Source organism: Hyperolius riggenbachi, chromosome 6, assembly GCF_040937935.1.
Source record: "Hyperolius riggenbachi isolate aHypRig1 chromosome 6, aHypRig1.pri, whole genome shotgun sequence".
NCBI lineage: Eukaryota > Metazoa > Chordata > Amphibia > Anura > Hyperoliidae > Hyperolius > Hyperolius riggenbachi.
In genome coordinates this window covers 186,959,420-187,031,508 of record NC_090651.1, presented here as the reverse complement: position 1 = coordinate 187,031,508, position 72,089 = coordinate 186,959,420, and positions in this window count along the sequence as shown.

Genomic DNA, 72,089 nt, shown 5'->3' with positions numbered 1-72,089 from the left:
AGAACTACTAGAACTTTGAAAGAACGTATGCATGAGCATGTGTACAATGTAAAGAAGGGCTATAAAAATCATAGTTTATCGGCCCACTTTGCTAAAAAACACAACTGTGACCCTTCCCAAATGAAATTTACAGCAATCGAGAAACTGGTACCTAATTGGAGAGGGTGTAACAGGCTGCAGGAGTTGTCAAAAAAGGAAACTGAATGGATCTTTAAAATGCAGTCCTCTCATCCATATGGGTTGAATGTGGAACTAGACATCAATTGTTTTATTAGTAATAATTAACTATGGATGAAATGAATACTGTACCTATAGCCTCTGGTCTACAACAATGGGAAAGGTTGGGGAGAATTTTGGGGGTGCAATATGTATTTTATTAATATTTTCTATTTTTTGCGGTTTCATAATTACAGTGTGGTGTGGTTACACTATATGTTAATGAGGTTAAGTTAAGGTTAAAGTTTGGATCACTGATCACATTTGGAGTGATGTTGAGTAGGGAAGTAGTATTTGAACCAAGGGGTCACTAGGGGAAGTTATACAAAATAATAGAGCAGCAGGCGGTGGGGTTTGATAAGGAAATAGGTCCCCTGAAGTAAAGGGTATAAGGGGTAAGAAATTAGGGGTGGGATCAATGTATAAAGGGTTTTGAATTAGTAGCTGGTGGTGAAGAATAAGTATGGATGATAGCAGTGGGATAGGAGAATAAATGAATGACACTAGAGGGTGGTGAAATGGTGTAATATGATTAGAAACCAGTAGATGGGGGTGTAGGATAAGAAATGAATGAAATTGATGGGATATGAGAATATATTCTCCCCAAAGGCCACTAGATGGTGGTGTTGGATTAGAAATGAGGGATATTTAGCACTACACTGAAAGTATATGAGGGAAGACACGGAATTACGCAAGTGAGGAAATGAAGTGTAAGGATGTGTAATTATAAAAAATATGAGGTGATATTATGAATTTGTGATACCTGCCAAGGTAATAGGTATATGAATTAAGAGGGTATGGTAAATTGATCACGGAATTTTGCTTGAAATGGGGGGTCTATTGCACGATTGACTAATGAATTATAAATAGTGTAATGATTATGGAAATTTGGAAGGATTGTATTAATAATTTAGGGGTGGGTTGTAGTACTGCTTACTGGTGTTATGCACGGAGGGCAAGGGTAGTATTGGGAGGAAACAAAGAGGGTGGTTTATTTATTTATGTAAATGAGAGTGTTTGCACTGCGGGGAAGATCCAGTTGCCGGATGTAGGCTAGAGGCTGGATGCATGAATATGCATGAGGGGGGAGGTGAAGGACCGTAAGGGTGAATGAGGAGGGAGGCAACACTGTGAGCATTTAAACAGCGTCCCATTGAACGTGACTCCATGCCCCTGATGAGTCAAATGACGAAACGCGTAGGGCGGAGCTAAGGAGTCACGTGGGACGGAAGGAGGAAGCTAAGCGGGGACTGTGGTGTGCAGCGTGGATCTGACCGCGGCGGTGCTGACACGCTCATAGAAACGCTTATGCACTGGAATCCGGTACGCATGTTTTATGCATTTTTAGCAATAAATGAAAAACGGTTTTATGCTATGGAAGCTTCGATCTATATGTTTTAAAGGTCCTGAATTGTGATTGCCCAGGCTGGAGGGCTTATATGCTTGAAAAACAAGAAAGTATCTGGTGAGTGCAACTCACTAAGGGGGTGAATATATACCCCCCCCCTTGTTTCCTTGATATACTGGTGGAGGCAGTTTCACACAATTGCATGAAGTGAATCACTGGGTGGTTCATTGGAAGCAATATTGCACTATATTCTCATTCTTTTCAGGGAAATCCTATGCCACGCTGAGAGGTCAGGATTGTGATCGCAACTTTCCCTGTGGACTAAAATAGTAACAGGCTGTGACTGTGTACAGCAGCGCTTCCCTGCGCGCTAACTCTGCTGCCTAAAGTCCGAGGGGGGAGCATGGAGGGCGGCCCGGGGAGAGGGAGGGAGAGGTCGGACTGCCCTCACCGCGGCTCCGGCTCCCCCCTCCGCCATTATGAGGGGGCACCTACCTGGGCAAGCTACCTATCTATCCTATACTGGGGGGCACCTACCTAATCTAACCTGTTTTGGGGGCAGCTACCTATCTATCCTATACTGGGGGGCTCCTACCTAATCTAACCTGTTTTGGGGGCAGCTACCTATCTATCCTATACTGGGGGGCACCTATCTAATCTAACCTGTACTGGGGCAGCTACCTATCTATCCTATACTGGGGGGCACCTACCTAATCTAACCTATACTGGGGGCCAGCTACCTATCTATCCTATACTGGGGGGCAGCTACCTATCTAACCTATACTGGGGGGGCAGCTACCTATCTATCCTATACTGGGGGGCACCTACCTAATCTAACCTATACTGGGGGCCAGCTACCTATCTATCCTATACTGGGGGGCAGCTACCTATCTAACCTATACTGGGGGGCAGCTACCTATCTATCCTATACTGGGGGGCACCTACCTAATCTAACCTGTTTTGGGGGCAGCTACCTATCTATCCTATACTGGGGGGCACCTACCTAATCTAACCTGTACTAGGGGCAGCTACCTATCTATCCTATACTGGGGGGCACCTACCTAATCTAACCTATACTGGGGGGCCAGCTACCTATCTAACCTATACTGGGGGGCAGCTACCTATCTAACCTATACTGGGGGGCAGCTACCTATCTAACCTATACTGGGGGGCAGCTACCTATCTATCCTATACTGGGGGGCAGCTACCTATCTAACCTACACTGGGGGGCAGCTACCTATCTAACCTACACTGGGGGGCAGCTACCTATCTAACCTACACTGGGGGGCAGCTACCTATCTAACCTATACTGGGGGCAGCTACCTATCTATCCTATACTGGGGGGCACCTACCTAATCTAACCTGTACTGGGGGCAGCTACCTATCTATCCTATACTGGGGGGCACCTACCTAATCTAACCTGTACTGGGGGGCAGCTACCTATCTAACCTATACTGGGGGGCAGCTACCTATCTAACCTATACTGGGGGCAGCTACCTATCTATCCTATACTGGGGGGCACCTACCTAATCTAACCTGTACTGGGGGCAGCTACCTATCTATCCTATACTGGGGGGCACCTACCTAATCTAACCTGTACTGGGGGGCAGCTACCTATCTAACCTATGCTGGGGGGCAGCTACCTATCTAACCTATGCTGGGGGGCAGCTACCTGTCTAACCTATGCTGGGGGCAGCTACCTATCTAATCTATACTGGGGGCACCTACCTAATCTAACCTGTACTGGGGGCACCTACCTAATCTAACCTATACTGAAGGGCAGCGACCTAATCTAACCTATACTGGGGGGAAAGCTACCTATCTAACCTATACTGGGGGCACTTATCTAACCTGTATTGGGGGCACCTACCTACCTAGCTAGCCTATACAGGTGGCAACTATACTGGCTACCTATACTGGGGGCACCTACCTAACTAACCTATACTGGGGGTACCTACCTATCTAACCTATGCTGGGGGCAACTACACTGGCTACCTATATTGGAGGCACCTACCTAGCTAACCTGTACTGGGGGCACCTACTTATCTAACTTATACCGGGGGGGGGGGGGTGCCTGCCTATCTAACATACTGGGGGCAACTATACTGGCTACCTATACTGGAGGCAACTACCTGGCTAACCTATACTGGGGGCAACTTTACTGGCTCACCCATGCCTGGCCACCTATACTCTGGGGGGACCTATAGCTGGTTACCTATACCGGGGGGGACGCAATTTTTACACCCTCGCCCTGGGTGCATTTTAGCCTAGAAACTGCACTGTTGCCGCCGGCCTCCGAGTCCGATGACTCTGAGCTCTGCGGCCTCTCCTGTCTCCTCCAAGGCTGCATGCTGGTGACGCTGCCTAGTGCCTAAGCCTGCTGATTTGATGGCGGCGGCTGCCGCCCGCTCTGCTGCCCTGGCTGCGGCTGATTGTCACGGTCAGTCACTGAGCAGCGAGCGCCGCCGACGTGTCGATAATGATGATAAGGCTGGCTGGCTGCCGCCGGCCGCCCTCATGTTTTGTAGAAATATTGGGGGGGGGGGGGGCGCCTTTACGATCTTTGCCTCAGGCAGCAGAAAGTCCAGGACCGGCCCTGGAAATAACTAACCCTAAACTAATTGCTGAAGCATTCAAAAGTTACTACCAACAGCTGTACAATCTCAAAGACGACCCCACAACACCCCAAACAGAACAAAAATAACCTCCTTTCTCAATGACATTACCCTTCCAAAACTTTCCCCACAACAACTTGAAACACTTAACGCCCCCTTCTCGGAAGCAGAACTTTTAAAAACCATCCAAAAGCTCAAGTTGAATAAAGCTCCCGGCCCTGATGGCTTCAGCAACGAATATTATAAAAACTTCACAAACATATTATGCCCTCCATTAACAGCTCTCTTCAATAAATTCAGGACAGACTTTACAATACCAGCAGAATACCTAGAGGCGATAATAACAGTACTCCCTAAACAAGACAAGGATCACACCAACCCCGCAAATTATCGCCCAATTTCCTTGCTCAATTGTGATACTAAGCTATATGCCAAATTAATAGCCAATAGGCTGATGAATGTTACCAACACCCTCATAGCAGCAGATCAAGTAGGGTTTACAAAAGGCAGGCAAGCTGCAGACGGTACAAGAAGAATGATTAATATTCTGAAATATGTGGAAATGTCGAAGGCCCCCTCCGTGTTCCTTACCTTGGACGCGGAGAAGGCCTTTGACAGAGTACACTGGGGTTTTATGGAACAAGTACTGGAAAAATTTGGATTTACAGGTCCAATCTTGGGAGCCATACTTTCTTTATACTCAAATCCATCAGCAATGGTAAATGCAGCCGGTTTTATATCAAACAAATTCCCAATTTCTAACGGCACACGCCAAGGGTGCCCTCTTTCAACGATTATATTTTCACTGCTGATGGAAACCTTAGCAGAAAAAAATCAGAGCAAATTCCAATATTACAGGAATCGAAATCAATCACACGGCTCACAAGATTGGACTATTCGCAGACGATGTAATACTTTCATTATCAAACCCTTTCATATCTCTGCAAAACGTATTAAAAGAACTAGACAATTTTGCCAGGGTATCACTCTACAAACTCAACAAACATAAGTCACTTATGTTAGGCCTACATATTTCTACCCCTCAAATAAACAAAATAGATTCTGAAATACAATTACCATGGGCACACCAACATATACCATACTTAGGTATACTACTACCACATTCTACAAAGGACCTATTCAAATATAACTATATCCCTTTATTATCAAAGGTCAAACAAGACTGCGAGAAATATAGTAAAACCATGCTATCTTGGGTAGGCAGAATTGTATGCTTTAAAATGTTCACTCTCCCAAAGATACTATACATAATTCGCACAATAAATATCCCACTAAAGAAAACGTTCATCAATTTAAAAAAAATTACTACAAACTTTATCTGGAAAGGACGACCCCCCAGAATATCACAGACATATATGACCCTTCCGACTAATAAAGGAGGTTTGGGTTTGCCATGTATCGAAAAATACTATCATTCCTCTTTGTTGAATATGTCTAAGGAATGGTGGATAAAACCTTCCACCAAACAATGGGCTACCATGGAAGAACACATTATGAATATCCCGTTGAAAACTCTGATTTGCAGCATCCTAGTAGGGATCAGACCCCCGAAATCCCCATTCCCAACCATTCAAGCGTCTATCATGGCAATGGAATACTACACCAAATACCCATACAAAAGCTCGAACCAAAGCACAGTAACCCTCCCCATCCACATATTAAAAATGCTATCACCTGATTTAAACATCAATATGCTAATCGACAAAGGCATCCAACATATTGGAGAAATCACCGATTTAAAAAAAACTAAATCCTTTGAAACTCTAAAGAAAGAATACTTAATCCCAGAATCATTCCAATTCACCTACATGAGAATATCTCATATTCTGACGAACAAAACAATTGAAAACCCTTCTCTCCCGGATCACATACTTACTATGCTAAATAGCAGGATGACTATCCGGAGAGGGATATCTATATGGTACTCTGAATTCTTTACAAATTACTTTAAGATACTATCTAAATATACTAATGTGTGGTCCTATGATTTGAATACAACAATCACCCCCGCCCAAATTCTAACTACAAATAAATACATTAAAAAATGCTCTCACTGCGCCACACACTGGGAGCAATCAAAAAAGATTTTCACCAAATGGTATCTCACGCCAAGAAAAATTGCCACATTTAAGCCAAACCTTTCTTCAATATGTTGGAAATGCAACAAAGCTATAGGCACTCTAAAACATATGATATGGGACTGTGAACCGGTTAGAACCCTATGGGAATCAATAGAAAACCTACTCAGATCTCTGACGACGAACGACTTTTCTCTCAAGCCTGAATTCGCATTGTTTATGATTGACCTAGATACACTTGATAAAGAATTACAACCACTGATATGTCATATTTTAACAGCAGCCCTACACCTTATCTCAGTTAACTGGAAATCAAATGAACATATACCATGGCATCACTGTACAGCCCTAATACACTCCAACCTCCAGATGGAAAACATCATAAGAACAAGGATGGGCAAAACCCTCATCAAACTCCCAAATCCATCCCCTTGGTAAAATAATGCAATATGTGGCACAAGAAACAGACAACAGGGATTAAATATCAATTGAGCACCTTAGGCACCAAGTTATCTATTGCAGCAGGTTCACTGTTCACCATGTTGGTTATCTTATAGTCTTCTTATTGTCTTTTATTTCCTGTATTCAGTTCCTTTTGAATAATTATCATTAGAAGATTAGGCTTTCAGAAAAACCATAAACAATCATTTTACCTAACAATCACAGAGTACAACACTATTAGACGTTACAATACGCTGCGCCATCCCAGGAGTAAGGCTTACCCAACCCCTGCTCCCATTGCAACTTATAAAAATTCATAAGGAGGGTCCTCCCTCCAAAGCACCCCCCAAAAATCCAAAGAAGGGTGTGAGCATAACAAACAACAACTTTGCAATCAGGGGCTTCAACTCTGAGAAGACCCCTCTAATTTTCCCTTTTCCAGCCTTCTGCCCCTAGGTACTAGAAGGTAGAGAAGGCCAGGAGAAAGGGATACCAACAAGTTTATACCTCACACCAGAACATAAGCGGGGCCCCCCTTAACATTCACACTCACATCAACACTCCTAGGAGGATCAAAGTAGATAATTCACATTACTATAGGACTACCATGTGATATTTTATATTCTGACACAATGCCATCTTTTACCTTTTAACCCCGCTGTACTCTGTTCATAATTGTTCATAATGGTTTGTATTAATTGTTTGTATTACATGTTTATATTATATACTATATACCACTGATCTTTAAAGTATGTAAAACATTTGCATTGTTCAATAATAAAAAAAAAAAAAACTTATATTGAGAAGAATTCAAGGCAAGCCCGATGGGCATTATTCTTTTCTAGGTTTAATTTCCACATTACCTATAAACCTGGGTCAAAAAACATCAAGGCCAATGCTTTGTCCAGATGTTTTTTGAAAGAAAGTAACAACAAGGATCCCGAATCCATGCTTCCCAAGAAATGTATTATTTCCACTTGTAAATTGTCTCCTGACCTTTCCAACCGGTTGCTCAGTGTCCAAGTTCAGGAACCCAAGAATAAACCTCCTGAGAAACTGTTTGTTCCTGTTGAATTGCATGAACAGGTATTCAAACAATTTCATGCACACAAGTCTGTGGGTCATCCTGGAGTTAAAAAACATTGAGCTCCTCAGGGGAGAGTTTTAGTGGCCTTCTCTTAGCAAAGATGTGGAAACTTTTTGAAATCATGTTCTGTTTGTGCCTGGAGTAAAGTGGCACGGACAGCTCCACAGGGTACATTACTGCCCTTGCCTGTTCCTGAAAAACCTTGGTCTCATATATCCATGGATTTTGTGGTTGATCTTCCTGTTTCTCAGGGTAAAACTGTGATTTGGGTAGTGGTGGACATACTTCCCAAGTTACCCTCAGCTAAAGAATTGGCTCAGATTTTTGTAGAGAATATTTTCAGAATGCATGGTATTCCTGAAAACATTGTGTCTGACAGAGGAGTACAATTTGTCTCTCAATTTTTTGTGACAAATTGGGGGTTTCCTTGTCATTCTCCTCTGGGTTTCATCCTGAATCTAATGGGCAAACTGAGAGAATGAATCAGTCTTTGGAACAGTATTTGAGATGTTTTGTCTCAGACTGTCAGGAAGAATGGGTTCAGTTTTTACCATTTGCTGAATTAGCCATGAACAATCAGATTAACAGTTCTAGCAAGATGTCTCCTTTTCAGATTGTCTATGGGTATAAGCCTAAATTGAATGCACTTTCTGGTATTTCCAATCTTCCTGAGTTGAAAGAGTGGTCCACACGGTGTGAACAAATTTGGAAACAAGTACAGGAAAATATCAGAAAGGCTGTAAATAACCAGAAATTGTTTTCTGATATGCATCAAACTGTTGAACAGGAATTTATCCCTGGTGATTTTGTTTGGGTATCTACCTGTCACATTCCGTTACGTCAGCCTTCTGCCAAGTTGGGACCCAGGTTCATGGGGCCATATCCAGTCATATAAAAAATTAACCGGGTAACTTATAGGGTCAAATTGCCCAGATCCACTAAAGGGGTTAACTCTTTTCATGTATCTCTGTTGAAGTCTGCTGTCAACTATTAACTACAAGACTTCAGAAAAAAAAAACTCCACCCATGGAAGTTGATGGTGAGCAAGAATTTGAGGTTGAGAAAATTCTTGATTCTCATATTGTAAGAAATTATTTACAATTTTTGATTGACTGGAAAGGATATGGACCACAAGAGAGATCTTGGGTTCCTGCTAGGCAGGTCCATGCTGATTTGGCTATAAGGAATTTTATGAGAAAATGTAGGTTTGAGAGTACAATTATATCAATCGTGGGTATCTATATAAAGTACTATATGGTAGAATCCAACATTTATGAAAGTAAAGTGGTACTACCTTATAGATGTTTCGCTGGATATACACACAAGTAGTGGATCAAAATTAAAAGGTAAATTTTATTGGTGCACTAGACAACGTGTTTCACGGTCACAGCCGCTTCCTCAGGTCAATAACAGTGCCTTTAAGAACAAATGGCAGCTCTCAGATCTCAGTAAAAAAATATGGCAATGCAAAACAGCTGACTACATTTTGCAAACATATATGTGTCACAGAAATGGACTATTCGTGGATCTAAACGCCTTCACTAGAAAATTGACTTTAAAACGATATTTTTGCAATGAAGAAACGTACAAAAAAATCCAGAAACCTATGATCACTCCGATCGTACTAGACACAGAATCACCCAAAGAAGTCATCTGTATCTATCATAATGATTTCGAAGTAGAGAAATATATCCCCACGGGATTGAAAAAGAAATCTAATTTCTACCCGACAAACGACCATGGGCCCTACATAGAAAGTTTCAACACACAAGTCCTCAAGGATTTTAGAGAAATAGAAACCAAAGGGAGCAAACATAACCTAACAAAAACAGAAGAAAGAGCCTTGAAAAACCTAAGATCCAACAAAGACCTGGTTATCAGAGCAGCAGACAAAGGGGGAGTGATAGTTCTCATGCATAAAAAAGACTATATCAGAGAGGCCCATAGAATCCTACGAGAAAAAGAATACTACTCAGAACTGACAGAAGTTCCCACTAAGGAATTCAAAGAAATCTTGGACAATTTGATCAAACAAGCCTGTGACGAGGGAATCATCAATAAAGCAGAAAAAGACTACATCACCATTTTCAATCCCCCAATAGCACACTTCTATCATCTGCCCAAAATCCATAAATCACTTAAGAATCCACCTGGTCACCCCATCATCGCCGGGATTGATTCACTGACGTCCCATCTTTCAGAGCTAGTGGATCTTCATTTACAACCTTATGTTCATAAACTACCGTTTTACCTAAGGGACCCAACTCAACCCTTAGAAAAAATAGAAGACATACAATGGAGTAAGAACTACAAATGGTGACCCTAGATGTCTGCTTGCTATTCTCGAATATCCATCATCACATAGGATTACGGGCAGTGTGACACTTCCTTAATTCCAGTGACGAGATGCCCCTAAAACAAAGATACTTCATTATCCAAGCCATTTCCTTCATTCTCACACACAATTACTTCGAATTTATGGGTACAACTTACCTACAGACCAGGGGACAGTTATGGGGGTGGGGTTTGCCCCAAACTATGCGAATTTGATGATGGGCTTACTGGAAACCCTACTACTTGGCCCTGACAGCCCATATAACAAAAATATAGATCTGTATAGAAGATATATAGACAACCTGATCTGCATTTGGGATGGAGATGTTTCATCAATCAACACTTTCAAAAATTACCTCAATAGGAACGAGTGGGGAATTACTTTTACATCAAACTTCAGTGAAAAAGAGATAGAATATTTAGATATAGTATTATACCATGAACAAACAAAGATCAAATCCAGAAACCACTTCAAAGCCGTTGACTCTAACTCCTATATTGTCTTTCATAGCAACTACCATAAAACGTGGAAAACTAACGTCCCGTATGGCCAATTACTGAGAGTTAGAAAAAACTGTACGGACACAAAAAACGTATAATACTCATTATTATACTTACAAAAAAATAAAAAAAAACACTTCCCCAGGAAACTCATTACTGAAGCAAAGAATAAAGCTAGATCGGTCCATAGGGACTCTATACTGAAGAAACGAACAACAAAAGAAAACAACGTCATTCCAACAATCACAGGTCTGTGAAAAACATCATAAACAAACACTGGTCCTTGCTACTAAATGACTCATTTCTCAGGACCAATCGAACTAATAAATCAAAAAACGTGTTCCGCCGAGCTAAAACTCTGAAAAACGTATTAGGACCTAGCAGGATCAAACCTAACACAACTATGAATTCACTTCCACAATGAAACAGAAGTGAAATCAGACTTTGCCAACAACCCTGATGTTTATGCTGTCCTCAACTCCAACAATATCAAAACAGCTTCACTTCCACAGTAACAAAAGTAACTTATTCTATCCTAAGCCCACTCAACTGTTCTAGTGATCATATCATATGTCTATTAACATGCCCTTGCAAACTGCAATACGTGGGTAGAACAACCCAATCCCTCAGAATATGATAGGGACAGCATAGAAGGAACATTCAAAAGGGATCCATGAAGCATGGTCTCTCACAACATTATAAAGTAAATCACAATCAATCCATAGAAAGAACAACAATCTCCCCGATAGAACAAATCACAGAACAAACTCCAAATAGAGACGGAACTTTGAAAGCCAGAGAAATGTACTGGATCTTCCAACTAATTACCCTGCAACTGGAAGGCCTGAACATATGCCTGGAACACAATTTCTAAGAAGCTTCTAGCTCAAACAACAATGAACACGATCTGAAAGAAACCACGGGATACACCGTCAACAATATTAAACTCTCTTGCTAGATGCTCTTCTAAATTATAATCATAACTTCAGATTGTTCCCGGTATACTTGGCCCCTACGCCATACACACCTTCCTACTCCTTCCCCACCCTTTCTTCTCAGCCCTCCTCAGAGAGCCACCACCCTATTTTCCTCCACCCTATGCTCCCCGAGCTAGCTTACCGTACCCTCCCATATCTTTTCTTCCCCACCCCCCTCTCCATAGTATCTCTCCCTCCCCCTAGCCCCCTCCCTGCTCCCGTTCCTTCTCCCCCTCCTCCTAAAGATATGAAGTACACCGGTCCTAATATCTACACATTTACCTAATCAGGAATGTAGTACACTTTGTCTTCCCCACTCGTTAGCTTGGAACCTTATCGAGAAGGGGTACTGATTTAATTGTATGGTTTATATGTCTGCATTATACTATATGCTTTTATATATATATTTTAAGTGCATTTTGGAAATGTGTGTTTAATGGTACATTTTAGGCGTCTATATATTGTATGTGTACAGTCGTACTTTTGCCTAATACATTCCTATACTGATGGGATACATATTCCTTCATATATACATATATGTAGGTTTGCTTTTATCCTACATGCTATTAATTAATCCATTTCTGTGACACATACAGTGGCTTGCAAAAGTATTCGGCCCCCTTGAAGTTTTCCACATTTTGTCACATTACTTCCACAAACATGAATCAATTTTATTGGAATTTCACATGAAAGACCAATACAAAGTGCTGTACACGTGCGGGACAGTTAAAAATGGCGCACAGCGGCAGGGTGATAAAAACGGCGCCCCATAGACTTACATTATATAACGCTATTTAGCGTTATAAGTGTTAAAAAATGGCGCAGGCTGTGTGCCTTACACTTATAACGCTAAATAGCGTTATAAAGCTTAAACATTTCTGAGGACAGAGGGGGTCGGGGGGGGGCTGGAGAGAGGCAGCGGACACTGGAGGGCATAGGCAGCGGACGAAGATGTGTGCAATATGCATACATTACCTTGTCCCGGGCCGCCGACCGCTCCTTCCCTCCGCTCCTTCACTTCCTCCATTCGTTTGCTGTAGTCCTGCAGCCGGCCAATCACCATGTGGCTTCATTCTCCGCATGGTGATTGGCCGGCTGCAGGACTGCAGCAAACAAACTAGGAAGTGCAGGAGCGGAGGGAAGGAGCGAGCGCCGGCCCAGGACAAGGTAATGTATGCATATTGCACACATCTTCGTCCGCTGCCTATGCCCCCCAAACCCCGCTGCCTCTCTCCCCCAACCCCCGCTGCCTATACTAGCGACCCGCAGCCCCCTGCTTGCTTTAATGGCGTACCTGCTGAAATAAATGTAGTATAAAACGCTATTTACCGTTTTAATGTATTTTCGGTAAATAGCGTTTTATGATACATTTATCGGCAGAACGGTGCGCCATTTTTCTCCCTGCGCCATTTTTAGATGGACCCGTACACGTGAGTAGTGGAATGAAAATCATACATGATTCCAAACATTTTTTTTACAAATAACTGCAAAGTGAGGTGTGTGTAATTATTCAGCCCCTTTTGGTCTGAGTGCAGTCAGTTGCCCATAGACATTGCCTGATGAGTGCTAATGACTAAATAGAGTGCACCTGTGTGTAATCTAATGTCAGTACAAATACAGCTGCTCTGTGACAGCCTCAGAGGTTGTCTAAGAGAATATTGGGAGCAACAACACCATGAAGTCCAAAGAACACACCAGAGAGGTCAGGGATAAGGCTATTGAGAGATTTAAAGCAGGCTTAGGCTACAAAAAGATTTCCAAAGCTTTGAACATCCCACGGAGCACTGTTCTAGTGCTTATCCAGAAATGGAAGGAGTATGGCACAACTGTAAACCTACCAAGACAAGGCCGTCTACCTAAACTCACAAGCCGAACAAGGAGAGCGCTGATCAGAAATGCAATCAAGAGGCCCATAGGGACTCTGGACGAGCTGCAGAGATCTACAGCTCAGGTGGGGGAATCTGTCCATAGGACAACTATTAGTCGTGCACTGCACAAAGTTGGCCTCTATGGAAGAGTGGCAAGAAGAAAGCCATTGTTAACAGAAAAGCATAAGAAGTCCCGTTTGCAGTTTGCCACAAGCCATGTGGGGGACACAACAAACATGTGGAAGAGGCTCTCTGGTCATATGAGACCAAAATGGAAATTTTTGGCCAAAATGCAAAACGCTATGTGTGGTGGAAAACAAACACTGCACATCACTCTGAACACACCATCCCCACTGTCAAATATGGTGGTGGCAGCATCATGCTCTGGGATGCTTCTCTTCAGCAGGGAGAGAGAAGCTGGTCAGAGTTGATGAGAAGATGGATGGAGCCAAATACAGGGCAATCTTGGAAGAAAACCTCTTGGAGTCTGCAAAAGACTTGAGACTGGAGTGGAAGTTCACCTTACAGCAGGACACAACCCTAAACATAAAGCCAGGGCAACAATGGAATGGTTTAAAACAAAACATATCCATGTGTTAGAATGGCCCAGCCAAAGTCCAGATCTAAATCCAATCGAGAATCTGTGGCAAGATCTAAAAACTGCTGTTCACAAACGCTGTCCATCTAATCTGACTGAGCTGGAGCTGTTTTGCAAAGAAGAATGTACAAGGATTTCAGTCTCTAGATGTGCAAAGCTGGTAGAGACATACCCTAAAAGACTGGCAGCTGTAATTGCAGCAAAAGGTGGTTCTACAAAGTACTAACTCAGGGGGCTGAATAATTATGCACACTCCACTTTGCAGTTATTTATTTGTACAAAATGTTTGGAATCATGTATGATTTTCGTTCCACTTCTCACGTGTACACCACTTTGTATCGGTCTTTCATGTGTAATTCCAATAAAATTGATTCATGTTTGTGGCAGTAATGTGACAAAATGTGGAAAACTTCAAGGGGGCCGAATACTTTTGCAAGCCACTGTATATGTTTGTGAGATGTAGTCAGCTGTTTTGCATTGCCATATTTTTTTACTGAGATCTGAGAGCTGCCATTTGTTCTTAAAAGCACTGTTATTGACCTGAGGAAGCGGCTGTGGCCGTGAAAAGCGTTGTCTAGTGCAGAGGTTCTCAACACGTGGTTCGCGTACCCCAGGGGGTACGCAAGACCACAGTCAGGGGTACGCAGCAGAGCTGCACTGGCTTACTGATATCTGGTCTGCCAGCCGCGCTCTGCACGGAAACTGCACCGTGTAATGTCAGATTGTGCTGCCTCAATGCTGCCCTGACATGCGCACACATCACTTCCTCATTTTGTAAGCGGCAGAACAATCAAACAGGCTACAGCAGCTCAGCTGAGCTTGTGCTTCTGCGGACTCAGTCAGAGCTGCCCTCCCAGTGCAGAGTAAGGTCAGGCGTGCTTAGTCCGCACTATGAACGGAACTCTCTGAATGACAGCAGTAAAAAGCACAAGGAGGTTCTTACTGTGGGAGCTGGGCTGGTAATGATAAACTTTTTTTCCCTGAAAGGAAAGGAGCGAACAGCCTGTAAGGGGGAGGGGAGGCAGAGGCATGTCACAGCCCCCGCTGACTGCATACTTCAAAAGACATCTGACCAAGCACAATGATTCCGCAGATCTGTCTCTAATAGACCGAGATAAGAGGAAGGATGCTGGGGGTGAACTCCGTGAAACAAGCCCAGGATCCAGCTGGGCAGAGCATGTATCGCAAGTCACCACTACAGTTTTTCATTACTGCAGCACCTGCACTCTGGCACTGTACAGTATATGGAAGTGCTGCAGTGTGCATAGTACTAGGGGGGCAGCTTAAAATGACTTCATCTGCACATGTGTTAAAAAGCCCTGTAAGAAGTCACATGATTTTCCGCAAGGGAAGGTCCAGGCTAAAAGAAACAAAAATCAACTTACCTGGGGCTTCCTCCAGCCCCTGGCAGCTGTCCTGTGCCCTCGCCACAGCTCCGGAGGCTCCCGCTCTCTTCCGGTGCAGATGCCAACCTTGCCAGGTCAGCATCTACTTGTGCTCCAATGTGTGATTCATGGAGTCGCACTGATCATCTGGATTTTACTGTGCAGACACAGAACTACTGCACCTGCGCAGTACAGTCCGGATGATGTCAGCACGACTACATGAGATGCATGGTGGAGCGCAACTAGGCCTCTGATACCAGAGGGGAGCCCGGGACTCCGGCGGGGAGTGGAGCTGCGGTGAGGGCACAGGACGGCTGCTAGAAGCTGGAAGAAGCCCGAGGTAAGTTGATTTTTGTTTATTTTTTAGCCTGGATGTGTCCTTTTGCTAATTTGCATGTGTGGCAGCATAATTTGAAGGGCAGAGCAATCAGACACATCAGCAGCAACCTGATCAGTTCTGATCAGCGTCATCCCGCGGCGTTGCTCCCCTAACCCCCCCCCCCCCCCCCCCGCACTTAGTTTTCCATATGCAGAGTGACAGAGGCACTCTGCAGCTTAACCTGCTTTCTGTAAATGCACTCTATTGGCTGAAGCAAGTTTTGATTACTGCAACAGCCAATAAGCTTGCATTTAAATCCCTGCTAGCGATATTGATTCTATCCACCACGTGCCTGGCTTTCATCAAAGTATATTGATCTAAATTCAGGGGGTACTTAGCTGGAACTGAATTGCGATAGGGGGTACTTGGGTCAAAAAAGTTGAGAAACACTGGTCTAGTGCACCAATAAAATTGACCTTTTAATTTTGATCCACTACTTGTGTTTATATCCAGCGAAACATCTATAAGGTAGGACAACTTTACTTTCACAAATGTTGGATTCTACCATATAGTACTTTATATAGATACCCACGATTGATATAGTTGTACTCTCAAACCTACCCTGGGCGCCTCCCACTTGTTCTTTATACAGTTCTTACCCCCTATGTATTAGGGGAGATTCAGTCGAGGTTTCTCGACCGATAAATCATTTTTTTTTTTGGGAGCAGCAACCACCCATGAACCAAAGGCTGAGTGGGGACGGTATTTCCCCCCCTGTGAACATGAGTGGTTACCTTTACTGCAACCCACCCTTGTGATTATAATCTCTATTTGATTTATGGTTTCTAGTCCTGGTGGGAAGTTAGGGTTCCCAAAGAATGGGAGTAGGGATGGTACAGCAGACTTAGTCCTTTTGTTTTCTTAATATGATTCTGTACAGTGAGAGAATGGGCAGATGAGGCTGATGCTCTTTTATATTTGACAGGGGAAATGTTATCGGACTATTGAAGTGCAGGAAACATTACAGGTGCTATTATCCATTTGGGCCCAGAGGGGAGCTTTGTGCTCAGAGTTCATATGTACCAGCTAATCCAACTGTGCAGCTCTGTAGTAGCTGAAAAGGTCAAGAACACTGAGATCACCAATATATCTGTTCCAGAACATAATTTTTCTTTTGATTCTGGTTCTTTTATTATTTCCAATGAATCTATAGATTGTTGTAGGTCCTTAAGGGACACGTGTAACAGGGAAGGGTAAAGTTTTGAATAAGTAAAGTATGTGGGTCAGTAACGTCATTTGAATTGCCTGCACCCTGCCCATCCATAAAATATGAAGTAGCATCAATACACCCCTGTGTATCTTAGAGGTGGAGGAGACATAGCATCTTTGATAGTCTCTGATTTACATTCTTAAATTAATCACAGTTGGTGCATCATTGCCGAATGTTTGTTGTTCAGTTCAAAAGTGAGCAGAAGCACCTGATCTTCTTGAGTGCTCTGGGAAATTGTGACATCATAGCCTAGGCTAAACAAACCAACATGCAGCATAATATAGATAGAGCAAGGGTTTCTGATGCTAAAAGTACGAACAAAAAATTGCATATCCTCAGAATCATTTTATTTCGCCAAGTACAACGGGGGTTGTACCCGGAATTGGTTTTGGCAATACAGGGTCGGTGATGGTACAGTACATACAGTGGTACACAGTAACAACAGTATGGTGCGAAAAATGCTTTCAGTAACAATTTGGTCAGCGTACAGTAGATTAAAGTAGATACACAGATAAGCCCAGATAAGCCAACGAGAGGGACCGGGGGGCAGTCCGCTGCCATCTATGGCACTCAAACGCTGTGCAGCGATATTTGAATCAGACGCCCAAAAGTCCGACCTTGGAAAAGGGCAGTGAGAGATAGCAAGAAAAAAGAGAAAAAGATGGAGAAAAGAATGAGTCCATTTAGTGTTGTGGCAATGCCTGGCTGGCTGGTGCCCTGAAGTAGTGTTCTGGCTTGGCCTCCGACTCCGCTACTGCAGGGATGATCTTCTGGGATAAGGAGCTGAAGGCTGCAGGGCAACTGCTTGGCTCCTTAGGGCAGGGCAATGGTGGCATGGCCTAGCATGGAGCAGACAGGGCTGTGTGGCGAGCGGCTCCTCACCTCGACCGGGTGGGTGGAGGGCTAGCAGTCTCAGTGCTCCAGCTGCAAGAAGAGAGACTTAGCTTCCCTCGAGATGGAGCAAGTGGGGAGTCGTCAGAGCAGGCTGGGATGCAGCAGTAATGATGGCAGTCCTCACGTCGAAGCAGCCGGGAGCCTGCAGCACATGGGCGGCTAACTTGATGTCCTGGACAAGCAAAGCAGGCCAGGCAGCGGCGGCGGGGAATAATGGCAGCGGGTGTTTACCTCCACAATTGATGGTCAGGTGTTCAGGCAGCGGGTGTTTTCCTCCGCGATGGGTGGTCCGGCGGTGGCAGGCATGTTTCTCTGCGATGGATGGTCCGGAAGACCGGCGGCGTAAGGCCTGTACCTCCACGGCTGAAAGGCTGTTGGTGAAGCACGTGGGTGGCCGAGTCTTGCGTCCTCCACATGGTGCCCCAATAGCCACGTGTCCTGCAAGTGGCAGTGTTCCCAATTCCCTGCGGCAGAGGAGGCGACCCGGCGATGATGACCTAGCCGGGCCCGTTCTGATGTTCCGTCCTTGTGGTTCCCGTCTGTGCGGCGATGGAGATGGCCAGCTAGCCTGGAGTTCCTGATGGCTCACCAGGATCCGGAGCTCAGCATGCCCACGCTCTCCGGGAAGTGTAAAGCAGGGGGGGGACTCCTCTGCGTGCCAAGCCTAGGTGAGCCACATGGGAATAATGTATTACAATTTTCTGTATATTCATTGTGGTGCCTCTTTAACCATTACTGCCGCTGGGACGTGAGTTTAATGTCCACAGCAGAAGCTGCTTTAGCCGCAGGGAAGCGACTGTCACATCCCTGCACTTAACGGCTGTGCGCATACTCACGATCGCAATGTTTTTGGAGGCAGGGAAGATTGATTGCAGAGGACTGAAGTCCCCTGAGCCAATCCATCATTGTGCAGCAAGAATGATCACTGTTTTTGATCAAAAACAGTGATCAGTCTCAGTAAAAGCAGACAGAATGTATGGAAGCAATCGTGTACGCGTACAGCTCTGGAATAATGGCATTCTGGTGGTGGCAGCAGCAGGCATTGAAGGGTGTGCTGGCTGGCTGACCCTAGGTGGCGATACTTGCTGTCGGACACTGCCACGAGCTGTTTGCGATGAGCTTACAGCAACTCGTCTCCTCCTCCTCTCTGTCTCCCCCTCTGAACTGTCCGCTTGTTCATCTTGCCTTCTGGGATCCCACATGACATCCATGGCATGATCATCATCATCATCATCATCATCATCGTCATCATCCACAGCTTCACTTGTATCAGACACCTCCAAAACTGCACCAACAGACAATTCATCATCATCCTCACACCTTACGACCATGTGTGTGGGGCATCTTCAGCTTTGTCACTTATTCCTGGACATTGGTCTCCATAATCTGCTGACACTGAGTGGAATCCATGCGTCCCTCAACTTTGACAAGATTCTCAGTCCCTGCACTAGCCACACAGCCCCACAGCATGATGGAACCACCACCAGGTTTTACTGTAGGTAGCAGGTGTTTTTCTTGGAATGCTGTGTTGTTTTTTCCTCCATGCATAACGCCCCTTGTTATGCCCAAATAACTCAATTTTAGTTTCATCAGTCCACAGCACCATATTCCAAAATGAAGCTGGCCTGTCCAAATTTGCTTTAGCATACCTCAAGGGGCTCCATTTGGGCTGTAGGTGGAGAAATGACTTCCTCTGCATAACTCTCGCTTACAGCATCTCCTTGTGTAAAGTGCCATAAATGGTTGAACGATGCACAGTCACTCCATCTGCAGCAAGATGATGTTGTAGGTCTTTGGTGCTTGTCTGTGGGTTGACTTTGACTGTTCGCACCATTTGTCGTTTCTGTCTATCCAAGATTTTTCTTGGTCTGCCACTTCGAGCCTAAACTTGAACTGAGCCTGTGGTCTTCCATTTCCTCAATATGTTCCTAACTGTGGAAACAGGCAGCTGAAATCTCTGAGACAGCTTTCTGTATAGAGGTGGCTTGAACCTCAGATTTTGGGTTCGCGAACCGCGAACACGAACTTCCGCAAAAGTTTGAGAACCGGCGAACAGTGAACCGCAATAGACTTCAATGGGCAGGCGAACTTGAACAACTACAAACACTGTTTCTGGCCACAAAAGTGGTGGAAAAGATGTTTCAAGGGGTCTAACACTGGGAGGGGGGCAAGGTGGAGTGGGATGCATGCCAAAAGTCCTGGGAAAAATTACAGATTTGACGCAGAGCAGAGTTATAATCCCTAAAGGGCAGAAATCACATTGCATTCCTGAATTGGAGGCATAAAGTGCTTGAAAACATCTTGCGTGTGTATACATGGATCAGTAGGTAGTGTAAGTAGTGTAATGCTTCACACTGACAGGTCAAACTCACTGTGTAGCGCACCGCAAACAGCTGTTTGTGTAGTGATGGCTGTGCTTGAGTGGTGCGCACGATGGCGAGAGTGCAGGCGACAGCAGTTTTCAAGCCCATATGGTCAGGCTGAGGTAGTTCAATGAAAGAACAGCAGTGACTGTCCAGCTGTTCGAATTTTGTCTGTCCACAATGAAGCAATAACCTTATCTTGGGTGTGCCCCCCAACACACTCATATTGGTCATTGCTTCATTGTGATACGCAAGCAACTCCGCAGCGACAAGGTAACGATCATGAAGGGGAATTGACACATGTACATGCCTTTTGTTTTGTTATTGCAGCCACAGTGCAGCCAGAAAAATTAGGCAGGCATGTGCACGCAACAGAGAAATTGTTATTCCTTTTGTTAGCGGCCAAAAATTCAGGAATCCACCTGGAGTCCTGGACCCTGTTGGTGGTGGCGGAGAAGGCAGTCGAGTGGCCTGTGGGCAGAGATGCTGTGTGTGGGGACTGACTTAGTCATGGAGCAGGCGGCAGCAGCCGGAAGGCAGAGATGCTGTGTGGGGTCTTCATGCAGGCAGTAGCCCTCCGGAATCCATGCCTCATTCATTTTGATAAAGGTGAGGTACTGAACACTTTTTTGACTTAGGCGGCTTCTCTTTTCAGTTACAATTCCTTCAGCTGCGCTGAAGGTCCTTTCTGAAAGGATGCTTTGGGCAGGGCAAGACAGAAGTTGGATGGAAAATTGTGCCAGCTCTGGCCACAGGTCAAGCCTGCGCACCCAGTAGTCCAGGGGTTCATCGCTGCTCAGAGTGTCTACATCCCCACTTAAGGCCAGGTAGTCGGCTACCTACCGGTCAAGGAGTTGCTGGAGGGTGGTTCTGGAAGGGCTAAGGCCTTGGACTAAAGAATGTCCGCATGTCCGACATTACCATGAGGTCGCTAGAGCGTCCTGTCCTTGCCTGCGTGGATATGGGAGGAGGATTACTAGCAGAGGCACCTTTATTCCGTTGTGCTGTGACATCACCTTTAAAGGGAACCTAAACTGAGAGGGATATGGATGTTTCCTTTTAATCAATACCAGTTGCCTGGCAGTCCTAATCCCTTTGGCTGTAATAGTGGCTGAATCACACACCTGAAACAAGCATGCAGCTAATCCAGTCTGACTTCAGTCAGAGCACCTGATCTGCATGCTTGTTCAGGGGCTGTGGCTGAAAGTATTGGCAACACAGGATCAGCAGAAGAGTCAGGCAACTGGTATTATGTTAAAAGGAAAAATCCATATCCTTCTCAGTTTAGGTTCCCTTTAAATGCACTGTAAGGCAAACTTGCCAAATGGTGTTTCAAGTGCTGCATCCTTTCAGACTTGTGTTTATTTGGTAACATCGCTGTCACTTTGTGCTTATACCGAGGGTCTAGTAGCATTGCCACCCAGTAAAGGTCCCTTTGAGGTTTTTTTATACGGGGGTCCCTCAACAGGCTGGACAGCATGAAAGACCTCATCTGCACAAAGTTGGTTACCGACCTACTAGTCATCTCCTCTTGCTCTTCCTCAGGTAAGTTCTCCTCCTCCTCCCAGCCACGAACAATACCACAAGAAAGTTGAGCAGTACAAGCCCCCTGCAAGACCTGCTGTGGTTGTTCTTCCGCCTCCTCCTCAAAAAAAACCACCTGCCTTATCTGACTCCTCTTACCCAGATGACTCCTTCTCCTTATCCCCCCTCCTCTGTGCTTCTGCAGGTGTTGATGACAAATCTGGTTCTGGTCGTGATGGTTCCCACAACTCTTTCTCCTCTTTCTGTTCATGCTCCTTCTACAGCTTGATCCACCACTCTACGCACGACATGCTCCAGGAAGAAAGCATATGGGATCAAGTCGCTGATGGCACCTTCACTGCGACTCACCAGGTTTGTCATTTCCTCAAACGGATGCATGAGCCTGCTGGCATTACACATTAGTGTCCAGTAATTCGGCCACAAAATGCCCAGCTCCCCAGAGCATGACCTTTCACTGTAGTTGTAAAGATACTCATCGACAGCTTTCTCTGGTTGTAGCAAGCGGTCAAACAGGAGGAGCGCTGAATTCCAGCGAGTCAGGCTATCGCAAATAAAGCACCTCACCGGCAAGTTGTTTTTTGGCTGAATATCAGCCAAGCAGCAAGCGCGCCATGGCTGTGTAGGAACACCTGAAAAGCCTACACACCTTCCTGGACTGCTTCAGGACCTCCTGTAAGCCTGGGTACTTACACATAAATCTTTGGATTATAAGATTCAGCACATGTGCCATGCAGGGTACATGTGTCAAGCTGCCCAAACTCAAAGCCAAAATGAAATTGATGCCGTTGTCACACCACGTTGCCAATCTCTGGTTGGTGCGGGGTCAGCCAGTGATCCACCTGTTTCTTCAAAGAGGCCAGGAGTGCTGGTCCAGTGTGACTCTTGGCTTTGAGGCAAGACATCTCCAAGATGGCGTGACAACGTCGTACCTGGCATGCAGCGTACGCCCTGGGGAGCTAGGGGTGTGTAGTTGGAGAGGAGATCGCAACACCAGTAGAGTAGCACTGCCACTCAGCGGAGGAAGAGGAGGAGGACATCAACGAAGAGGATGTAGCAGGAGGAGTAGGAGGAGAAGGAGAGAAGGTGGCAGCAGGCCTGCCTGCAAGCCGTCGAGGTGTCACAACTAGGTCTGCTGCACAGCAACGTACTCCCTGCTTGCCAGCGGTCACCAGGTTGACCCAATGTACTGTATAAGTAAGGTGCCTGCCCTGACCATGCTTTGCAGACCAGGCATCCTTGGTCAGATGGACCCTTGACCCAACGCTGTGTGCCAGAGATGACACACCACTTGCCTTTCAACATCACGGTACAGTTTGTGTATCGCCTTTTTAGAAAAATAATTGCGGCCTGGTATCTTCCACTGCGGTGTCCCAATCGCCACAATTTTTTGGAAGGCCTCAGAGTCCACCAGCTGGTATGGTAACAGCTGGTGAGCTAACAGCTAAGCCAGTTGTCAGATGCCAGGCAAGGGGGTGACTGGCAGACATTGGCTTCTTCTGCTCAAAGATTTCCTTAATGGACACCTGGCTGCTGTGGGCAGAGGAGCAGGAACCGCTCAAGGTGAGAGGCGAAGTGGAGAAGGGTGGCTGTGAAGGTGCAAGGGAGAAAGCGGCTGAAGATGCTGCACATAAAGGAGGAAGAGGAGGTGGAGGATGGCTTTGCGTTTGTGTGCTACTTTTCCTCAGGTGGTCATCGCATTGTTTGTGCTTGTTCATCATGTGCCTTCGTAAGGCAGTTGTCCCTACGTGGGTCTTGCTCTTTTCATGACTCGATTTTTGGTGCCAAAGAGTACAGATGGCATCACTGTCATCTGAGGAAGACACACAAAAAAATGTCCACACCGGTGAGCTCTGGGATGATGGTATTTTGGTGGTGGCAGCAGCAGCTGACCTTGAAGGGCATCTTGGCTGGCTGTCCATAAGTGGCAATACATGCCGCCGGACACTGCCACGAGCTGTTTCTGACAACGAGCTCCCCCTGCTTCTGACAATCTTTGTTGACTATTTAACACAGAACACCTCATCTTCCGCAGCCACCAGTGCTACTACAAGCACCACATCCGCTGCATTTGACACTTCGCAGGAGTTATTTGGTGGTTCACAGATATTATTGTTACAACAAGATGAAGGCGCTAAGCAAGTTACACCACCTCATATGTCTGAGTTAGGCGACACTATGGACGTAACGTGTGAGGAGGAGGATGATGAAGTACCTGCTGTTGGTGCATATTATGAGGTGTCTGATGCAAGCGGAGCTAGGGAGGATGATTATGATGATTATGATGATATGGATGCCATGTGGGATCCTAAGAGACAAGATGACCAAGGGGACAGTTCAGAGGGGGAGTCAGAGAGGAGTAGGAGGAGACGAGTTGCTGAAAGAAGCAGGGGGAGCTCGTCTTCAGAAACAGCTGGTGGCAGTGACCGGCGCCATGTATCCCCACCTATGGACAGGCAGCCAACATGCCCTTCAGCGTCAGCTGCTGATGCCACCATAGTGCCATTACCGCAGGGGGGCTCAGCGGTTTGGAAAAGTTTTTGTGTGTCTGCCTTAGATCAGGACAATGCCATCTGTTCTCTCTGCCAACAAAAATTGAGCCGTGGAAAGGCCAACAGCCATGTAGGGACAACTGCCTTATGAAGGCACATGGAGAAAAGGCACAAACTGCAATGGGAAGAGCACACAAAAGCAAAACCACCCTCCTTCTTCTCTTCCTCCTTCAGGTGCATCATCTTCAGCCGCTTTCTCCCTTGCACCTTTACAATCACAGCCACCCTCCTCACTCTGCCTCTCACCTTGAGTGGTTCCTGCCCTCTGCACAAAGCAGCAGCCAGGTGTCCGTGAGGGAAATCTTTGAGCGGAAGAAGCCAATGTCTGCCAGTTACCCCCTTGCCCGGCGTCTGACAGCTGGCTTGGCGGAACTGTTAGCTCGCCAGCTGTTACCATACCAGCTGGTGGACTCTGAGGCCTTCTGAAAATTTGTGGCCATTGGGACATTGCAGTGGAAGATACCAGGCTGCAATTATTTCTCAAAAAAGGCAATACCCAAACTGTACCATGAAGTTGAAAGGCAAGTGGTGTCATCTCTGGCACACAGCGTTGGGTCAAGGGTACATCTGACCATGGATGCCTGGTCTGCCAAGCACGGTCAGGGCAGGCCAGGTACATTACTTACACAGCCCATTGGATCAACCTGGTGACCACTGGCAAGCAGGGAGTACGTGCGCTGTGACACCTCCACGGCTTGCAGGCAGGCCTGCTGCCACCTCCTCTCCTCCTGTTACATCCTCTTCGCTGTCATCCTCCTCCTCCTTGGCTGAGTGGCACTTCAACTCTACTGGTGCTGCGATCTCCTCTCCAGCTTCACATCCCCAGCTCCCCAGGGCCTATGCTGCATGCCGGTGTCACGCCATCTTAGACATGTCTTGCCTCAAAGTGGAGAGTCACATTGGAGTAACTCTCCTGGCTGCTCTTAAACAGGTGGATCAGTGGCTGACCCCGCACCAACTGGAGATCGGCAACGTGGTGTGTGACAATGGCAGCAATCTCATTTCGGCTTTGAATTTGAGATAGTTGACACATGTACCCTGCATGGCACATGTGCTGAATCTAATAATTCAGAGATTTGTGTCTAAGTACCCAGGCTTACAGCCTGCTACAACAGGAGAAAGCCATCAAACAGTATCTCTGCAACTACAGTCAAAGAACATGTTCTGGAGAGATGGGGATGTTCTGGCCGAAGTACTGGACACTTATGCGAATCACCAGAAGGCAGAAAGGATGCAGCACTTGCAGAACAAGCTGGCATCTATGCTTTACAGTGTGTTTGGCACCTCTGACCAATTGTCTAGTCCACAATTGTCTAGTCCATTGCGAGCCTATTGGGCTTACAGGGTAGCCTATGCAATTTAATATATCGTTTTATTGTTGATATTTATGTTTCCTATTTAGGATATTACATAGTTGCATAGTTATTTTGGTTGAAAAAAGACATACGTCCATCAAGTTCAACCAGTATAAAAGTACAACACCAGCCTGCTCCCTCACATATCCCTGTTGATCCAGTATAACATGTCCCCGTATAACATGCTTTCATTGTGAATGTTTTTCATCCTGCTCGCTGTTCTAATTGTGCTTCTGTTTTATATAATATTTTATTCTGTACGTTTCTTTTTTTTGTTTCAATAAAAAGATGATTGATAAAATCATTTGTCTATAACTTTATCATTACTTATCACAATGAAATGAACTATATCTTGTTTTTTCTGCCACCAATTAGGCTTTCTTTAGGTGGGACATTATGCCAAGAATTATTTTATTCTAAATATGTTTTAATGGGAAAATAGGAAAAAATATTCATTATTTTTCAGTTTTCGGCCATTATAGTTTTTAAATAATGCATGCTACTGTAATTAAAACCTATGAAATGTAATTGCCCATTTGTCCCGGTTATAAAACCGTTTAAATTATGTCCCTATCACATGTTGGACGCCAATATTTTATTTGGAAATAAAGGTGCATTTTTTTTCAGTTTTGCGTCCATCCCTAATTACAAGCCCATAGTTTATAAAGTAACAGTGTTGTACCCTCCTGACATAAATATTTACAAAGTTCAATCCCTAAGGTAACTATTTATGTATTTTTTTTAATTGTACATTTTTATTTCTTTTTTTTAATTACAAAAAAAAAAATGAGTGTGGGAGGAGTTAATTTTTTGTGTAAAAGTAATGTATTTGTATGTGAAAAATGCTTTAGGGTGCAGTTTTACTAGATGGCTACAGTAACATTTTGTTTATGCGACCTGCAAGCGCTTGCAGGAAGTGCTATGAGGCTGGGAAAGCGGATCATTGCGGGGCTTATATCAACGAACGGGAATGGTTTTTCCCGTTCATAGATCTCCGGGCGAGCGGGCGGCGGCGTGCATGCGAGCGGGAGTGCGCGCATGAGCGAGCGGGAGAGCGGGCATCGGTGGGAGCGCGGGAAGTACGGATTTCTCCTTCCCTGGTGGTAAAAGGATGGAAAAAGGGACGGAGAAATCCGTACGGCTGGGGGTAAAGTGCATTATGTAAATAATTTATTTTACTGAAATGAAAAAACTTTTTTTCCTAGTATTTCTCAAAAACTACAATCTTTTTGAATTTTGTTTTGATTGTTCCCACTGGTCACCATACTCCCTCTTTATAACTGTCACATTCATAATTCAAAAACATGCAAAATGCCGAATGTATTAGGCAAAATTAATTCTATTCCATAATCGTTTTTACATAGTTACATATATTGTATGTCATTTGGGTTGAAAAAATACATACAGTACATCCATCGAGTTCAACTAGAAAACGTGCTATCGTACTTGCAAAATGTAGCTTCTGGTCTAGCATCAAATTAAAAAAGGCCCACATAAAAATAAGGAATCATTTGTCCCTAAACTACCAATCTCAACCCTAAATCTTGCAATACCTAACATTAATAGCCAGCCTTGGAAAACTCCCTTAATAGCTTCCATCACCTTCAGGAAGAATTTGATATTTCCCCCCATCAACAATTCACTTACAACCAAATCTATCATCTAGTTTCATCTACCAATTTTCATATACCAAATCTTCCCAAACAGATTTACACCTTTCTTAATTCACCAATACCAATAAAAGGTGGAATATCCGTATGGTACGAGTGTGTCAAAATGTTTGCCTATAATCCTTTGGAAAAATATCTAAAAACCTGGTCCTCAGACCTCGGGTCAGAAATGTCTTTATCCCAATTCTAAAACGCTGCCTCTTCACTACATAAATACTCCAAGTGAATAAAACATGAAGAAACCCTTAAAAAGATTTTTCTTAACCTCCTTGCCGGTCTAAAAAATCCGGCAAGGAGGCAGCGCCGCACTTTTTAATTTTTTTTTTTTAAATCATGTAGCGAGCCCAGGGCTCGCTACATGATAGCCGCTGAGCGGCGGCATCCCCCCACCCACTCCGATCGCCTTCGGCGATCAGAGTATGCAGGAAATCCCGTTGAGAACGGGATTTCCTGCAGGGCTTCCCCGGTCGCCATGGCGACGGGGCGAGATGACGTCACCGACGTCATGGACGTCGGGACGTCACAGGGAACCCAGATCCGCCCCTCAGCGCTGCTTGGCACTGATTGGCCAGGCTGCGCAGGGGTCTGGGGTGGGGGGGGGGCAGCTCGGCGCGGCGGGTAGCGGCGAATCGGTTGCGAGCAGCGGCGATCGTGTACTACACGCAGCTAGCAAAGTGCTAGCTGCGTGTATGGAAAAAAATTGTGCAAATCGGCCCAGCGGGGCCTGAGAAATCCTCCTGCGCAGGTTACCCAGAGCTGAGCTTGGGATAACCGGCAAGGAGATTAAATGGCACTACACACCCAGGAAATTAGCTGCCTTCTCAGCTGATCACTCAGCTCTATGCTTGAGAGGGTGTCAAGAAATAGGAACTATTTTGCATATACTATGGGAATGTCCACTAATTCGCCCTTATTGGTCTTCCATAAGTTCTTTCCTTAATAAAATTCTAAAATGTCACTTTAAGCTAAACCCTAAGGGCTTGTTGACATTACAAGAGCTTTTCTGAGCGCTTTGTGATTTTAAAAGCTCTTGCTAATGTTATCCTATGTAAGCGTTCACACTGGAGCGATGTGATTTTGTAAAAATCCCCCATAGCATTGTATTAGCAAGAACTTTTAACTATTTCTGCTGCCCGGACGTGAAGCTCACGTCCGGGCAGGTGCTCTGCTGCGGTGCCGCGATTCGGCGCGTTCCCGCGCGCGATCGCGGGCGTGCCCCCGTAACCACATGGTTACATGGAACATGGTTCCCGATCACCTATCCGTCTCCCCAGCAGAAAAACTGAAAGCGCTCTTACTAGATGCTTCAGTCTTTCTGCCGGTAAAAATTTCTGCATCCCCCTTGTGCTTCCGCTTAGCGAGAAGCACAAGGAGGGAAAAAAAATAGTTACTTAAGGGTCTGAACTTTTTAAATATGCATTTGAAGGGGGTATACTATGAACATTTTTTAAATTATAAGCTTGAAAATAGTGATGAACGCAAAACGGAAAAAATGCAACTTTATTTCCAAATAAAGTATTGGCTCCATACATTGTGATAGGGACAAAATTTAAATGGTGTCATAACCGAGACAAACGGGCAAATAAAATACATAGGTTTTAATTATGGTAGCGTGGATTATTTTAAAGCTATAATGGCCGAAAACGGATAAATCATGAATTGTTTCCGTTTTTTTCTTATTAATACTGTTAAAATGCATTTATAAAAAAAAATTCTTAGCAAAATGTATCACCCAAAGAAAGCCTAATTAGTGGCGGAAAAAAACAAGACATAGATCAATAAATGGTGATAAGTAGTGATAAATTTATTAGCGAATGAATGGGAGGTGAAAATTGCTCTGATGCATAAGGGGAAAAATCTCCGCGGGCTGAAATGGTTAAATTCTCTGTCATTTAAAAAGCTCTCGTAGTATGAATAAACCCTGAAATGACTCTTCTTCATCTAGACCTTAACACAATTTCAATAAATAAAAGACTACAAGTCACACATCTTATGTGCGGCTAGATCACTTCTCTTATCTAACTGGGCTTCCGTGGACATTCCATCTCTCTCGCAACTTAAAACACTAATTGATTACAATATCTCACTTGAAAAGAAATTAAGGACCAATGACACCCCACCACAAATCCACCATCCTGAGATCCTTTTTGATATTGATTGGAACTTTATTGGCATAGAATTGTGACATGTCCCTTATACTAGATCTTTGTCCTTAATTTACCGTATATACTCGAGTATAAGGGGACCCCACAACCTTAAAAATTGGGGAAAATTGATTTACTCGTGTATAAGCTAGGATAGGAAATGCAGCAGCCACTGGTCACTTTTATGGTGGCCATACATGGTACAATTTTTTCATACAATCTTACCATTTCTGTGTAGTATAAGGGTAAATTAAGTGAATATACTGAAAGGATAATTAGGCAGTTCCCTTATACTACATAGAATTGGTAAGATTGGATGAGGAAATTGTACCATGTATGGCCACCATTAGAGTGTACCTGAACTCTTGCAGTGGATAGAAGGAAAACAGGGAAATGCCTCCCCCTCATCTGTCAGCTGACTGCCAGGGCAAAACAGCTAATTAGTAAATACAGGATGTTAACAATATGTCTGCTTCCATAAAAGCAGGAAGTAGGCAAACTGCAGATGTATTGCAGGATTTGTTTTAGCTATAAACAAAGAGATATTTTTTCTTTAGCCACTTGCCGACCGCCCACTGTAGATTGGCGGCGGCAAAGTGGCATGCCCAGGACCACGTAACGCCAATTGGCGTTGGGTCCTGGGACTCTTCTGGGCCGGGGATCGCGCACTGTGATGCACGCGCATCCGCTGGCAATATGCTACGCCCACCCGCGACATCAACCTGCCGGCCATTCGGAAGCGCTGGCGGGTTGTTAACCCCTCGGTCGCCGCGTTACAAGCGTATAATACGCTTTGTAATGTATACAAAGCGTATTATACAGGCTGCCTCCTGCCCTGGTGGTCCCAGTGATCGAGGGACCACCAGGGCAGGCTGCAGACACCCTAGTCTACACCCAAACACACTGATCTGCCCCCCCCCCCCTGCCCTCTGATCGCCAGTGCACTGCTTGCATATATTCTCACTTGTAATCACCTACTGATCACCTATCAATCACCCCGTCACCCCCTGTCACCACCTGTCACTGCTACCCATCAGATTAGACCATAATCTGCCCCTTGCGGGCAACCAATCACCCGCCCACACCCTCAGATAGCTCCCCAGACCCGCTCTGATCAACTCGCCAGTGCATTGCTTGCATATATTCTCGCTTGTAATCTCCTACTGATCACCTATCAATCACCCCGTCACCCACTGTCACTGCTACCCATCAGATTAGACCCTAATCTGCCCCTTGCGGGCACCCAATCACCCGCCCACACCCTCAGATAGCCTCCCAGACCCGCTCTGATCAACTTGACAGTGCATTGCTTGCATATATTCTCCTCTGTAATCACCTACTGATCACCTATCAATCACCCCGTCACCCCCTGTCACTGCTACCCATCAGATCAGACCCTAATCTGCCCCTAGCGGGCAACCAATCACCCGCCTACACCCTCAGATAGCCCCCCCAGACCCGCTCTGATCAACTTGACATTGCATTGCTTGCATATATTCTCGCTTGTAATCACCTACTGATCACCTATCAATCACCCCGTCACCCCCTGTCACTGCTACCCATCAGATCAGACCCTAATCTGCCCCTTGCAGGCACCCAATCACCCGCCCCCACACCCTCAGATAGCCCCCCAGACCCCTCTGAACCCCAGTGCATTATTTACATCTGTTCTCCCCTCTAATCACCCATCAATCACCCCCTGTCACCACCTGTCACTGCTACCAATCATACCCATCAGATCAGACCCTCATCTGCCCCTTGCGGGCAACCAATCACCCGCCCACACCCTCAGAACGCCTCCCAGACCCGCTCTGATCAACTTGACAGTGCATTGCTTGCATATATTCTCCTTTGTAATCACCTACTGATCACCTATCAATCACCCCGTCACCCCCTGTCACTGCTACCCATCAGATCAGACCCTAATCTGCCCCTTGCAGGCAACCAATCACCTGCCCACACCCTCAGATAGCCCCCCAGACCCGCTCTGATCAACTCGCCAGTGCATTGCTTGCATATATTCTCCTCTGTAATCACCTACTGATCACCTATCAATCACCCCGTCACGCCCTGTCACCACCTGTCACTGCTACCCATCAGATCAGACCCTAATCTGCCCCTTGCGGGCACCCAATCACCCGCCCACACCCTCAGATAGCCCCCCAGACCCCTCTGAACCCCAGTGCATTATTTACATCTGTTCTCCCCTCTAATCACCCATCAATCACCCCCTGTCACCACCTGTCACTGCTACCCATCATACCCATCAGATCAGACCCTCATCTGCCCCTTGCGGGCACCCAATGACTGGCCCACACCCTCAGATCGCCTCAGATACCCCTGATCACCTCCCCAGTGCATTGCTTGCATCTATTCACACCCTGAGACACCCATCAATCACCTCCTGTAACCCCCTAGCACACCATCAAATCAGGCCCTAATTTGCCCTGTGTGGGCTCCTGATCACTCAGCCAAACCCTCATGTCCCCCTCAGACCCCCTTCTGATCACCTCCCCCAGTGCATTGATTGCATCTATTCTCCCCTCTAATCACCCACTGAGACACCCATCAATCCCCCTTCTGTCACCACCTGTCACCCCCTAGCACTCCTATCCATCAGAACAGGCCCTAATCTGCCCCCCTGCGAGCTTCTGATCACCCGGCCAAACCCTCACCCGCCCCACCGCAGTGACAGAACTTTTTTTTCTGATCACTGCTGGTACGACTTAATTGTGGCGAGACCAACCGTTATGCCATACAATACGCAACCGCCAATCAAAGAAGCTACTATGCCCAGCCTTTACGGTGGAAGCCACTCCAAGATTCCGAACGTAACATTTTTTGGGGCGTTCTCCTTAACATGGGTCTAGTCAAAAAGAATGTATTACGGTCTTATTGGTCTACGCACCCAATTCATCACATGCCCATGTTCTCTGCTGCCATGTCCAGGTCACAATTTGAGAACATCCTGCGCTTCCTGAACTTCAGTGCCAATACAACCTGTCATCTAAGAGGCCACCCTGCTTATGACTGGTTCCACAAAATGCGGCCCCTCATAGACCACCTGTCATCAAAATTTGCAGATGCTTATACCCCTGAACAGTCATTTTGAGGCATCTGGTTTCTAGACTGCTCCTCACGGTTTTGGGCCCCTAAAATTCCAGGGCCATATAGGAACCCCACAAGTAGCCCCATTTTAGAAAGAAGACTGCCCAAGGTATTCCGTTAGGTGTATGATGAGTTCATAGAAGATTTTATTTTTTGTCATTTTCCACTAACTTGTGACAAAAAATAAAATCTTCTATGAACTCACCATACACCTAACGGAATACCTTGGGGTGTCTTCTTTCTAAAATGGCATCACTTGTGGGGTTCCTATACTGCTCTGGCATTTTAGGGGCCCTAAACCGTGAGGAGTAGTCTAGAAACCAAATGCCTGAAAATGACCTGTGAATAGAACGTTGGGCCCCTTAGCGCACCTAGGCTGCAAAAAAAGTGTCACACATGTGGTATTGCCGTACTCAGGAGAAGTAGTATAATGTGTTTTGGGGTGTATTTTTATACATATCCATGTTGGCTGGGAAAAATATCTCTGTAAATTACATTTTTTTTTTATTTATTTTTTTACACACAATTGTCCATTTACAGAGATATGTCTCCCATACAGCATGAGTATGTGTAAAAATACACCCCAAAACACATTATACTATTTCTCCTGAGTACGGCGATACCACCTGTGTCACACTTTTTTTCAGCCTAGGTGCGCTAAGGGGCCCAACGTCCAATGGGTACCTTTAGGATTTCACAGGTCATTTTGAGACATTTGGTTTCAAGACTACTCTTCACGGTTTAGGGCCCCTAAAATGCCAGGGCAGTATAGGAACCCCACAAATGACCCCATTTTAGAAAGAAGACACCCCAAGGTATTCTGTTAGGAGTATGGTGAGTTCATAGAAGATTTTATTTTTTGTCACAAGTTAGCGGAAATTGATTTTTATAGTTTCTTTTCACAAAGTGTAATTTTCCGCTAACTTGTGACAAAAAATAAAATCTTCTATGAAATCACCATAATAGGCTAGATAATGTTTTCTGCATGGGGTCTTTTCCTGTGCAAAGTATTTCAAAGGCTGAGAGTTGTCTCCAATTATCTGGTCTAATGTTTTTACTACGAAGATAAAATCTAATCTGAAACATTGACCACCAATTTAGGTTCAGACTGGGAAAGTCTTGTTTTATTTTTGTATCTGCTTACCAGCCATCCTGGTTTCCAAAGTTCGCTACAGTGAGAATTTCCCGACTCCCCCCCCCCCCCGTTTTCCCCCGTTGAATGTCTAACTAATGATATATCAGGATTATGGGAGAGATATAGAAGCGGGGAGGTCCCTGGAGAGAAGCCTGTGAACCCTCTAACCTGGTCCAGAATCTATAAGGTGTGTCGCACCAGGGGGGGAATTTTCCAATCATTTCTATTTGTAGCGGGGATCCATAACAAACTATCCAGAGGGAGACTAGAGGTGTCTTTCTCTATACGTGTCCATTGTTTAGAGCTTGAGTGTCTGTTCCAGTCTACCGCCCTAGTGAGAACTGATGCGTAGTAGTGAAATCTAATATGCGGAACAGCCAAACCACCTGATTGTTTGGTCTTAAATAAAATTTCCCTTTTTAACCTAGGGGGTTTGCCCTTCCATATGAATCTATTAAAGGTCGCTTGAGCTTTCTGAAAGAAGGCCCCTAGGATCTTGATGGGCAAGGTCTGAAAGAGGTACAATAGCCTGGGCATAACATTCATCTTTAGTATAGCTATGCATCTCAGCCAGGAAAACTGTGGTCTATCCCATCGTTTAATGTCTTCTGACAGTGTATATAGAATGGGGGAAAAGTTCTGAAGGTATATGTTTCTCAGAGAGTCGGAAATGTATGTGCCCAGATACTTAATATTCCTGGTATTCCATTTAAAGGGAAAATTACTTCCCAGCTTCAATTTTTGTTCCACCGGTAATTCTATTCCATACGCCTCACACTTGTCTAGATTTATTTTAAAATACGACAGCCTACTAAATTTATCAAATTCCGATATGAGGTTGGGCAGAGTAGTATCCGGGTTCGTTAGGAAAAACAGGAGGCCGTCCGCGTATGCGGCTACTTTATGATGAACCTGTCCTATTGGTACTCCTTTAATGTCATCATTTTTTCTAATATGCCAGAGGAAAGGCTCCAGAGTCAGGGCAAAAATGAGGGAAGACAAAGGGCACCCCTGTCTAGTTCCGGTTTTAATTTGTAACGTATCAGAGAGAATACCATTAACTTTAATGCGGGCAGTTGGGAACGAGTACAATGCGGCAATACAAGCCATCATAGTACTTCCCAGGCCTGTTTGTTCTAACACTGCCCTTATCCATTCCCAGCTCACCCGGTCAAAGGCTTTTTCTGTGTCGGTGGAGAGTAGCATACATGGTATGTGCCTGGACCGGGCGAACTGGGAAATATCAATAGTCCTAATAGTGTTGTCCCTTGCTTCTCTATGTGGTATGAAACCTACTTGATCCCAGTGTACCAAATTTTCCATGTCATCTGCTAATCTGTTCGCTATGGCTTTTGAGAAAATTTTTAGATCTAGATTCAAAAGCGAAATTGGTCTGTAGCTACCACTTGATGCAGGATCCTTGCCAGGTTTATCTATAACTGTAATGTGTGATTCTAATGTTTGCATGGGCAAACTTATCTCAGGGTCTCCCCTACCCAGCGCATTATACATTTTACATAAGTATGGGGTTAGAGTATTTTTAAATTTCTTGTAGTATTTGTAACGATTGGTGTCAACACGCAGAGAGAATCTGATTATTGGTGAACTGCAGATTCACCAGTAATGCAGATATACACCAGATTATGAATGATCTGCAGAATCACTAATAATCCAGGTATGTCTAACCTCTGGACGCCTGAGCGATGTGAGTGTTTGGAGTAACAGTACTACTCTGAGCATAGACCACCAGGGACCCCGTTGGCCTGAGAGACTTGAGGAATACTTCCCTGACTGTGGGGAATATTCCTGTAGCCCGATAACTCCCTAGGAAAGGGGCCTAGGCTTGGATGCAGGAAGCCCTGCTGCTAATATAAACAGGCTTGCCCTAACTAGGTGTGAGGGCCTATTCTCTATGCCCTGGAACCGGGCTAAGGTATAACATAGAAATGACACAGTATCCTAGTCTTGGGTGTGAGGTCCGTAGTCACAACACCCTGGAACTGGTCTAAAGCATAACATAGAACTGACACAGTATCCTAGTCTTGGGTGTGAGATCCATAGTCACAACACCCTGGAACTCGTCTAAAGCATAACATAGAACTGACACAGTATCCTAGTCTTGGATGTGAGGTCCGTAGTCACAACACCCTGGAACTGGTCTAAAGCATAACATAGAACTGACACAGTATCCTAGTCTTGGGTGTGAGGTCCGTAGTCACAACACCCTGGAACTGGTCTAAAGCATAACATAGCATAAGCATGAGAAAGTATTCTAGCTCAGTGTGGATTCCCAGGTCCTTCCTGGTTCAAACACACTGTTGGATCTGACTGAGGTCTGTGTGCTAACACATAAGCATTTGCAATGGCAGACAACCAGCAACTTGCAAGCAAGCTGTATATATAGCTGCTGGAGTCTGCCGCCCCGCCCAAGCCATTCAGCCAATCATGAGTCCAGCAGGAATCAGCTGATCCTCCTGGTCAGCTGACACTTCCTCTGCTGGTATAAAGGTCCTGACATCTTGGCCACGCGCGCGTAGCTCTCCATGTCGTCCATATGAACCAACAGACCCAGCCACACCAACTGCACGCCGCCGCGTACAAACCGCCGCGTTGGACGCAGAAACAGCCGCCTCGCCGTCAGTACCAGCGGCGGCTTTTCCGCGTTCCCTCGTGGTGCCAGGCGCACGTCTCCGCATGCCAGCTGCTGTGCTGGATGCGGACTCAGCTGTCCTGCCGTTAGTACACGCAGCGGCTTTTCCGCGTTTCCTCACAGTATTCTATGGGGAAGCCATCTGGCCCCGGAGCCTTTCCCTGTTTTATATCTGATATTATTTTCTTGATTTCCTGTTCCGTAAATGGTTCCTCTAGAACCTGAATATCCTCATCCCCTAATCTTGGCAGATCTGCCTCCACAATGTATTGTTTTATTGCCTCCTTCAGCACCCTCTCCCCTCTGCTACTGCCAGGTTGTGGCAGATTGTACAATTTTGTGTAAAACTGCTTAAAACTGGCCGCTATAGATTCGCTTCTAATATGTTTTATGCCTTTTGCATCTATACAACAATAGTATTAAGTGCTCCGATCTATTGTTCAATTGTGTGTACCCTCACGATAGGGGAGCCTCATATGGTTAATCTAATCTCCAACAACCACAAACTACCATATAGTCTTCATATCACACTGTACTTTATTATAATTGAAATACAAAACCCCCCAAAACCCTCATAAAAACGTGAGCCTACAGTGATTCTCAGACTAGACATACACAGCCGGCTGTGTCAACCATGCTTCTCATTCATCCAGTGTCCACACACACCAATGTCTTTAACAGTCCCCCACAGTACCACATTACCTCCTTTATCACTAGATCTCAATATGATCTCCTCCGAGGATTTCAATTCTTGTAATGCCTCATGTTCCCCAGGGGATAAATTATCTTTAACAACTGGATGCCTGTTCAGGTATTTTAAATTATGTTCTACAGCCTCAGCAAAAGTTTTCAAGTGCGGATTTAGTGACAGAGGAGGAAAATATTTGGATTTTGGTCTCAAGTTGGTAAATACCAGAGGTCTATTCTCCAATTCCTCAGAGTCAATCTCATTCAAATCTGAGAGCGATTCCAAAGCTACCAGAGACTTCCTATCAGTCAATGTCATCTCTGTCTGGGACTGTTCACCATTAGATGCTACATTTCTATCTGGAGATTTTCCCCGCCCACATAACCTTAAAGAGGAACTCCAGTGAAAATAATTTAATATAAAAAGGTGCTTAATTTTTACAATAATTATGTATACATGATTTAGTCAGAGTTTGCTCATTGTAAAATCTTTCCTCTCCCAGATTCACATTCTGACATGTATTACATGGTGACATTGTTACTGTGGGCAGATTATGTAGCTGTTCTGGCTTTAACAGAAAGCTATAAACAGCCATTTCCTGTGTGTGTCATTGTTACATTGTGGCAGTTTGCCCAGAGTACCATACGGTACCAGAGCCTCTTGTGGGAGGGGTTTCAGCACAAAATCAGTCATACAGCGCCCCCTGATGGTCTGTTTGTGAAAATCATTATATTTTTCATGTAAAAGTGGGTATCAGCTACTGATTGGGATAAAGTTCAATTCTTGGTCGGAGTTTCTCTTTAAACAGCACTCTCCTCAAAAATAAACGTATATCTCTGTATACTTCAAAATGGTCACCATGGCGTATTGGGCAGAATGACAGACCTCGATTTAATAATGTTCTATGTGACTCTTTAATCTCATGATTGGATAGATTTACTAAATTTTGATTATCAAGTTCCATATCCAACTCTTGAGTCATCTCCTCACCCAGACCTATTCCTTCCTCTGTTGAGAACCCCTGGGGGGTTGATTTCGCTGGTTATACCGCATGCTTGTTACCAGCTCCCCCCACAGCTTAATATCTTGCAATACAATAAGAACTGCCTGATCATTCATACAGTAGAAGTGGAGTATTTCATTGGAGCTGTTATTATCAGGATAAGGACTTATATTGGCAGCTAAGCATTCTGGGCCTAAGAAATTCTGTGTGGACACACTTTATACAATGAGTCTTATTTAACTGGAGAGACACTCCCGGGAGTATAAAGCCTTTTGCATCTATGATTTGAGAGACATAGGTTCTTTGTTGCTGCTTTTTTAAAGCTTTGGCTAATAGCTTACCAGATTTATTCCCATGCAAATAGAAAGCCCATTGGCATCTACTAGCCGCTAATTTCGCACTGCTCTGCAGCATGGCATTGAGCTTTGTCCTTGCTTCCTCAAGTATATGTAGGTCTGCCTCCAGTTGGGAAAGTTTATGTCTAAGCTCCGGTCTGTGCACCTCTTCCAGCAGTTTCTGTAGAGCCCCCCCTCTTTCTTTTTTCCTTTTTGTGCCCAGCTGGATAGGGATTCCTCTCAGAGTACATTTATGAGCTTCCCACAGGATAGGAGGTGAGCTCTCCTCTGCGTCATTTATTTGAAAATAATTGTCTGTGTCTATTGATTTTTGATGCAGCTTCCTCATCTTGAAGGAGAGAAGTATTCAATCTCAAGTTAAATGGGAGTTCTCTTTTATCTCTGCATTGGAGAGTGGCACTCACTGGTGCGTGATCAGAATAAGAGATCACCCCTATGTCGGAGGAAACGTGCTCTGAGAGGAGGTTGTGAGAAATCATGATATAATTGATTCTGCTATAGACACTGTGTAGTCTCTTGTTTGTGAGTGTGTCAATCTGCAGACATCAACCAGCTGTCGTTCATGGAACATCTTTTTCAGCTTGTTAAGTTTTGAGTAAGAGATAGCTGACCTGCCCTATGAGGTATCCAAAGCTGGGTTCAAGGGCAGATTAAAATCTCCCCACAAAACCACACTACCCTCTGAAAAGGAGTCAAGAGTTTCCAGAAATTTCTCCATGAACGCCACCTGGTCAGAGTTGGGGGCGTACACCGATCCCAGAGTGTATTTTAGGCCTTTAATTGTCCCTTTAATTAGCACATATCTACCACTCTCCTCCAGCAGGGAGTCCAAGAGCACAAAAGGCAGCGAGCTGCTCAGCAAGATTGCAGCTCCTTTTGTCTTCGAGTCAGGGGTGTTTGTTTCTCCCGAAGTGTGTCTCCTGTACAAAGACCACCTGGGCTCTCTGCCTCCACATATCTTTCAAAAGGATCCTTCTATTTTCTGGGACGTTTAAACCCTTCAAGTTGATCGATACACATTTTAAGGGCTCCATAGGAGCAAATTGGAGTGTTTAGCATTATTGGGGGGTGTATCCCTAGAAGCGTATCTATCGGTCAAAAAATCAGAACAGTAAACCATTAACAGTAACTTCAACATGAAGAATAACATTATTTGTAGCGAAATCTCAAAAAGAGTAAAGACTGAGACAGTCTCCCTATTTGGAGAAAGATTGACCATTGTGATCAGTGAGGAACTCAGCCCCCCTTTCCCTCCTCGCCTGCTTTAATGTCAAATGTAACTGACCTATAGGGTCTAAACTTCCTCTCTAACCTCCTCTAACTACAAGCCTAGAGCACATTATCCCCAGTATGCATTATTTTCCCCTTATTCTCCTTATTAACAGTAAATTACATTTGATAACATACAGATTGCTATAAGTACACTATATGCTGCTTCCTATAACCAACTGAATCTGTTAAAAGCAAAATTATAGTTGTATCAGCCTATCTCTCCTAAATCCAGGATATGATTCCCTTTTACATGCATTAGCGGTGCTCCTATGTAAAGCTCTGACCGCCTCTAAACCACTCTTAACATGGATTCGGGTCCCAGAATGTGTGGTTAGGGGTGTCTCCCCAATTTTTAGCAAGAGAAATAAGCACCCCAAGAGGTGCGCCGTCTTCTGCCAGCTGGTCTATCCTCTTAAGTACAAGCATCTGAAGTCCAGACATTTAGGAAGTGAACTTGAGGCATAATCAGTCTTGTAGATGGTTATAACTAGCCCGTATTTTAAACAGAGTAAGTTTGTGCACTCTCAGAAGTGCGCTGTCTTCTGCTGGCTTATACTAGTTATGAACAATATCAACTGCGTAATGAACGCAGTGTTTGTACTAATGGACAACCGGACGATGAATGAGGTGGCTAACCCGTCCCCAGGCCCACCTCCAGGGCACTTTCAATGCTAGCATGTTCCTCACAATTTCTGCCAGCCTCAAATCAGGAGGCCCTAACCACTCGCCCTCTCCGTATTCTGTATTCTAAGTAACATCAATTAAACACTGTCTACTATGTGCAACAGGGAGAAAAAGAACTTATCTGTCATAACGTGTGCCTAGGGACTCTTGTCCTTGTAGATTGCCAGGGTTCCATGTGCGTTTTATCTTCGTTGTTTTCTAACCCGTTGAGGCAGGCCAATCGGTAGTTGCTCCGGGATCCAATCTGGGAGATCCCCGTGTGGTAACTCTAGGGCCTCCAGCAAATCCGATAGATCTGACGGGTCCTTCAGAGAAAAGGATTTGTCATCTTTCATAATAGTGACTTGGAAAGGGAAGCCCCACCTGTACTTCAGACCATGATCATTCAGCAACTTTAGCAGGGGTTGCAGCGCTCTCCTCTGGGCCAGAGTGCTGGGTGCAAGGTCTTGGAATAGTTGCAGCCGGTGCCCTTCAAATTCCACCGACTCCATATTCCTTGCTGCCTGCATAATAGCCTCCTTGACGCTATAGTGATGTAGCCTACATATCACGTTCCTGGGTGCATTCCCCTCCAGCGGTTGAGACCTCAAGGCCCTATGTGCTCGATCTAGCTTGATGGCGTTGTCGGCCGGCTTTCCGAGCACCATATTAAAGATGGTGACGAGTGTTTCCTCGAGTTGTTGTGTTTCGTAACACTCCGGTAGGCCCCTCACTCTGATGTTGCTTCGTCTACTGCGATTTTGTAGGTCTTCCAAACCACTGCGTAGCATAGTGTTCACCTTTGTCTGCATTTTGTTTGCTTCTTTCAGGCGTTCAATGTCTGCCTTTATGGCTACTGCATCCGCCTCCAAGGTCTGAAGCCGACTATCATGAGCTTCCACCTCCACCTGGACTACCGCTAACTCTGCCCGCGATGTCACAGTGATATGATCAGCCAATTCCGTCAAGTCTTCCTTCGTCGGTAAGTTGTGTAGGAAGTCTTTGATTTCGTTCAGAGATTTAGTTGTGGCAGCCGCCGAGTCCAACTCCCCTGCTGCTTTGCTCGCACCTGGGGCAGCGTCAGCCATCTTGACTGGTGTCTGAGTGGCCTAGTTTCTTTTGAGGTATTTAGTAAGCTGCTGTTGTTGCGGAGGTGATTTCTTTTTTTTTTGGTTGGTGGTCTTCGCTATCCCTCCTTGATCTTCCTGGCATCCTTTGGAGGTGAGAGAGGGTGTTAAAATTGTCTTTAAGCTGTTTTTAGGCTCGAAGGAAGGGAGAGCTTCTCACACACACGTCCTCACGCTCTCATGGCCGGCTCCGCCCCCAGACACATTTTATGACTATATATATATATATATATATATATATATATATATATATATATATATCAATTCCAAAAAAGGAAACATGGACTGTAAAGGATCCCTTAAAAGACGTGGTAGGAGACTCAATGGTGGATGAATAGGGCAGAGCTATTGAATGCTTGCTTTGCTTTTGTTTTCACAAGGGAAACATGTTTTGTTACATATTACAGATGCAGAAGGGTCACAGTCTTCTGATTTAAATATTAAATACTTGACGTAGAAAATAGTAAGGGCAAGACTAAATAACATCAAAACAGATGACATCCATCCTCCAATGCTAAGGCAAATTAGTTCAGTTATTGTTAAAAGTGTTTATTTTCATCTTTTGAGACTCTTCTAAAGATAGTTTCAGTAGACCGATGTACAACCCATATTTTCCCATTATTTAAAAAGAGAACAAAAGCAGATCTGGGAAATTATAGATGTGTAAGCTTATATCAGTTTTGCGCAAACTATTTGATGGTTTCCTAAGAGATGCCATACATAACTTCATAGCAGAAAATAATCTAATTTCTCAATAACTACATGGTTTTACTAAGGATAGGTCTTGTTTGACTAATATGCTCATCTTTGACTTGGACTCAGTATTCAGGTTCAAGTCACCAGGGTATCCTGTTTCTTATAAAACTCAACTGTTTTGTATAACTTCGTAAAACTTTAAATTCATATTTACAAACACATACATTGTAGATTTGTGCCAAAGTAAATGCACTATGTATATGCGTTCTATGTAGCTGTCACTTAAAGGAGTCATCAGGTGCCTTACTGTGCTTGCATGAAGCGATGCTGTCAATCAAGCTCACATTGACCGCAGTGTACTGCACAGGCGCAGAACTACTGTGCCTGCGCAGTACACCATGTACAACGGGGACCTGATTGACAGCGGCGTTAATGCAGGCACAGTAGCGGAGGTCGGCCTCTGCACACGGCGCGGACCCCGGGCTGGCGGCTGCGATCAGAGATGTAGCGTGGGACATGTCAGCTGTAAGGGGCTGGAGGAAGCCCCGAGTAAGTAAATCAGCTATGTTTTATTATGCCTGATGACTCCTTTAAAGAGACTCTGTAACAAAAATGTCATCCTGTTTTCTACCATCCTACAAGTTCCTAAACCTATTCTAATGTGCTCTGGCTTGCTGCAGCACTTTCTACTATCACCGTCTCTGTAATAAATCAATGCATCTTTCCCCTGTCGGACTTGTTGCCCTGTGTCTGGAAGACTGCCAACTCTTCCGTGCTGATCTGTTATGCACACCCCTCTCCTGGCACCTCTATGCACACTCCTGTGTGTGTGTTATTTACATAAGCCAGCAGCATCTCTGCTCTCTGAGAGAAGAGAGCTGGATAACAATCCTCCTCTGTTAGGCTGTGAAAGGAGCCAGAGCCGGGACAAGGTCCTTCAGCACCCAAGGCTGAGACACCAAAGTGCGCCCCTCCATCCCTCCCACCTCAGCTGTCACACACGGATTGCTAATAGACTAAGAGCGCCACAGGGCCCACAACCTCCCCAACACGTTAATCTCTAGTTATCTGGCTTGCAGTCACTGCTATGTATCCCCTTTTCTTATTTCTTTCTGCTTCAAACACAATTAGGAATGACAGCTGAATGAATTATGCGCCCCCTCCTACACTGCGCCCTGAGGCTGGAGCCTCTCCAGCCTATGCCTCGGCCCGGCCCTGAAAGGAGCTAGCTGACACATACTGAGGAATTAGACGCGGGCAGAGCTGTCTGCAGGAATAAACAATCAGCCTCACAGCCTGTCAGTGCATGAGAGCTGCAGGGGACAGAAGGTAAACACACAAATGATCTTTTGAGATTCAAAAGGAAGGCTGTATACAGCCTGCTTGTGTATGGATGTATTTTCTATGTGTGGACACACTGTACATCAACCTACTTCCTGTTTTGGTAGCCATTTTGTTTGTCTATAAACAAACTTTTTAAAACTGTTTTTGACTACTTTTAATGCGGCGGGGTGCGGCAAAATTGTGACAGAGGGGAATAGAAGATATCCCCTAACGCACTGGTATGTTTACTTTTGTGCGATTTTAACAATACAGATTCTCTTTAAGGCACTATTTACCCTTAGTGGCTCATATCTTCCTTTTGCTTTCTTTCATTTTGTGGTCACCAGAATACTGTTTTATGAACTTGGCATCAATACTTTCAAAACTTTTTCTGCTGTTATGGTTTGGAGTTATCACATACCTTAAGAGCACTGGCCCTTTAATAGCCATTGCCATTCAGTGGCATGCTGTTTTTTTTTTATCTAATATATATTCATCCTCTTGTCTTTATTTCACTGCCTAGCTGAAACATAATCCTCTGCTTACTTGTGTTTACAAGCAAGGCTGAGGTGACTCAGTGATTAGAGGAGAAAAGAAAAAAAAAAGGTCAGGGAACTAAACGGTTGGAGGAGATATTAAACTAGGATCTGGGGGGAGGCGGGAGGGTAAAGTCTCAATATGTAGACAAGATAAGGTAAAAAGACAGTGGGAGCCTAACATTATGGGGGGTGGAGAGGGGGGTTGGGGACAGTGTAAAGAGTAAGGAGGTTGGTAAAACTTCAAGTAGCCCATTTCATGTAACCAAAATTGGAAAATGGGGAGGTAAAAATATAAAGTGCATGGTAACCAATGCTAGGAGCCTTGCAAATAAAATGGACGAACTAGAGTTCATTCTGATTGACAAAGGCTATGACATTGTGGGAATAACCGAGACATGGATAAATGAAAGCCATGACTGGATAGCAAATTTAGAGGGATGCAATGTGTTTAGGCAGGATAGAACAGGGAAAAAAGGTGGAGGGGTTTGTTTCTTTGTTAAGAATTCTCTTACAGCTGTCCTGAACGATGAGATGGAGGAAGATTGTGAAGATGTCGAGTCCATTTGGGTAAATATTAATGGTGGAAATAGAGGTTGCCAATTGCTTATTGGGGTATGCTACAGGCCACCACATATTCATGAAGCTGCAGAACTGCAATTACTACAGCAGATTGAAAAAGCTGCAAGTAAAAATGAGGTCATAGTTATGGGTGACTTCAACTTTCCGGACATTGACTGGAGTATTAAGGCTACCGATTTTGGTAAAAGCAGCAGATTTCTGGCATCACTACAGGACAATTACTTGACTCAAATGGTAACGGAACCAACTAGGGGGAATGTGTTACTGGATTTGATCATTTCTAATAGACCAGATAATGTATCAAATGTGCAGGTTCAAGAAAATTTGGGAAATAGTGATCACAACATGGTAACTATTGTTCTGGTGACTGATAGGCCGCGGGGCAGCGGGACCACTAAAACTATGAATTTTAGAAACGCAAACTTCAATGAACTCAGTAGAAGCAGTAAAGTGTTGTACCGTGTTAGCCATGAGTAAAAGCAAGGAGTTTGCTCCTCCTGATTCAAAACTCCTTGCTTTCAATCAACTCAGGCAGGCACTAAGTTTGGTTAACTGGGATAATGTACTACAAGGGGAGGACACTGAAGGGAACTGGCAAGTTTTTAAGCTTATTCTCAATCAATATTGTAGTATGTATTTCCCATATGGAAAAAAAATGTCTAGGAATAAAAAAAGGCCTCTATGGATGAATAGAAAGGTTAGAGATAAAATGAAGGGGAAAAATAATGCCTATAGGATCCTAAAACAGGAGGTGACCGAGGCTGCATTAAGCAATTATAAGGTGTGCAATAAAAGTTGTAAAAAATAAATGAGGCTGGCAAAGATCGAAGCTGAAAATCAAAACGCTAGGGATATCAAATCTAACCCAAAGAAGTTTTGAAAGTACATCAACACTAAAAAAAAAAAAGAAAAGTTGACTGTATTGGACTCCGGGTGGGAACTCAATGGTGGATGACCAAGGTAAGGAAGAGTTATTAAATGCTTCTGTCTTCACAAGGGAAACATCACTGCTGCAAATTATAGATGCAGAAGAGTTTCAATCTTCCAACTGTAATATTAAATACTTAAAGGATACCACAACCGGGAAAAAATATACCTGCAGTGTGTTGGGGGTTTTAAGTACATACTTCTTGTCCTCCTGCCCCCCTCCGTCTGCCGCCATTCGTGTTATATTCATGCGCGACTTGCTTGACCTATGAACTGGACATACTGCACACAGTATGTCCTCCCCTGTTCACTTCTGGCCGGCGCATAGCGATCAGCTCAGAAGCACACTGACTCCTCCATCTAGTCTGGGCTGCGTGTGCGGTCCATTACACCAAGCATCACGTGACGCTTGGTGTAATGCAGCGCACATGCAGCCCAGACTAGACGGAGGAGTCAGCGTGCTTCTGAGCCAATCGCTATGTGCCGGCCAGAAGTGAACAGGGGAGGACATACTGCGTGCACATGGCGCAGTATGTCCGGTTCATAGGTCAAGCAAGTCGCCGAGACACCAGCATGAATATAACACGAACGGCGGCAGACGGAGGGGGGCAGGAGGACCAGAGGTATGTACTTAAAACCCCCATCACACTGCAGCTATACTTTTTTCCCTGTTGTAGTATTCCTTAACGCAGGAAGAAGTGAAGGCAAGACTAAAATTAAAAATAGACCTGGCCCAGATGGCATGCATCCTCGGGTCCTAAGGGAATTACGTTCAGTTATAGATAAACCCCTTTATCTTATCTTTTGTGACTCTCTTTCAACTGGCAGAGCCCCAGTGGATTGGTGTACAGCTCACGTTTTCCCATTATTCAAGAAGGGCAAAAAAACAGATCCAGGAAATTATAGACCTGTAAGCTTAACATCAGTTGTATGCAAACTATTTGAAAGGTTACTAAGAGATACTATACATGGATAGGATGGCTATATGGGGACATAAATGGCAGATGAAATTCAATGTTGAAAAATGTAAAGTTATGCATTTTGGTCGTACCAATGGTCTAGCACCATACAAAATAAATGGGATACAGTTGTGGACATCAAACTTGGAGAAGGACTTAGGAGTACTCATCGACAACAAGTTAAATAATCATACTCAATGCCAAGCCGCTGCAGCTAAAGCAAACAAAATTTTGGGATGCATTAAAAAGGGAAGTAAAAACTCTAGATGCTAGCATAATATTGCCCCTGTTTAACTCTCTAGTAAGGCGACATCTGGAATATGGAATTCAGTTCTGGGCACCACATTACAGGAAAGATATTGCAGTTTTAGAGCAGGTGCAGAGACGAGCTACAAAATTGATACGTGGGATGGAAGGTCTCAATTACCAAGAGAGGTTAGATAAACTGGGTTTATTTAGTCTAGAGAAAAGAGTAAGACGCCTTAGAGGGGATCTAATTATCATGTATAAATACGTCAGAGGGCAATATAAAAGCTTGGCGGATGAGCTTTTTGCCCCTAGGCCTTCTCAAAGGACTAGAGGACATGATCTGCACATTAAGGAAAAAAGTTTTAGCCATTTATTTAGGAAAAGGTTCCTTACAGTAAGAGTGATTAAGATGTGGAATGCATTGCCACAGTAAGTAGTTATGGCAAATTCTATACCTGCATTTAAAGGGGGCTTAGATGCTTTCCTTGCGTTGAAAGACATCCATGGCTACAATTACTAGGAATGCCCAATGATGTTGATCCAGGGATTTTACCTGATTGCCATTAGGAGTCGGGAAGGAATTTTTCCCTTTTGGGGCTAATTGGACTATGTCTTGTAAGGGTTTTTCGCCTTCCTCTGGATCAACAGGGATAAATGAGTAGAGATGTCGAGAACGGTTGGACTGCGAACGGTTCCAGACGAACTTTGGTGGTTTGCGTTCGCCTGCACCATGCAAACTTTTGCGGAAGTTCGATTCGCCCCATAATGCACTTTGAGGGTCAACTTTGACCCTCTGCATCACAGTCAGCAGGCACATTGTAGCCATTCAGGCTACACTAAGCCCTGGTGCCCCCCCCCCCCCCCCCCCCTTATATAAGGCAGGCTCCGGCGGCCATTAGCCTCACTCGTGTGCCAGCTAGAGACAGACTAGGGACAGCTGCTGCAGACTTGTTCTTCTAGGGGAAAATTAGTTAGGTTCTTGGCTGCTTAGCTTGCTCCTGGCTGATTATTATTGCTTTTATAGCACCCCTCAACAGCTCTTTTCAGAGCTCATCCTGTACTGTTTTTTTTTTCTGTGTGTCAAACTGACACTTTTGTTGCATGCACAGCCTTGCTAATTGATAGTGTGTGTGCCACTGCCAGCAGCACAGCACATTCAGTGACTACCTGTGTGTGTGACAGGGAGCTGCACATTGTACTTCGCAGTACTGCATATACCCAGTACCTGTTGTGTTTACTTAACCCACCTCATCACTGCATATACCTAGCTTTGTGTTGAGTGAAACCAGCTCACTGCATCTAACTACCTGTTGTGTTGAGTAAACCCACCTCACTGCATCTAAGTACCTTTACTGTTCAGTGAACCCAGCTCACTGCATCGAACTACCTGTTGTGTTGAGTGAACCCACCTCACTGCATCGAAGTACTTTTACTATTCAGTGAACCCACCTCACTGCATCTAACTACCTGCTGTGTTGAGTGAACCCACCTCACTGCATCTAAGTACCTTTACTGTTCAGTGAACCCAGCTCACTGCATCTAACTACCTGTTGTGTTGAGTGAACCCACCTCACTGCATCTAAGTACCTTTACTGTTCAGTGAACCCAGCTCACTGCATCGAACTACCTGTTGTGTTGAGTGAACCCACCTCACTGCATCGAAGTACTTTTACTGTTCAGTGAACCCACCTCACTGCATCTAACTACCTGCTGTGTTGAGTGAACTCACCTCACTGCATCTAAGTACCTTTACTCTTCAGTGAACCCAGCTCACTGCATCTAACTACCTGTTGTGTTGAGTGAACCCACCTCACTGCATCTAAGTACCTTTACTGTTCAGTGAACCCAGCTCACTGCATCTAACTACCTGTTGTGTTGAGTGAACCCACCTCACTGCATCTAAGTACCTTTACTGTTCAGTGAACCCAGCTCACTGCATCTAACAACCTGTTGTGTTACATATAGTTACATAGTTATTTTGGTTGAAAAAAGACATACGTCCATCGAGTTCAACCAGTATAAAGTACAACACCAGCCTGCTCCCTCACATATCCCTGTTGATCCAGAGGAAGGCGAAAAAACCCTTACAAGGCATGGTCCAATTAGCCCCTAAAGGGAAAAATTCCTTCCCGACTCCAGATGGCAATCAGATAAAATCCCTGGATCAACATCATTAGGCATTACCTAGTAATTGTAGCCATGGATGTCTTTCAACGCAAGGAAAGCATCTAAGCCCCCTTTAAATGCAGGTATAGAGTTTGCCATAACGACTTCCTGTGGCAATGCATTCCACATCTTAATCACTCTTACTGTAAAGAACCCTTTTCTAAATAAATGGTTAAAACGTTTTTCCTCCATGCGCAGATCATGTCCTCTAGTCCTTTGAGAAGGCCTAGGGACAAAAAGCTCATCCGCCAAGGTATTATATTGCCCTCTGATGTATTTATACATGTTAATTAGATCCCCTCTAAGGCGTCTTTTCTCTAGACTAAATAAACCCAGTTTATCTAACCTTTCTCGATAAGTGAGACCTTCCATCCCACGCATCAATTTTGTTGCTCGTCTCTGCACCTGCTCTAAAACTGCAATATCTTTTTTGTAATGTGGTGCCCAGAACTGAATTCCATATTCCAGATGTGGCCTTACTAGAGAGTTAAACAGGTGCAATATTATGCTAGCATCTTGAGTTTTTATTTCCCTTTTAATGCATCCCAAAATTTTGTTAGCTTTAGCTGCAGCTGCTTGGCATTGAGTACGATTATTTAACTTGTTGTCAATGAGTACTCCTAAGTCCTTCTCCAAGTTTGATGTCCCCAACTGTATCCCATTTATTTTGTATGGTGCTAGACCATTAGTACGTCCAAAATGCATGACCTTACATTTGTCAACATTGAATTTCATCTGCCATGTATGTGCCCATATAGCCATCCTATCCAGATCCTGTTGTAATATGACACTATCTTCCTGAGAGTTGATGATTCTGCACAATTTTGTATCATCTGCAAAAATAGCAACATTGCTCACTACTGCATCTACTAGGTCATTAATAAATACATTGAGTGAACCCACCTTACTGTATCTGCATCTAAGTACCTTTACTGTTCAGTGAACCCAGCTCGTGGTGTGTGACAACGGCAGCAATCTCATTTCTGCGTTGAATTTGGGAAAGCTGACACACGTACCCTGCACGGCACATGTGCTGAATCTGGTCGTGCAAAGATTTGTGTCCAAGTACTCAGGCTTACAGGACGTCCTGAAGCAGGCCAGGAAGTTGTGTGGGCATTTCAGGCGCTCTTACACGGCCATGGCACGCTTTGTGGACATTTAGCGTAGAAACAACTTGCCGGTGAGACGCCTGATTTGCGATAGCCCGACTCGCTGGAATTCCACCCTTGCCTGCTAGACCAGGAGAAAGCCGTCACCCAGTACCTGTATAATTACAGTACAAGGACACAATCTGGGAGGATGGGGATGTTGTGGCCCAACAACTGAACACTGATGTAAAATACATGCAGGGTCATGGAGCCCTTTGAGGAGGTGACCAAACTGGTGAGTCGCGCTGAGGGCACCATCAGCGACTTGATCCCCAACGCCTACTTCCTGGAGCGTGCCATGCGTAGAGTGGTGGATACAGCTGTGGGGGAGCGTGAACGAAAACAGTTACGGCAGCAGGAGTCGTGGGAGCGATTTACAACTGAACCCGATGTTTCCACAACACCTGCGGCAGCACAGAGGGGGGAGGAGGAGGAGGAGGAAGAAGAGGAGTCGTGTGGGGAAGGAGAGGAGTCAGACTCTGATGATGGTGATGGGGAAGGTGTTTCTGTGGAGGAGGAAGAGGTGGCAGAAGAAGAACAACCGCGCCAGCCGTCACAGGGGGCTTCTGCTGCTCCACGTTCCCGTGGTATTGTTCGTGGCTGGGGGGAGAAAGAGGAGTTGCGTCCCGTCACTGAGGAAGAGCAAGAGGAGATGAAGAGTGCGTCTGCATCCAGCTTTGTGCAGATGGCCTCTTTCATGTTGTCCAGCCTGTTGAGGGACCCCCGTATCAAAAAACTCAAGGCGAATGACCTGTACTGGGTGGCCACGCTACTAGACCCTCGGTACAGGCACAAAGTGGCGGACCTGTTACCAACTCAACAGAAGGCGGAAAGGATGCAGCACTTGCAGAACAAGCTGTCGATGATGCTTTACAATGCGTTTAAGGGTGATGTGGCTGCACAACGCAATCAAGGTACCACTGGCAGTAACCCTCCTCCTCCCAAGTTCACGCAAGCAAGGACAGGACGCTCCAGCGATCTCAGGGTGATGTCGGACAGGCGGACATTCTTTAGTCCAACTCCTCACCATAGTCCTTCCGGATCTACCCTCCACCAACGGCTGGCCTTGAGTGTGGATGTAGACACTGCGTGCAGCGACGATTAACCCTTGGACTACTGGTTGCGCAAGCTTGACCTGTGGCCATACAACTTCTCTCTCGCCCTGCCGCAAGCGTCCTGTCAGAAAGAACCTTCAGTGCAGCTGGAGGCATAGTTACTGAGAAGAGAAGTCGCCTAAGTCACGACAGTGTTCAGTACCTGATCTTTATCAAAATGAATGAGGAATGGATCACGGAGGGCTAATGAACGACCGAAGACTAAGTCAGTCCCCACACACAGCATCTCTGCCTGCAGGCCGCTTGCCTTCTCCGCCACCACCAACAGGGTCCAGGACTCTAGGCGTATTCCTGAATTTTTAAGGCCGCTGCTAGCAGCGGCTGCTACACTAATTTTTCTGGTGCGTGTACATGCCTGCCTAATTATTTTGGCTGCACTGCGGGCGGCTGCAACAAAAAAACAAAAGGCATGCACATGTGCCCATCCCCCTTTGTGATCATTACCTTGCCGCGGTGATGGGGCTTGCATATCACAATGAAGCAATGACCTCTGGCTATTTGAGTGTCTCGGGTGGGGGTGGCACACAAAAGATAATAAGGTCGTTGCTTCATTGTGGTCAGACCAAATTTGATCAGCTGGACAGTCACTGTTGTTCTATCATTGAGCTACCACAGCCTGGTGACCATATGGGCTTGAAAACCGCCACAACCTACACTCTCGCCACGGTGCGCACCAGTCCAGCACGGCCGTCACTACGCAAACAGCTGTTTGCGGTGCGTTACACAGTGAGTTTGGTGTGTCAGTGTGAAGCAGAACTCTAATTACACTCCCTGATTGATGTATACCCATGCAAGATGTTTTAAAGCACTTTAGGCCTGCAATTTAGCATTCAATGTGATTTCTGGCCTTAAAACGCTGCTTTGCGTCACATCCAGATTTTTCCCCGGGACTTTGGGCATGTATCCCACTCCGCCATGCCCCCCTCCAGGTGTTAGACCCCTTGAAACATCTTTTCCATCACTTTTGTGGCGAGCATAATTTTTTCTATTTTTCAAAGTTCGCATCCCCATTGAAGTCTATTGCGGTTCGCAAACTTTTACGCGAACCGAACCTTCCGCAGAAGTTCTCGAACGGTGTTCGCGAACCGAAAATCGGAGGTTCGCGACATCTCTACATATGAGGGAGCAGGCTGGTGTTGTACTTTGTTCTCTGGTTGAACTCAATGGACGTATGTCTTTTTTCAACCCAAGTAACTATGTAACTATGTAAATGACATCAGTATTTCGCCTCAAACTGTGGGCAAAAGACATGGTTCCCACCTTATCTTCATTTACTATATAAAATTCACTGAAATCAAAACGTGGACAGTACAATACATGTTATAAAGGAAGGTAGGATAGAAAGGTGCTGGCACTGCAGCTAGGGGTTCAGGGAGGGTTGCAGGGGTGCAGACCAGGTATCCGGTGCGATGCAGATAGACCAGCGTGCTCAGGCTCAGATAGACATCATATGCAGGCAGAGAAAAGGATGAGAGATGCCGGCACTGCTGTAAACTGCTTGTTTATTCATAAAACATGGTGCAACATCGTGGATTCAATTGTATGCATATTGAGACGTAACATACCGGTTTGCTGGTAAAGCTGTGCGGTGGGTGCTGGAGGATGAAAGCCTTACGGCCGTTTCGCGCAAATGCGCTTCTACGGAGGCTGCGGAGGGCGGCTGTTTGCTGTCAGTTTAAATCCTAAACAGATCAGTGAGCAGCCAATTGCTGCTAAAGGCACCGCCTCCTCTCCACCAAAGGCGGCCAATGACATGCTGGGTTACAGTTCAATCCAGCATGGGACGCATGGGGAGTAGCACTTCCTGGATACGGTGGCCTAAATAGGACAAACTTATTAGAAGTCCTTTGCAAGTCTGCATAAGGCTGTCGTATCATAGATGGAGCTCAAGGCTTCCATCTAGTGACAGGAAAAATGTATAGCGGCCTGGACTTTTTACAAAGGGAAATTAAAGTGACAGTGCACTAATATATGTAGGATTGCCAAATAGAAATACAGACTGGCAAATATAATTTACAATATGATATAATTAATTTCAAAACCCATAAAAAGTGTTAAGAAGGGACCCGAGGGTCTGTGCTACAAAAAAATAGTGGAAGGGGTAAAAAACTAAAAATGCGCTGTAATATGCGCATAATCCTGGGTAACTCAGATTGAGGTAAGGAGGTCAGTAATATGGCTGTTAAGATTATACAACACAACACAAATATAATAAACATTGTAGAACAGTGCAGGGGGGAGGAGCGGGTTATTTACTGGGGTAAGGAGGGAAAAGTGGGAGGAAAGGTATGGGATCAGGGAGGGATGAGGGGAAAATAGGGGGGAAAAGGGGGAGAAGGGGAGGAAAAGAAGGGTAGGGGTATCCCCAGCATAGGAGCCAGTATTGTAAGCTGGATGTTCCTAAAGAAAACACATAAGTACAGGATACTAAGTGTCCAGAGCAGCAACATTTTAAATTCAAGGGTCCAGGGAACGTGCAAAATGTGCACTCTTTTATGGTGTCCTGGATACCAGTTAGGCTTGTGATCCATTTTTCTCAGGGTCTTCATGTAATGCTCTCGATCCACTAGGTCCTGATAATGCGTTTTAATTGTTTCAATCTCATGCAAAGTTTTTGCGTGCTCCTATTTGGTTCTTTCTAAAACTATATTCTGTAGTCCTGTGGCATGCTCAATATAGGCTTCTTTCCAAATCTGCAAAATCATCATCATCACAGTACTCTGAGGGCTCCACATACCGCCTAAAATCGCTTGCTGCAATTTTGTCGTCCTGGTGTTGTTGCAAAGTGGTTTTAGTCCAAAAAAAGTGACCTCCTTTTCACTCAACCTTCCCAGGTTAGTTTCAACAACCCCAGCACCCACCGTCTTATTGCATGATGCAAATACGGACGGATTTTTGAAGAATGTCTTCACATCACTTTTGCCGTTTTCTACTGCACCCCCTTGTTCCTGCTCATCTGAACTGTGTATATTGTCCTCATCTGGCTCTGTATACACTGCACTTCTCTGTGCTGCTGCTACTGCAGCCATGCTGCGTGCTCAAGCATTTGTACTGATAGAAGGTCACAAAGGAAGGTAGGATAGAAAGGTGCTGGCACTGCAGCTAGGGGTTCAGGGAGGGTTGCAGGGGTGCAGACCAGTGCTGGGCCGAAATTACGCATGAGCGTAATTACGCATCGTAATTCAATGTAAATTTACGCTTAAGCGTTACGCGTAACTTACGGTCTTACGCGTAATTATTTACGCGTAAGACCATAAGTGGTATCGTAATTACACTGTCTACCGTAATTGCTAGGCATGCGTAATTTTACGAACACTTACGCGTAATTTTACGCGTAATTACTAACGTAAAATCTCCCATTTTCTAAGAGTAGCCAATCAGTCAACATCCTAAGCAACCAATAGTATCTTCTCCCGCCCTTCAGTATAAGCGTACGTTTTGACGCATACGAATGATATGTACGCAATAACTGTCACATTGACGGCTATTGCGTACATATCGTCTGCATGCGTCAAAAAATATGCATTAATGGGTATTACGGCACTACGCGTAACATTGTAGTGTAAGTTTACGCGTAATTACAGTGATGTACCGTAGATAATTTCCTACGCCGTAACCGTAATTGCGTAATGCGTAATAGCGTAAAATTACGCGTAATGATCCGTAAGCGTAGATTTTTCCATTACGAGCAGCACTGGTGCAGACCAGGTATCCGGTGCGATGCAGAAAGACCAGCGTGCTCAGGCTCAGATAGACATCATATGCAGGCAGAGAAAAGGATGAGAGATGCCGGCACTGCTGTAAACTGCTTGTTTATTCATAAAACATGGTGCAACATCGTGGATTCAATTGTATGCATATTGAGACGTAGTAGTATTCAATTGTATGCATATTGAGCAGTAGCAGCAGCACAGAGAAGTGCAGTGTATAAATAATTACGCGTAAGACCGTAAGTTACGCGTAACGCTTAAGCGTAAATTTACATTGAATTACGATGCGTAATTACGCTCATGCGTAATTTCGGCCCAGCACTGGTCTGCACCCCTGCAACCCTCCCTGAACCCCTAGCTGCAGTGCCAGCACCTTTCTATCCTACCTTCCTTTGTGACCTTCTATCAGTACAAATGCTTGAGCACGCAGCATGGCTGCAGTAGCAGCAGCACAGAGAAGTGCAGTGTATACAGAGCCAGATGAGGACAATATACACAGTTCAGATGAGCAGGAACAAGGGGGTGCAGTAGAAAACGGCAAAAGTGATGTGAAGACATTCTTCAAAAATCCGTCCGTATTTGCATCATGCAATAAGACGGTGGGTGCTGGGGTTGTTGAAACTAACCTGGGAAGGTTGAGTGAAAAGGAGGTCACTTTTTTTGGACTAAAACCACTTTGCAACAACACCAGGACGACAAAATTGCAGCAAGCGATTTTAGGCGGTATGTGGAGCCCTCAGAGTACTGTGATGATGATGATTTTGCAGATTTGGAAAGAAGCCTATATTGAGCATGCCACAGGACTACAGAATATAGTTTTAGAAAGAACCAAATAGGAGCACGCAAAAACTTTGCATGAGATTGAAACAATTAAAACGCATTATCAGGACCTAGTGGATCGAGAGCATTACATGAAGACCCTGAGAAAAATGGATCACAAGCCTAACTGGTATCCAGGACACCATAAAAGAGTGCACATTTTGCACGTTCCCTGGACCCTTGAATTTAAAATGTTGCTGCTCTGGACACTTAGTATCCTGTACTTATGTGTTTTCTTTAGGAACATCCAGCTTACAATACTGGCTCCTATGCTGGGGATACCCCTACCCTTCTTTTCCTCCCCTTCTCCCCCTTTTCCCCCCTATTTTCCCCTCATCCCTCCCTGATCCCATACCTTTCCTCCCACTTTTCCCTCCTTACCCCAGTAAATAACCCGCTCCTCCCCCCTGCACTGTTCTACAATGTTTATTATATTTGTGTTGTGTTGTATAATCTTAACAGCCATATTACTGACCTCCTTACCTCAATCTGAGTTACCCAGGATTATGCGCATATTACAGCGCATTTTTAGTTTTTTACCCCTTCCACTATTTTTTTGTAGCACAGACCCTCGGGTCCCTTCTTAACACTTTTTATGGGTTTTGAAATTAATTATATCATATTGTAAATTATATTTGCCAGTCTGTATTTCTATTTGGCAATCCTACATATATTAGTGCACTGTCACTTTAATTTCCCTTTGTAAAAAGTCCAGGCCGCTATACATTTTTCCTGTCACTAGATGGAAGCCTTGAGCTCCATCTATGATACGACAGCCTTATGCAGACTTGCAAAGGACTTCTAATAAGTTTGTCCTATTTAGGCCACCGTATCCAGGAAGTGCTACTCCCCATGCGTCCCATGCTGGATTGAACTGTAACCCAGCATGTCATTGGCCGCCTTTGGTGGAGAGGAGGCGGTGCCTTTAGCAGCAATTGGCTGCTCGCTGATCTGTTTAGGATTTAAACTGACAGCAAACAGCCGCCCTCCGCAGCCTCCGTAGAAGCGCATTTGCGCGAAACGGCCGTAAGGCTTTCATCCCCCAGCACCCACCGCACAGCTTTACCAGCAAACCGGTATGTTATGTCTCAATATGCATACAATTGAATCCACGATGTTGCACCATGTTTTATGAATAAACAAGCAGTTTACAGCAGTGCCGGCATCTCTCATCCTTTTCTCTGCCCACAATACATGTTATGTAAGAAGATCAAGTACCGTATTTTTCGGAATATAAAAGACGCTCCAGCATATAAGATGCACCTAGATTTGATTTAGAGGGCACACATCTGGAAAAAATAAATAAACTAAACCTAGGTGCGTCTATGGTGCAGGGGCTTCTTATGGACCTCTAACTCCCTCAAAACTGTCTTTATCTAAGCTACACTGCCCATCTATACTAACACCTGCTACACTACACTTCACTTATCCCTGCTGCCCCCACCAACTACACCTTACTTCACTAACCCCTACTACCACCACCAAATACACTACACTACACTACAGTATACTACACTTCCCTCACTAACACCTGCAGTCAACCCAAACTACACTACACTTCACTAACTAACACCTGCAGCCAACCCAAACTACACTACACTTCACTAACTAACCCCTCCAGCCAACCCAAACTACACTACACTTCACTAACTAACCCCTCCAGCCAACCCAAACTACACTACACTTCAGTAACTAACCCCTCCAGCCAACCCAAACTACACTACACTTCACCCCTGCTGCATCTCACCTGATCCTGTCGCCGCGATCCTCCCCTCCTCCATCTGCCTGTCATCACCCGAGAGTCGCAGCAGCCATCATCTAAGGGTCCCATTAGGTGTCATCAGAGGGTCCAGCAATCCCATCCAGACTATCCTCGCTCTTTAAGTGTCCAAGTCGCCGGCTCCTCTTCACTGCAGTCATGCTTGAATGCAGCCTTGCGGTGATCACGCGGTGATTACGCGCTGCTGCCCCGCCGACTTCGTCCATAGTTACTGCGTCCTCTTCTTAGTTACAGTGCCCCTTTCTGCGTGATGAGGTCAGGCACACGTGCACCACTCGTCACACAGAAGTGGGCACTGTAACTAAGAAGAGGACGCCGTAACTATGGAGGAAGTCGGCGAGGCTGCATACAAGCATGACTTCAGTGAAGAGGAGCCGGCGACTTGGACACTTAAAGAGCGGGGATACTGGATGGGATTGCTGGACCCTCTGATGACACCTAATGGGACCCTCGGATGACGGTTGCTGCGACCTTGGATGACGGCGGTCAGATGAAGGAGGCGAGGATCGCGGCAGCAGGATCCGGTAAGTATGTTATGGGGCGAAAATACTGTACCTTGGAATATAAGATGCACCCACTTTTCCCCCCAGTTTTGGGGAAGAAAAAGTGCGTCTTATATTCTGAAAAATACGGCATTTATCTAGTTATATATGTGTTTTTCTCCCAGGCACAGTATGGCTAATCCTCCTGCTTTAGGCCTGGGGCACACCAAAACCCACTAGCAGATCCGCAAAATGCTAGCAGATTTTGAAATGCTTTTTCTTATTTTTTCTGTAGCGCTTCACCTAGCATTTTGCGGTTTTGGGAAGCGTTTTTGGTGTAGTAGACTTCATATATTGTTACAGTAAAGCTGTTACTGAACAGCTTCTGTAACAAAAACGCCTGCAAAACCGCTCTGAACTGCCGTTTTTCAGAGCGGTTTCCGATTTTCCTATACTTTACATTGGAGGCAGAAACGCCTTCGCAATCCAAAAAATGCCTCACCCCGGGAGTATGCTGTCACGAATTCGCGAACGCCATTGCGGCAAGCGCATGTAAATTGCGCACAAAATCGGTTCTGGAGTACCCCTTTACATTCATTAGCCTGCTATTAGAAAATGAGTGTTTTTCCATCTCACTACCCCTGCACTGGGGGAATGTGAGTGCTTGTTTACACTTCCTGAAGATCCCCAATAAAACCCTAAAACCAGAGCCATTCACATAGCACACAAATCTTCTCCAAAGGCGATACTAGCTAGGCCTGGACAAACAGGCCAGGTCGTAAACTCATTAGAACCCATTCACTTTCCTGCATCTAGCCTGAGGGGAGTTAGAGGGTTAGAGAGAATGACTTTTAATTCACCTGGATATGAAGGAATAAGTCATTCAGACATTTTACTAAATTAATCAGTTTTCTGTCGAGGCTAGCCATTACAAAATTAGCAGACCATAATTAGTAATGATTTGTGTGTGGTAGAACCAATCAGAACGTTCCTACCATTATCCGAAAACAAGCAACAGTGTGATTTGCCTCGGGATACCCCAAGATGCACATGTTTGGTATCTGTGTGACACAGAGAACGCTAGAAGCGCGCCCGTGTCACTCGCTGCAGGTTTTGGTCAGCTGTTGCCGAGCCATGATCATCCCAGTTATTTCCTACTCTTTCTGTTTGTCATGACAAAGGGCGGGAGAAGGTATACAACACCCATCTTCTTTTACAACTCCGCCCTCTGGCAGAGGAAGAGTTAAAACCAACAATGCTGGACAGAGAGGGGAGTCTTTTGCCCAGCCATCCTGTACCATCACGGATTTGGGCTGGATGATAAAAGGATTAATACCTATTCCACAGAACTTTCCAGAATTGGACTATATATCTCTGTGGGACTTCCCGCAAAGGACGCGGTAACTTGACAAACTGCTCAGACTGTAATCAGCTATTATTTTCATATTGAACCCTTATTATTTCTGTATCCATTTGTTTCTATTGCTATATTTTGTTCTGCATTATTTCTTTAAATAAATGATTTAAAAATCGTGCGTCTAAGTGCTGTTCTGAAACAAATCTCCGCCAAAAGAATTCACATCTTCAGAGAGACATGTTACCATAACTGTTTTGATATTAAATATTGTTAGTTTTGCTATCTCTAGAAAGGTTGTCTAATTAACCCTTTTTCCTACAGGATTTAGCTAGAGTTAGAATTAGCGCATTCGCACACTTTTGTTGCGGATTGGTGGCAGCGACCTGGCCTCTATATGAAAGCACAGATTGTATCGATTGTATATACAATCGAAATTGGACTGTGTGTGGACTCACCAACCAATCCAAAAGGTTACTTTGCCTGCAGTTCTGACTGCCTTCAGGATTCCCTCAGGGTCTGAGGCTTTTTATGGTAAACTGCAGCAAAGGGAACAGGAAATGGTGGGTGACGGCGCATACGTCACATTGCTGGCAGCGGTGCGACCAATCTTTGGCGTCACTCTGTTCACCCTATTACAAACCATAGGATGTGTCTATTCCCCGAATGGTAACGGTGTCAGATTAGACAAGATTGGCGCGCGTTGTCGCATTATTACCTGACGACCCAGCAACCGCTAATTTAACGTCAACTTTCTCACAGTCTTACAGGCCATTGGAGGCGATTAATCCCTGATGGTACTGGAGTAAGTTAGACGAGATTGCGGGTCTGTTCGTCACATTGGTAGGCAGCGGTGGGGCGGAGCCCAAATTGCTGTTAGTTTTTGCAGTTGTTTGGAGATCATTTTCAAAACAATAGAACATTGTCATTTAAGTAACTGTTCTACAGAGCTTAAGCTTTGAGCACATAGACGGTGCATCTTGATATAGCATAGAACCAGATTGTTACAGTTTTTATTTGGCTATGTCTGAGCAAGTCAATTACCAAATCATGTCCTTGCCCGACCTACAAAACCTTTGTCAGGCTCGGGGCATTGATATTCGGGGAAAACCCCAAGCTACACTGAGGACCACCTCATGGAAGCCGATGGCCAGGTGATTGATGTCTCGCCACAATCCAGTCCAGAGAGACAGGATACTCCTGAGCCGGAAAGTGCTGATGTTGCAGACCCAGCTCAAGAGACTGAAAGTACCCACAGGGACTTTGATGCACCCAGAGAGGCTGCGGATGACACTCGCAGTGGGACCGACAGCCCTGGCCCATCCTTTCCTGTCACTGATCAGGTGGAACAGCAGCTGCTGCAGCACCTGAGGGACACTGGCGATCAGGCATACCTGCAGTTACTTCTCGAGGAGAGACGACGCCAGTCTGATGAACGGCGATTGCAACTCGAAATCCAGAGGGAGGGGAGACGACTCCAGCATGAACTGGAAATGGCTAAGGTAAACCAGGCCAGCCAGCCTTCCTCACCTAGCCCTCTTCTGGCAGGGGGTACACCTGTGCCTGTGACCCCCAAAGCAAAATTTTCTGTTATGGAAAAGGGGGTGGACATTGATCTCTATCTGCGGTCGTTTGAGAAAGCGTGCCGACAGTTTCGCATCCCAGAGGCACAGTGGGCCATCCACCTGACACCCCAGCTGACGGGTAAAGTGCTGGATGCCTATGTCGAGATGCCCACCGATCAAGACGGCGATTATAAAGCTATCAAGGAGGCTATAATCGCTAAGTTCCAGTTAATTCCTGAAGTTTACCAGAAAAAGTTTCGTGCCCTGCAGAAGGCACCCGCAGACTCTCACACAGATGTGGTTAGCCGTCTGGGCACCACCTTCCATCAATGGGTTTGAGTCCTTAAAGAAAAGACTTTTGAAGCTATTGCGGATCTGATGATCCATGATCAGTTCCTCGCTATATGTGCTACAGATGTGAGGCAGTTTGTGCTGGAGCGGAAGCCTCCGTCTGCCAAAGAAGCTGCTGAGCTGGCAGACATGTTTGTTGCCACCCGGGTGCCAGATCTTCGCAAACCCGCGGCCCCGGATACCCGCAGACCGGCGGTACCAGATACTCGAAAATCCCTGGTACCTGACAGAGACAGAGCCCTGTTCCAGAACTGGAGAGAAGGCAGGCCTGCTGGGAGCTAGTAAAAAAGGGCGCACAGGGATATTGGACAAAAAGGGCGCCGCCATAGACTGCAATGCAAAATATCGGCTATTCGGCGCCCGGCAGGAAAAAAGGGCGCCCGAGAAATAGCGCTTACAGGGATCGTGGTAACTAAAGTTTTCGTTTACAGGATAAGGTTTAAAACAATTATCGTTTACAAGTTCGTTTTGACTTTGTGTTATACTTATTTTTTCGTTTTGAAATTTCGCTTACATGAGTTTTACGTATTTTTTTCGTTTTAAAATATCGCTTACAAAACTATAACCACTAAATTTTCGTTTACATTTCTTTTATCATTTAAAATTCGTTTTCATATGTATAATGCTTAAATACCGTTTCTCAGCCTGATTGTATTAGAAATACATCGCTTTTGGTATTAACTTTGTTTTTACACTTATAATGCGTTGATTATAGTTAATAAAATATCGCCTTTAATATTACTGTTATTTTAAGATTTCGAATGCATACGTGATTGTAAGGCTATCTATTGTATTGTGTGTGTGTGTGTGTATATATATATATATATATATATATATATATATATATATATATATATATATAATGTACAGTGCTGTGAAAAACTATTTGCCCCCTTCCTGATTTCTTATTGTTTTGCATGTTTGTCACACTTAAATGTTTCTGCTCATCAAAAAACATTAACTATTAGTCGAAGATAACCTAATTGAACACAAAATGCAGTTTTAAATGATGGTTTTTATTATTTAGTGAGAAAAAAAACTCCAAATCTACATGGCCCTGTGTGAAAAAGTGATTGCCCCCCCCTTGTTAAAAAATAACTTAAAGGTGGTTTATTACACCTGAGTTCAATTTCTGTAGTCACCCCCAGGCCTGATTACTGCCACACCTGTTTCAATCAAGAAATCACTTAAATAGGAGCTATCTGACACACAGAAGTAGACCAAAAACACCTCAAAAGCTAGACCTCGTCCCAAGATCCAAAGAAATTCAGGAACAAATGAGAACAGAAGTACTGTAATTGAAATCTATCAGTCTGGTAAAGGTTATAAAGCCATTTCTAAAGCTTTGGGACTCCAGCAAACCATAGTGAGAGCCATTATCCACAAATGGCAAACACATGGAACAGTGATGAACCTTCCCAGGAGTGGCCGGCCGACCAAAATTACCCCAAGAGCGCAGAGAAAACTCATCCGAGAGGCCACAAAAGACCCCAGGACAACAACTAAAGAACTGCAGGCCTCACTTGCCTCAATTAAGGTCACTGTTCGGAGAATGTCCGGCCATCTGTTCGTCAACTCAAGCTGAAGCAATCTTGGGTGCTGCAGCAGGACAATGACCCAAAACACACCAGCAAATTCACCTCTGCATGGCTGTAGAAAAACAAAATGAAGACTTTGGAGAGGCCTAGTCAGCGTCCTGACCTGAATCCTATTGAGATGTTGTGGCATGACCTTAACAAGGCGGTTCATGCTATAAAACCCTCAAATAAAGCTGAATTACAACAATTCTGCAAAGATGAGTGGGCCAAAATTCCTCCAGAGCGCTGTAAAAGACTCGTTGCAAGTTATCGCAAATGCTTGATTGCAGTTATTGCAGCTAAGGGTGGCCCAACCAGTTATTAGGTTCAGGGGGCAATTTCTTTTTCACACAGGGCCATGTAGGTTTTGAGGTTTTTTTCTCACTAAATAATAAAAAACATCATTTAAAACTGCATTTTGTGTTCAATTATGTTATCTTTGACTAATAGTTAACGGTTTTTGATGAGCAGAAACATTTAAGTGTGACAAACATGCAAAAGAATAAGAAATCAGGAAGGGGGCAAATAGTTTTTCACACCACTGTATATATATATATATATATATATATATATATATATATATATATATATATATATATATATATATATATATATATATATATATATATATATATATACACCTTTTTCTACTTATAATATTATTATATATACGTGACTTTAGGGCTAGTTATTCTATTAAAAATATACTGTATAAATTATTTTATTCATGTTATTTGTAGTGAAGTATTTTAAGGATTAAATATATTATTGTTTATATGTGTTTAGCGTGTTTGTGCGGTGGGGACCTTTTAGTTTTAGGCACCACCAGGGGGGTCTTAGGTTTAGGCACCACCAGGGGGGTCTTAGGTTTAGGCACCACCAGGGGAGTCTTAGGTTTAGGCACCACCAGGGCGGTCTTAGGTTTAGGCACCACCAGGGGAGTCTTAGGTTTAGGCACCACCAGGGGGGTCTTAGGTTTAGGCACCACCAGGGGGGTCTAGGGTTAGGGATAGGTACAGGGAGGGTTAGGTATAGTTATAGTGCAATATATACCATCAGGGGGTGGTTAGGTTTAGACACCACCAGTGGAGTATTAGGTTTAGGCACCACCAGGGGAGTCTTAGGTTTAGGCACCACCAGGGGGTCTAGGGGTTAGGGATAGGTACAGGGAGGGCTCTGTATGAGAGTAAGGTTACCTATAGTTACAGTACATTATATGTAATATATACAATTTATTACATTATGTGTATTTACACAAAGGGGGTTCTAGGTGTTAGGGATAGGGATAAGGAGAGATATCTGTGACCCTAAAGTTAGGTATAATTGCAGTAAAATACCTGTAAAATCTACCAATCTATTACTATGCTTAATATATGTGTAAATATCGTTTTTGTTATAGACGCTATTTGACGTTTCATTTCAGAATTCGTTTACTGTTATAGACGGTATTTTGCCATTTCATTTCCATTTATTTAATCTATTTAGCACTACATTATCGTTTATAACCTCTTAAACCTCTTTTCCAGGCGCCCTTTTTTTGATAGACGCGGCCTGCTAGCCCTGGGAACCGTGAGGCAAGGAAGCCCTGGTGTGAGCTGTGTCACAGGCCCGGACACACCAAGCAAAACTGCTATGCGAGGAAGTCAGTAGAGTTGGGCCGAACCTCCGATTTTAGGTTCGCGAACTTTCGCGGAACGTTCGGTTCGTGTTAAAGTTCGCGAACCGCAATAGACTTCAATGGGGATGCGAACTTTGAAAAAAAAAATTATGCTGGCCACAAAAGTGATGGAAAAGATGTTTCAAGGGGTCTAACACCTGGAGGGGGGCATGGCGGAGTGGGATACACGCCAAAAGTCCCCGGGAAAAATCTGGATTTGACGCAAAGCAGCGTTTTAAGGGCAGAAATCACATTGAATGCTAAATGACAGGCCTAAAGTGCTTTAAAACATCTTGCATGTGTATACATCAATCAGGTAGTGTAATTAAGGTACTGCTTCACACTGACACACCAAACTCACCGTGTAACGCACCGCAAACAGCTGTTTGTGTAGTGACGGCCGTGCTGGACTGGTGCGCACCATGGCGAGAGTGCAGGTTTTGGTGGCTTTACAGCCCATATGGTCGCCTGGCTGATGTAGCTGAATGACAGAACAGTGACTGTCCAGCTGATCAAATTTGGTCTGACCACAATAAAGCAACGACCTTAACTTCTTTTGTGTGCCCCCCGAGACACTCATCTAGGCACCGGTCATTGCTTCATTGTGATACGCAAGCCCCTTCACCACGGCAAGGTAATGATCACGAAGGGGAATGGGCACATGTACATGCCTTTTCTTTTGTTGTTGCAGCTGCCCGCAGTGCAGCCAGAAAAATTAGGCAATCATGTACACGCACCAGAAAAAATATTACAGCGGCCGCTGCTAGCAGCGGCCTAAAAAATTCAGCAATCCGCCTGGAGTCCCGGACCCTGTTGGTGGTGGCGGAGAAGGTAGTCAAGCGGCCTGCAGGCAGACATGCTGTGTGGAGGGACTGGGAGCGACTTAGTCTTCTTGGGGCAGGCCAGGCAGCCAGTCACACGGCGTGCAGGCAGAGATGCTGTGTGTGCGGGGACTGACTTAGTCTTGGGGCGAGCAGCAGCCCTCCGGGATCCATGCCTCATTCATTTTGATAAAGGTGAGGTACTTAACACTTTTGTGACTTAGGCGACTTCTCTTCTCAGTGACAATGCCTCCAGCTGCGCTGAAGGTCCTTTCTGACAAGACGCTTGCGGCAGGGCAAGAGAGAAGTTAGATGGCAAATTGGGACAGCTCTGGCCACAGGTCAAGCCTGCGCACCCAGTAGTTCAAGGGTTCCTCATCGCTGTTCACAGCAGTGTCTACATCCACACTTAAGGCCAGGTAGTCGGCTACCTGCCGTTCCAGGCGTTGGTGGAGGGTGGATCTGGAAGGGCTATGGCGAGGCGTTGGACTAAAGAATGTCCGCATGTCCGACATCACCATGAGATCGCTGGAGCGTCCTGTCTTTGACTGCGTGGACACGGGAGGAGGATTAGTGGCAGTGGTACCTTGCTGGCGTTGTGCTGTCACATCACCCTTAAAGGCATTGTAAAGCATAGTTGACAGCTGGTTCTGCATGTGCTGCATCCTTTCCACCTTCAGGTGAGTTGGTAACAGGTCCGCCACTTTGTGCCTGTACCGAGGGTCTAGTAGTGTGGCCACCCAGTACAGCTCATTCCCCTTGAGGTTTTTTATACGGGGGTCCCTCAACAGGCAGGACAGCATAAAAGACGACATCTGCACAAAGTCGGATCCAGTACCCTCCATCTCCTCTTGCTCTTCCTCAGTGACGTCACGTAAGTCAACCTCCTCCCCCCAGCCGCGAACAATACCACGGGAAGGTTGAGCAGCACAAGCCCCCTGCGACGTCTGCTGCGGGTGTTCTCCTGCCACCGTCCCCTCCTCCTCCTCCTCCCCCAAAGAAACACCTTGCTCATCATCCTCTGAGTCTGACTCATCTTCTGCACACGACTTCTCTTCTTCCTCCTCCCCCCCCCCCCTCTGTGCTGCCGCAGGTGTTGAGGAAACAGCTGGGTCTGATGAAAATTGGTCCCATGCCTGTTCCTGCCGTAACGGTTCCTGGTCACGCTCATTCGCAGCTTCATCCGCCACTCTACGCACAGCACGCTCCAAGAAGTAAGCGTAGGGAATTAAGTCGCTGATGGTGCCCTCACTGCGGCTCACCAGGTTGGTCACTTCCTCAAACGCCTGCATGAGCCTGCATGCATTTTTCATCAGTGTCCAGTTGTCGGGCCAGAATATCCCCATCTTCCCAGACTGTTTCATTCTACTGTAGTTGTAGAGGTACTGGGTGACGGCTTTCTTCTGTTCTAGCAGGCGGGAGAACATGAGCATGGTCGAATTCCAGCGAGTCGGGCTATCGCAAATGAGGCGTCTCACCGGCATGTTGTTTTTCCGCTGAATTTCCGCAAAGCGTGCCATGGCTGTGTAAGACCGCCTCAAATGCCCACAGAACTTCCTGGCCTGCTTCAGGACATCCGCTAAGCCAGGGTACTTTGCCACAAATCTTTGAACAACTAGATTCATGACATGTGCCATGCAGGGTATGTGTGTCAGCTTCCCCATATGCAAAGCGGCAAGCAGATTGCTGCCGTTGTCGCACACCACGTTGCCTATCTCCAGGTGGTGCGGGGTCAGCCACTCATCCACCTGTTTCTTAAGAGCAGCCAGGAGAGCTGCTCCAGTGTGACTCTCCGCTTTGAGACAAGACATGTCTAAGATGGCGTGACACCGTCGTACCTGGCATGCAGCATAGGCCCTGCGGAGCTGGGGCTGTGTAGCTGGAGAGGAGAACTGCCACTCAGCCAAGGAGGAGGAAGACAGCGAAGAGCATGTAGCAGGAGGAGAGGAGGTGGCAGGAGGCCTGCCTGCAAGCCGTGGAGGTGTCACAATTTGGTCCGCTGCGCCCTGCTTGTCATCGTTCACCACCAGGTTGACCCAATGGGCTGTGTACGTAATGTAGCGGCCCTGCCCGTGCTTGGCAGACCAGGCATCCGTGGTCAGGTGTACCCTTGACCCAACGCTCTTTGCAAGAGATGACACCACTTGCCTCTCAACTTCACGGTGCAGTTGGGGTATGGCCTTTCTCGAAAAATAAGTGCGGCCTGGCATCTTCCACTGCGGTGTTCCGATGGCCACAAATTTACGGAAGGCCTCAGAGTCCACCAGCCGGTATGGTAACAGCTGGCGAGCTAACAGTTCCGCCACGCCAGCTGTCAGACACCGGGCAAGGGGGTGACTGGCCGAAATTGGCTTCTTCCGCTCAAACATTTCCTTCACGGACACCTGACTGCTGCTGTGGGCAGAGGAGCAGGAAGCGCTCAAGGGCAGAGGCGGAGTGGAGGAGGGTGCCTGTGAAGGTGGAAGGGAGAAAGCGGCAGAAGCAGATGATGCACCTGAAGGAGGAAGAGGAGAAGGAGGGTGACTTTTCTTTTGTGTGCTGCTGCTGCTTTTGCTCAGGTGGCCATCCCATTGCTGTTTGTGCCTTTTCTCCAGGTGCCTTCGTAAGGCACTTGTCCCTACATGAGTGTTGGCCTTTCCACGGCTCAACTTTTGTTGGCAGAGCGAACAGATGGCTTTGGTCCGATCTGAGGCACACACATTAAAAAATGTCCACACCGCTGAGCCACCCTGGGATGTGGGCACTATGGGGACCTCAGCAGCTGATGCTGAAGGGCAAGTTGGCTGGCTGTACATAGGTGGCGATACATGGTGCCGGACACTGCCACCAGCTGTTTCTGACGAAGAGCTGCCCCAGCTTCTTTCAGCAACTTCTCTCCTCCTATTACTCTCTGACTCCCCCTCTGAACTGTCCCCCTCTTCATCTCCTCTATTGGGAACATACAGAGGATCCCTATCATCATCATCATCGTAATCATCCTGCCCAGCTTCGCTTGCCTCAGACAAATCCAAACATGCACCATCAGTAGGTCCTTCATCCTCCTTACACGTTACATCCATAGTGTTGCCGCGTAACTCAGACATATGAGCTGGTGAAAATTCATCTGGCTGTAACAACAATGGCTGTGCATCAGTGATTTCAACACTAAATAATTCTTGCGAAGTGTCAAATGCAGCGGAAGTGGTGCTAGTAGTAGCGCTGGTGGCTGAGCAAGATGAGGTGTTCTGTGTCGCTAAATACTCAACCACGTCCTGACAATCTTGGGAGGTGATGGGACATGCCTTCTTTCGAGCACTGTACTGTGGGCCAGGTCCACACGAAATTACATTTACACGACCTCGCGCAGACCTGCCGGGTGGCCTACCTCTGGCTCTGGCACTACCTCTTCCTCTACCTGTTTTGTCCATATCGGGTATGCACGGAGTGGTATATCACACTGCGTGCACTCACGTAGGTAGGTGGGTTTACTTAACTGCACAGGTATGCGCACTGATGCGGTGGGTTCACTGAACAGAACAGGTATGCAGTGGCAGGTTCACTGAACAGTACAGGTATGCAGTGGCGGGTTCACTAAACAGTACAGGTATGCAGTGGCGGGTTCACTAAACACAACAGGTATGCAGTGGTGGGTTCACTGAACAGAACAGGTATACAGTAGCGGGTCCACTGAACAGAACAGGTATACAGTAGCGGGTCCACTGAACAGAACAGGTATACAGTGGCGGGTTCACAGAACAGGTATGCAGTGGCGGGTTCACTGAACAGTACAGGTATACAGTGGCGGGTTCACTGAACACAACAGGTATACAGTAGCGGGTCCACTGAACAGAACAGGTATGCAGTGGCGGGTTCACTGAACAGAACAGGTATACAGTGGCGGGTTCACTGAACAGAACAGGTATACAGTGGCAGGTTCACTGAACAGAACAGGTATGCAGTGGCGGGTTCACTGAACAGAACAGGTATACAGTAGCGGGTCCACTGAACAGTACAGGTATACAGTGGCGGGTTCACTGAACAGAACAGGTATACAGTAGCGGGTCCACTGAACAGAACAGGTATGCAGTGGCGGGTTCACTGAACAGAACAGGTATACAGTGGCGGGTTCACTGAACACAACAGGTATGCAGTGGCGGGTTCACTGAACAGAACAGGTATACAGTAGCGGGTCCACTGAACAGTACAGGTATGCAGTGGCGGGTTCACTGAACAGTACAGGTATACAGTGGCGGGTTCACTGAACACAACAGGTATGCAGTGGCGGGTTCACTGAACAGAACAGGTATACAGTAGCGGGTCCACTGAACAGAACAGGTATGCAGTGGCGGGTTCACTGAACAGTACAGGTATACAGTGGCGGGTTCACTGAACACAACAGGTATACAGTAGCGGGTCCACTGAACAGAACAGGTATGCAGTGGCGGGTTCACTGAACAGAACAGGTATACAGTGGCGGATTCACTGAACAGAACAGGTATACAGTAGCGGGTCCACTGAACAGTACAGGTATACAGTGGTGGGTTCACAGAACAGGTATGCAGTGGCGGGTTCACTGAACAGTACAGGTATACAGTGGCGGGTTCACTGAACACAACAGGTATGCAGTGGCAGGTTCACTGAACAGAACAGGTATACAGTAGCGGGTTCACTGAACAGAACAGGTATGCAGTGGCGGGTTCACTGAACAGAACAGGTATACAGTGGCGGGTTCACTGAACAGAACAGGTATACAGTGGCAGGTTCACTGAACAGAACAGGTATGCAGTGGCGGGTTCACTGAACAGAACAGGTATACAGTAGCGGGTCCACTGAACAGTACAGGTATACAGTGGCGGGTTCACTGAACAGAACAGGTATACAGTAGCGGGTCCACTGAACAGAACAGGTATGCAGTGGCGGGTTCACTGAACAGAACAGGTATACAGTGGCGGGTTCACTGAACAGAACAGGTATGCAGTGGCGGGTTCACTGAACAGAACAGGTATGCAGTGGCGGGTTCACAGAACAGGTATGCAGTGGCAGGTTCACTGAACACAACAGGTATGCAGTGGCGGGTTCACTGAACAGGTATAGAGTGGCGGGTCCACTGAACAGAACAGGTATGCAGTGGCAGGTTCACTGAACACAACAGGTATGCAGTGGTGGGTTCACAGAACAGGTATGCAGTGGTGGGTTCACAGAACAGGTATGCAGTGGTGGGTTCACAGAACAGGTATGCAGTGGCAGGTTCACTGAACAGGTATGCAGTGGTGGGTTCACTGAACAGGTATGCAGTGGTGGGTTCACTGAACAGGTATGCAGTGGTGGGTTCACTGAACAGAACAGGTATACAGTAGCGGGTCCACTGAACAGTACAGGTATACAGTGGCGGGTTCACTGAACAGAACAGGTATACAGTAGCGGGTCCACTGAACAGAACAGGTATGCAGTGGCGGGTTCACTGAACAGAACAGGTATACAGTGGCGGGTTCACTGAACACAACAGGTATGCAGTGGCGGGTTCACTGAACAGAACAGGTATACAGTAGCGGGTCCACTGAACAGAACAGGTATGCAGTGGCGGGTTCACTGAACAGTACAGGTATACAGTGGCGGGTTCACTGAACACAACAGGTATGCAGTGGCGGGTTCACTGAACAGAACAGGTATACAGTAGCGGGTCCACTGAACAGAACAGGTATGCAATGGCGGGTTCACTGAACAGAACAGGTATACAGTGGCGGGTCCACTGAACAGAACAGGTATGCAGTGGCGGGTTCACTGAACAGAACAGGTATAAAGTGGCGGGTTCACTGAACACAACAGGTATGCAGTGGCGGGTTCACTGAACAGAACAGGTATACAGTAGCGGGTCCACTGAACAGAACAGGTATGCAGTGGCGGGTTCACTGAACAGTACAGGTATACAGTGGCGGGTTCACTGAACACAACAGGTATGCAGTGGCGGGTTCACTGAACAGAACAGGTATACAGTAGCGGGTCCACTGAACAGAACAGGTATGCAGTGGCGGGTTCACTGAACAGTACAGGTATACAGTGGCGGGTTCACTGAACACAACAGGTATGCAGTGGCGGGTTCACTGAACAGAACAGGTATACAGTAGCGGGTCCACTGAACAGAACAGGTATGCAGTGGCGGGTTCACTGAACAGAACAGGTATACAGTGGCGGATTCACTGAACAGAACAGGTATACAGTAGCGGGTCCACTGAACAGTACAGGTATACAGTGGTGGGTTCACAGAACAGGTATGCAGTGGCGGGTTCACTGAACAGTACAGGTATACAGTGGCGGGTTCACTGAACACAACAGGTATGCAGTGGCAGGTTCACTGAACAGAACAGGTATACAGTAGCGGGTCCACTGAACAGAACAGGTATGCAGTGGCGGGTTCACTGAACAGAACAGGTATACAGTGGCGGGTTCACTGAACAGAACAGGTATACAGTGGCAGGTTCACTGAACAGAACAGGTATGCAGTGGCGGGTTCACTGAACAGAACAGGTATACAGTAGCGGGTCCACTGAACAGTACAGGTATACAGTGGCGGGTTCACTGAACAGAACAGGTATACAGTAGCTGGTCCACTGAACAGAACAGGTATGCAGTGGCGGGTTCACTGAACAGAACAGGTATACAGTGGCGGGTTCACTGAACACAACAGGTATGCAGTGGCAGGTTCACTGAACAGA